We start from the raw sequence: 64,955 nt of genomic DNA, 5'->3' as shown, positions 1-64,955 counted from the left end.
GGCAGCCGCAGGGCGGGGGCGCGAGGCGGTGGGTGGCCCCCTCCCTCCCTACCCTAACACTCACCCGGAAGTGGTGCTGCAGCTCGTGCTCCCGAGAACCCCGATTCCTCCACGCCCCCTCCCTCCTCCCTCCCCCCACAGGCTCGGAGTAGAGCTGCGGCGGAGAGAAGGCGGGAGCGCCGGAAACTAAAAGGGGGGGAGGGAGGGAAATGGCAATGCAGGGGGGGCGGTAATGGGGAAGGGGGGGGAACGCGAAGGTCGAGTCACTTCCGGGAGCGGCAGAGCACATCCGGCGCTGCCTGCGCTCCGGGATCCTCAGGGCAGAAGTTACGACTAGTAGGGGCGGAAGTGGCCTCTGCCCAGCGACGCGGTAGAGCCTTGTGTGGCTGTGACGCCACAACGGAAGCGAAGGCGGGTTCCGTTAAGGGCAGAAGTTGAACCTTCAGAACTGCGGTCCCGGGCTTCCGGAAGGGACTTCTGGGGAAGTGGGAGGGTGGAAACCGACAGGTTTATGAATTATGCATCAGGTAACGAGGGGAGGTAGGGATTCCTAAAAGACTATGATGGATCCGTTTCCCTTCCTTCAGCGTAGAAGAGGCTGATAGGGGAAGTTACCATTATTTTTTCGTATACTCGCAAGAATGTTTCAATGCTTTGAATGTGCCGGAAAGGATAAGGATGTGTCACTTCTTTTCTGAGGCCCCTGCTTAGGCCCGAAGAGTAACTGATGACCTCTCCCTGACCACACCACGTACGCCTGGCTTCGGGTTTCTGTGTTCTTGTTGCCCTCGTTCACGTCTCGATCTCCTCTCGCTGCTTTACTTTTAAATCTTGCACGCACCACCACCTGATACCATACTGTTTGCTGTCCACCTCTTCCCGCTGCGGTATCGGAGTCCGTGAGGGCGAGGGGTTGTGAATCGCTCACCACTGTATCCTCAGAGCCTGGCATTTAGTAAGTGGTCAGTAAACGTTTGTCGCATAAATGAACCCTTCATAGGAACCCTTTCAGGAAGCCTTACCGGAACGCATAACGGTTGGTTCCCTTTCTCTGAAGTTGCACAGCATTTAGTCTGTACCTTTTGTTGCTCTTTTAACTATTTCGTATATAGGACTCTTAAGCAAGCTTGTCAGTTCCTCAGGGAAGAAGCTGTCTCCTACATGGTATCCTTCCCGCAGCTTTGATGAATACACAGTAGATGCTGAATAATCTATGCTATGTGAGTAAATGAATGCTGCCTCCAGCCTGCACCCTGATGTGACCAGAATCCCCCTGGGCTGAGGTCTATTTTGACCGTAGCAGAATTGAAGTCCCTCCTGTTGACAGTAGGAGTCCCTTGCTTAGAGAGCAAAATAGCCCTAATAGGAGCAATTGTAATGTCCACCTTATAGATAATGAAAGTAAGATTCTGAAGATTTAAGTAATTTTTTTTTCAAAGTTACAGCAAGGAAGTAACAAAGGACACCTAAAAATAAACGTTTAACTTAAACGTTTAAAGAGAAAATATGTATCTTTGGTTTGTCGTAGTTTGTATCCTTCTGGAAGTGTCTACTTTCTTGATTACATTTTGGGGCACTTGTTTTGTGTTAACTGAGTAGCAGCAGTTGGCAGGATAAGATCTTAAGGGCTCAGCTGTGACCAGACCTAGTTGCTGCCTGGGCTAGAAGCTGCTAACTCCAGAGACGTTGACCTTGAGGGCTGAGATAGAGAAGTGGGAGCAAAATAATGGTGATCATTCTCAGTCCCGGTTCTCCTCTCGTTCTTTTCCTGTTTACATTAACTGGTGCTCCCTGAGCCTCAGCGTTTCCAACTGTCACCCCCTGCTCCTGCCCTTGCTATAAGAAGCAAGTTTTAAGTGCTTTGAACTCCTTAGAGAAGAGCTTTAGAGATAAATGTGGGGCGGAGGGGGAGGAGGGCTGTTAATTTTAGCCTGGGGTTTTCCAGCTGGCACACTGTTTCCATCTTGAATCACTTCCACACCCTGAGCTCTGCCTGGGAGAACCCTCCTCCTGGGGGCTTCCCCATTTCCTGGTTTGGTCTGAGCCATCATGGTAAGCATTCCAGAAAAATGCTTAAGAGAAGCCTGGCTGAGTCATTTGATGCACAGCTCAGGAGGCAAAAAAAAAAAAAAAAAAAGCATAATAATGATGAGAAACGCTGGTCCCAGTGGTGCTTGTGAGGTATGGCCTCCTAGAAGCAAAAGAGTAGCGTGGCCATTGTTTGCGTTCTTGGGTCTGTAACAAAGCAGTGACACTCTGCCTCTACCACTTACAGCCTGCAAGGACTGCCAGAGGCCTCGTGGTCTGTTTCAACTTTATGAGAGATAAAGGTTAAGATCTGTCCCCAGGGCCACCCAACGCTTCATAGTTATCACTACAATGTTATTTAGTTGGGGATATTTCCTTTAAAACAACTGGAAAGACTAGGGCGTCTCCTTTCTCCTCTGTCTGTCCCTGTCTGACTCTCCACGGGGGAATGAGGGTGTTTAGGGAGAAGGAACAGGTAAGGATTTCCCAGTGTCTTGCTGGTGTATTTTAATGTATTTAAATTTAGAGAAACAGCAGGCTAATCAGGCAATAATTAATTCCCTCTTCATTAGGGGCCTTCATGCGTGCCTTTTGCATATGGATGAGCCTTGGGGTCACACTGTCCCTCTGAAGAGCTACAGTTGCAGAGAGCGATAGAACCCTGGTGTGCTCTCCAGGCCCTTGAGCTCCTTCCCCTTCTAAGCCAGTGCTCCTCCCCCCCCCCCCCCCCCACCACGACGTGGGATCCACGGTGGTTTGCGGCCAGGAAGTGACCACGGTGTGCGGCGGAAACGGTTCTACAGGTTCCACCTGGACGTGTCAGGGAGTTTGGATCTGAGGAAACCCGGGTGTTGACGGCGCATGNCTGACAGGGACTAGATTCCTGGGGGGAAAGAAGGGCAAGGTTAATGAGGCATCCTCTCCCATCCACCGGGGATCCCTCCCTCACTGCCCCCCCATGCCCTCAGCATCTCTTCCTGCACCCTCAGGTTCCATCCAGCCCTCTCCCTCCCACCAGCTGCCGCTGGGATCTCTTCGGGTGCCACTGGGTTGACTGTGAGCCCTCCTCGGCAGCTTGTTGGCTTTGCACCTCCGCTTTTAGCTGGCTCATCACTCCTTGGCCCAGCTCTGCCCTCTTCCTCTGTAGCGGTCTGTCTTTCTTAGAGAGTCTGATGCCCCGACTGCACATACTGCTCGGATCCTGAGAAATACACTCCCTCCTCTCCACTCACCATTGTGTGCTGTAGGAGTTCAGCCACACTCCCCTGAGTACACAGTAAAGGTCCCAACACCTAAAACACACACCTACCAACACTTATGCGCTCCTAATACTTGCTGCAAAGATAAACACGTGGAAGCATTCAGAGTCCAGAGCAGCCTAGACTGCCCTCCGGCACATTCCAGTCTCCTCTCCTGCCTGGAGCTCCCCATTTTCCAGGGAGCCAAGTGGGGCACAGATGGGGGGGGAGAAATGGAACCTGGGTAGTTACCATGGCAACAGAGCCTAGCAACAGCTGAGAAGCTGATGTGTGGGTTTCTGCAAGGCTGTCACTAGAGCCAAACCTAGAATGGGGGGCTCAGAGGTGACTGATCCCAGCTGGGCAGCCTGTGTTCCCTCCCCCAAACCATACCCCTTGATTCCACTCCCACACGCTAGCAGGGCCTGTCTCTCAAGAGAGGGCAGAGTGGGGAGAGCCAGTGAGAGTTAACCACAGGGGTTCCAGTGCTGTACGGCTTTTGGGGGGCAGCTGTGATGGGAGCAAGTTAGGGAGCAGGGCTCAAAATAAACCAGGCAGGGCAGCCTCCTCTCTGTGGCCCCTCCCATCTCTTCCCGCTGCTCCCTTTTTTTCTTCTCCTTTCACCCTTCACCCTCCATCTGTCTTATCAGCTCTCTCCTTTTCTCGCTTGCTCCATTGCCTGTCCCTGTACTTAATTTTCCCTCTCCTCTGCCTCCTTTCTCATGGTCGCTCTTGACCTTCACCGACAAGTTACTAGCAAGCCACTCTCCTGGTGTCTCCTGTTCTGGCTGCTCCCCTCAGCTTCTCTTTCCATTCTGTCCCAAGTCAAAACTCCAGAATCCTAACTCTACGTCAGAGCAGGCCCAGGTCACGCTGGGTCTTAAGAGGCTCCCACCCACCCCCACCCATCCCCCACCCTGTGTCTCCTCCCTCTTGGCTGCCTGTTGCTCCTCTCCCTCTCCTCTCTCCAGGGTTCATAAGTAGAACTAGGGGACTCAGGTATCTTGCAAAGGCTTTATTTGAAAATTTTGAAACTTACATCCCACAAGAATTCAAGATTATCACCACAAGAAGAAAGAGATAATACAAAAATATATATCACAGCATAGGAGCCAGGTAAAGAGAGGAGGAAGGGAGAAAGGTGGGAAAATGGCGAGAAGTAGGGACAAACGTGGGGGGAGGGAGGGGGGACCACGGAAGGAGGGAGAGGAGGAGTGTGAGGGAGCCCAGGAAGGGGAAGGAAAGATTGGGAGGCAGAGCTCCCAATGGCCTTGAACCAGCTGACCCCAATCCCTGGCAGCCTAGGTGGAGTTGGGGGGGTGGGGGGTGGCCCTTAGGGAAGCTGGAAAGTGGAGGACTGGCTCAGGGGCTCTGAATTCCAGAGAGGGACCCACACACAGACAGCCAGGACAGACAAGACGAAAGGGACTCAGGAAGAAGGGAAGGGCAAATGGGAGCCCCTTTCTCATGTAGTGCAGCAGGTGACTCCCCAAAAACCCATCTCCCAGACAACAGAATTTAGCAGTGGAGTGGGGGAGGAGTTTGGGGGCCTCACTACCCCCATTCCCGTGGGGGAGCCCTCAGGGTAATGAGCACGCCCTTGGGGTGGGATAGGGAAGACGATGAAACATTGACATTGCTTGGGATGGGACCATGACAGATGGGGGCATGAGAAGCCCCCAGCTCACCTCCCACCCACCTTTGGGGCAGCATGCAGGGGCCACAGAAACTGGATCAGTGGGTGTGTGTGAGGGAGAGCGTGAGCACAACACATAACACCACAACATGGGGCCAGGAAGTGCATGTGAGAGGTAATGAGAAAGTCACCCACTGACCACTGAGTGACTGAACTGAGCATGGAATGTGGAAAGAAGAGAAAGTGAAAGTGTGAAACAAAGAGAGAAGGTGAGGGATGGGGAGGGGAGGTGTGGGTGGAGAGAGGGTGCAGAAGACTGGCTGTACAAGAGCACAAGTGTGTGCAATGGCCCGGGAGGGTGTAGGTGAGTGTGCAAGGCTTTCATGTGAGTGTGCAAGGGTGGGGATGGGGGACCAGAAGCCACAGATGTGTGAGGCCCCCACCTGAAGGAGGGTGAGCAGGTAAGATCGCCTATTGGGCCAGTGAGTGTTCCAGGGTGGTGTGCAAGGGCAGGAGCCAGGAGCACCTGCGGCCCCAGCTCCCACAGCCGCCCCGCCCTCAGTGGGATGGGGGCTGTGCCGGCCCCTTGGCCTCCTGCTTGGCGGCACCCCAACATTGGGGGGCATCACAGATTCACCAGGGGAATCCTGAGAGGAAGATGGAAAGGGCACAGTCAGGAACCATGGGGTAGGCCAGAACTGAAAGGAAGTCCAAGGCAAAGAAAGGGACTCAAGGAGAAGAGGGCAGAGTTGAGTTAAATGGCAGCGCGACAACAGGACATAGATCCACAGAGAGCGGGAGACGGAAGGGTCCCCCAGAGAGGAGCTGGTCCAGTCCTAGGAAGGTGCCTCCTCCCCACCCACCCGCGAGGGAGCACCCCCAACCAACGCTCCAGCCCCCCCGGCCCTCCCGGCCCTTTGCCCCTGCCCTCACCGGTTCAACTGGAAGGCTGGAGCCCCCTTGGGCTGGGGCATCCCAGGCCGGGGTCCCCCTCGGGGCTCCTCATGGTCAGGGGTAGGGGAAGGCGAGTCCCCGAAGGCCCCCAGCACAGTGACCCCCGCTGGGGACAGGTCCGTCAGTGGCTGCTGGCTCTCCTCCTGCCTTAGGGCACCTTGCTGCCCAGAGGGCCTGCGCCGCTTCTGGCTTCGGTCCCAGCTGGTGCACCAGAAAGAAAAAGGTTCTCTCACACACTTAAGAAGCCCCCACCCTGGGCTTGCAGTGCTGGCCACCCCCACTCAGACACCCGACATCCTACAGCAGAGAAACTGGCCTCTTAACAGTTCCCTACCTCAAATCTCTGGAGACAGAGTGTNGGACCTGGTCCTGATCCACACAGAATCAGTACCACCTCCCAACCGACACAGAGTCCCCCAGAATTGCTTCCTCCCCCATGTGTACCCGGAAGAGCCATTTCTCCTCAGCAGGAGCCCGGCTAAATCTTTTTCTAGTTCAAAATCAGCTAATGACCTGGACACCTGAGTCTAATGATTCTCTCAGTAAAGTGTGAAGGACTGAGCGACCCATTATTAAATGCATGCAAAGCGCTCCGGACTTTCTCACTTTCTTGCTTCTCCCCAGGCAGCCCCAGGAAGGGACCCCGCAGACCCGGTGAGTTTTCTCTGTCTTGGAGGAAATGCCCCTCAAGGCATCCCTTGCCAGCCCCCAGTGCACGTATTGTATTTCCCTGGGAAAGGGAATTTGCCCTGATTTCTCACTGTCTCCCCCGCCCCAAATCCCTACCACTTTTTTCCAAGGTCTTCCTCACCACAGACCACTTCCTATCCCACCTCCAGCATAAACACCGCCCTGGCTCCTGCCCTCCTTCCAGCCAAACACTGCCAAACATCTGGCCCCATCTGCCAGCACTGCACTGGCCCTCCTCGCAGCTTACCAGAACTTGAAGATGATCCCAGTGGCCACGAGAACAATAATGATGGAGATGGTAATCGTGACATAGAGCTGGGGGTCCACACCTAATTGGGGCGGGGAGAAAGTTTTAAGGAGGCCTGAAGTGGTAGGGGCCAAGAGGGAGGAGGGGAGTGGGATCAGGCTTCAGGTTCAGCTAAGTTTACAGAGTGTGGCCGTCCGGATCCACATCGTCCAACTCTTTCTGCTTCCCTGGACCCTCCCCCACGCCCCCCACCTTTATTCTTATCATCCACTTTCTCTGGAGTTTTCAGTTCCTTTCCTCCACGTTCCCAAATCTTCTGTATGCATGTGATGAGGAGGAGGCTCCAAGGTCAGAGAGAACCCCTCTCTCTGCACAGAAACTAGGGGGTAGAAATGTCCATCTGTGCCCTAGCCCCACCGCCAAGCTACTGGCCCTATCCTGGCATTCCCTGAGCTGAGACGTCACCCTGAAGGTCCTTTCCCTTCACGGTGTTCTTCTGCACAGAATACTCCCACTCCATTTTCAAGGTCCAGCTCCAATGTCAGTTCTTGGAAGGTGTCCTGATCCCCAGGCAAAAGTAATCTCTGCCTTCCCTCTTTACCTAAAAACATGCTATGTAAGCTTCTAATAGAGCATTTATTACACTGACTCATCCCTGAGTGTTTACACATCTGTCTTCTCCAGTGGACCTGAGCTCCTCCAGGGCTCAGACGGCGTTTCATCTCTGCCTCCTGGGCCAGCACAGTGCCTGACACATTTGTGGGAGGAACCAACAGACAAGGACTCTGTTGCCGCCCTTAGAGCTTTCAACCAGCCTCGCCAACCCTCACCCCTACCAGCCTCTCCTACCACCACTCACCTTCCCCACGGCCCCCAAAAAGGAACGGCCGCAGGGTGGCAGGTGCTTCTCCAAGGATGAGCCCATCTCCATCACCCCGCATGGAGTCTGAGTTGGGGTGTGGGGTTGCCAGCCCGTGGGGGGCTGCAAAACCATAGTCCAGAGGCAGAAATCCAGGATTGGCAGAGTTGGGGTCCCCCCCATCCTCTCGAGACACTGTAGGGCCCCATACGATAGCCCAGGGGTACTGCGATGAGGGTGGCCCCTCCTCAAAGCCTGAGGGGGTGGCGGGGGGCGCAGTGCCCGGCAGGACTTGGCGTCGAGATCTTGGGACCCGAGGGGACCGGCTTGGTGGGGGTGCCCGCTCCCACACGCACACGTGGCGTGGGGCAGAGGGGCCTCCCCGGGCGCAGGGGGGCCGGGCCGGGGCTGGCGGGGTTCGAGGGGAGGAGGAGGAACCTTGAGCAGGTGGTGGGAGGGGCAGCAACAGCAGTGGCCAGAGAGGGAGGAGGCGGGACAGCAACAGCGCAGGCCTGCAAGAAGGGAGAGAGAGGGGGTGAGACTCAAGCCCCCCTGGCCTGATGTGTGGAGAGCACAGGCTCCTACCAGAGATTTCGGGCTGCCTCCCTCCAGCTTTCTCTGGAAAAGCAGGCGGGCCTTGGGAAGACTGGCCTCATGCCCTACCTTCCTAGGGTCTGGCCCTTGGGATAGAAGGCCCAGGATGGACCCAGGAGGAAAGGGCCCGGACCCCAGGAGAAGTGGCCCCCAGGCTCCCTCTGCTGTGCCAAACTCACCACATCGTGGACTTCATGTCTGAGGTCTTCCTTCCTCAGCTGTGACCCAGATTTTTCAGCCTTTACTGGGGGAGAGAGGGGGGTCACATCTCAACCCCGTCCTGAGTGCTTCCCCAGCCCATTCAGCCACCAGTCCTACCCCCACCTGCCCTCAGAGGCTTCCAGCTGCCGCTTAGCATCCTTCTAGGGGGTGAGGGGGAACTCGCAGAGTGGTTCCTGTCTAGCCCCCAGCCCCTATCTACTACCGCCCAGAGATCCCAGTAACTTCCCCACCTCAGGGTCTACTCTCTCTTCTCTGGCTTCCTTCCTTCTCACTTCCTCTGCTCACAGCTCCGAGCTCTTGTTGGAGCTTAATTTAGAGCCAAGAACCTTGTGATTCCTTGAGCACCTACCACTAGGGAGGGAGTCTGAGAGTGGGGGAGGGAAGAGGAAGTCAATCTGAGCAAGTGTGTGAACGTGTGTGGGGGGTGCACAAGGGGAGCATCCCAGCCCGGGCTCTGAGTCCCAAGCATTTCCCTTATGCCGGCCCCCAGGAATCTGCATCTTCGGGGGAAGGAGAATAGGGACAGAGGATCGGAAAGGAAGAGAGAAAGACAGAGGTGGCTGGGAGAAAAACTACAGAGTATAATTTTTGCTCAGTGTTAAGTCATCCACATGCATAGGTGCTCTCGGAAGGGAGGTGGAGCCGGGGAGAGGCCACCCCCTCAAATGTTAACTGTCCTGGGTGGAGAGTCCCAGGAGAACCTAGATGGTTGGTTTTGAAAGAGGAAGGACATGTTCTCGGAGCTGCGGGTGGTGGATCCAGGGGGGCCAGGCTCCCTAGAGTGGATGAGGATATGACACCCTGGGTCCTCTAGATTCTGCACATTAACTGCTCCCAGAGAATAACAGGGGAATACGATGGGGGAAAGTCTGGGGATGGGAAAGGGGAGCGGCCAGAGGGGAGAGAGGAGAAGGGGTAAGACGCTGCGAGAGGGAGGGGTGGTTGAGAGTGAGGAGAGGAGAAAGGTGAGGAGGAAGCGGGCACAGCGCACTGGGTGAGGGGGAGTAGTCAGTCCCGAAAGAGAATGGACTGGGAAGGAGGTGAGCACAGAAGACTGGAAGCTTGCAAGATGCTGAAGGGAGAACAATATAAGAATACAGGTGAGAGACGGAAACCGGGGTGGGGGTGTGTGTGTGTGAAGGGGTCGCAGGATCAGGGGAAGAAGAAGGAAGGGCAGGAAGGAGGTCAGGGAAGGAAAGGTCCAGGCAGGAAAGGGAAGGGAGAAAAGAGGTGGAGAAGACCAGGGATGGGGAGAAAAGATATGGAAAAAGCAGAGAACATAATACAGAAGACAGAATGAGAAGATGAAGGGGGGTGGGGGTTTCCGAAAACGGAGCAGCAAAGATGGAGGAGTTGGAAATTGTTTCTTCAAATGTAAAGGGATGTGGAGCTACGGAAAGAGATAGGGATGGGGGCCCTGATGGGCTGAAGGGAGAGAGAGAGACGGGAAGAGAAGAAAGCAGGAGGGAGGGAAGGAGGGAGGAAGGAGGTTAGAGCGAACCAGTGGAGCGGAGAAGGGCTGAAGGGGACATCGGTGGCCAGCTGACTCCAGGAGTCACTTGCCTTTCTGCCTTGTGCATCCCTCCTCCCCCTAAAACCAACGTCAACTCCAGTCCCCGAGCCCCGCACCCTCTTTAGCCACCCCCTCCAGGAAGCCCGCAGTCCCTAGCTTTGGCGCGCCACCCCCACCCTCTCCTCGTTTCTCACCGACCTGTTGTGCGCAGGAGACGAGCTGGGGGTGGGGCGGCAGCCTTGGGGTCGGGGAACCGGGCCCCATCCCCACGGCTGCCCCGGGCCCACCCCTCCCAGGGGCCCGAGCTCCCCGGACAGGCTGGGAAGCGGCGAGAGTGGGATGAAAGCGAGCACTGGGAGGTCAGCGAACGCACTCCGAGGGAGGGAGCCCCGAGAGCAGGGACCCCCGGCAGGAGGCTGCACAGCGCCGAGGCTGAGCTGGAGGCGGGATGGAGGCGGCCGCGGGGACGGTGACCGCTGCGCCAGGAGNACGGGGTGCTCGGTCTCCGCCTCTCCCCCTCCCGCGGTGGGCCCCGCACCGTTTAACCCTCCCGCTGCCGTGCCGCAGGAGTGCGCCCAGCTGGGTCCCAGGTGGAGGGTGGAGAGGGCAGCGGAGGATGAGCGCCAGTCTGATTCCCCCGCCGCCCCGGGTTATGGTGGCGAGCTTCTCCACCCCTTTCACCCAACTCCACGGACCTCCATGCTCACCCCAGTCAGCGTCTGAGATTCTGAGTCACCTGAGCCTCTGCGTCCCTAACCGCGTCTCATTCCTGGTGGAGATTGCAGAGCGCTGGGCATCAAGGTGGGGCTGAGGGTGATGGTGAAGACCTCGAACCATCCTTGGATTATCCCAAGGCTGATCCCCCGTTCCACTCTGGTCCTGCTTACAATGCATTCTCCCCGCAAGCAACTCAAATGATCTTTAAATTAAGTGGGTGGAGTTGCATTACTCAGCTTTTCTAGCACTCAGATTATCCAAATTCCTTATTGTGACTTACAAGGCCCTATAGGACCTGTCCACTAGGTTGCTTTCTGATTTCCTCTCCTAACCCTCTTTTTGCCCTAGCCACACTGGACCTGATCTATGTTCCTAGAACTAGAGGATCTTAACCTGCCCCTGGGCCTTGGCACTTACTGTACCCTGTGCCTGAAATGTTTTCCCCTGGCTTTTCACAAAATGACTCACTCTTTTCATTAAAATTTCACTGAGATCCAATCTCACCTCTGAGAGGCCTACCCTAGCCTTTCTATCAAAAGTAGCTTCCCCCATCCCCCTCTCACTCCATCCAACCCCGTCCCTCTCTACCATGTTTTATTCTGATTGCACAACTAGGATGCCACACTCTCCTAGTTTCCTTCAAGCTTGCCTTCCCATCCCCAGTCGTCTTCTGCTCGACCTCTAAATGTTAGCACTTGCTAGGGCTCAGTCCTTGGCTCTCTGCTATTTCCACATTCTGTGTCCAGTGATGTCATCCAGTCCCAGGTCTTAAATACTATGTAAATGTCAGCGAGTCCTAAATTTATATCCAGAGCTCCAGACTCATTTATCCAACAGGCTGCTTGACATCTCTACTTGGATGTCTAATAGTCATGTGAAACTAATGTGGCTAAAATAAATGTCTTGAAGTCTTCCCCTGCCGATTCATTGCTCTCTGAGTGACCCATCCTGGGACATGACAACTGCTTGTTCAGGCTGGAAACTTAGGAAACATCTTTTCTCCCATTTCCCTTTTCTCACTGATTCTTGCCCTGGATCTAATTCACCAGGAAGTTCTGTGAGGTGGGCTCTGCATCCAAAATATATCCTGAATCCCTCTACTTCTCTTCATCATTTGTCACTTCCATCCTGGTTGAAGTCATCATCGCTTATCTGGAAAAGGGCAACAGCTTCTTAGCTGGTCCCTTGCTTCTGCTCTTGCCCGTTACAAACTAGTCTTCACAATATCTAGAAATATTTTTATAATCTAAATTATATCATGTCATGCTCTTCCCTGCTTAAAATATTTGAGTGGCTTTTCATTGTACTTGTAATAAATCTGAACTCATTGTTAGGAGAGGCCCTCCAACCTGTACTCCTTCTCGATATTCAAACAATGCTCCTGCCCGATCAGATTTCTTGTTGTTCTAGAACATCTGAAATCATTCCCTCAGCACCCCAGCACTTTTGACCCCCCTCTTCATGAAAACCTTTGCCCACCCCTCATGCTCTTCTTCACCTGGTTGGCTCCCTCTTGTCATTCAGTCACTCACTCTGTTTCATCAATATGATTTTTCCTTTTTTTTGTTTATTTTAGAGAGACAGTATGCACATGAGCAGGGGGAGGGCGGAGGGGAAGAGAGAGAAAGAGAATCCCAAGCAGGCTCCATGCTCAGCATGGACCCCAACATGAGGCTTGATCCCACAAGCCCAGATCACCATCTGAGTCAAAATCAGGAGTTGGTCGCTTAACCAACTGAACCACTGAGGCACCCCTATTTCATCAACATGTTCCCAACTCATCCCTTTCTGAAATGATCTTGTATTTGTTTACTGTTCATCACCTCCCCTCACCCCTGCCAGCCATAGGCTAGAGAACAGAGATCTCATTTGTCTTGTTCACCCTGTATCCTACCTCAGAGCCTGGCACATAGTAGATGTTCAATATTTATCACTTAGTAAATTTTGCCTGAGACCCCTGCCCACTCTGAATTCTTCATTCTCTTTTCTACTCTCCACCTGCCTTTCCTCTCTGTCTGCCTGCCTTCCCTGGTCTCTGCCCTGTGCTGAATGCTTTAGGTTGAGTCTCTGCTCACACCCACGCTCCTCCAGATTCTTGCCCTCCATGCTCTGCATTATTACTGTCATTAGCCTGGCACTCCCGCCTCCCGGAAGGAAGCCTGCCGTTCTGACCAGCATCTGCAGTGGCTGCCCTCCTGTTTGTCTGTCCCTGACAGCCCTTCATTCCGAGAAACAACAGTGAGTGAGCCACCCTCCTAATATTTCCCTGTGGCCGGGGAGAGATGGTACGCGTTGAATGCAAACCAGACTATGTGAGGCAGGGTGTGCAAATCATGCCATATCCTGGGCCACACTAACCCCATATCCTGAGGATATGCTGTAAGAGGACTCATTAAATGATGGGTGTGGGTCAAATTTATGAAGTCACTATCACTACATATATAAGTGCCTATTACACTGAGGACTTTGGATCATTATCAATTATTTTTCTAGTAGTCTTTTTTAAAATTTTAATTAAAAAATTTTTTAACATTTATTTATTTTTGAGAGACAGAGAGAGACAGATCATGAGCAGGGGAGGGCAGAGAGAGAGGGACACACAGAATCGGAAGCAGGCTCCAGGCTCTGAGCTTTCAGCACAGAGCCTGACGCGTGGCTCGAACCCACGAACTGTGAGATCATGACCTGAGCTGAATTTTTTTTGTTTTTGTTTTTTTTTTTAATTTTTAAAGCTTAGTTCTCTAGTTTGAGAGAGACAGAGAGAGGGAGAATCCCAAGTAGGCTCCACACTGTCCGTGTAGAGCCTGACAAGGGGCTCTATCTCATGAACTGTGAGATTATAACCTGAGCTGAAATCCAGAGTCAGACACTTAACTGACTGAGCCACCCAGGTGCCCCTATTTCTAGTATTCATTCTTTTGACGACTCTTTCTGGAACACCTCCCATGTGCTGGACACTAGAGTAGAGAGCAAGAACAAAGTCATCACTGTCTTCATGGAATTCAGAATCTAGTGAAGGAGACAATGAAATACAGAGTGATGAATGTGTCTTCAGATGAATTTGAGGACCTTCCCACACTCCACAGTCTATAAATCCTCTCCCTGTGTCTGGATCTGCTGGAATCTTTATCATTATCTCCTTGCTCATTGGGGTTTCCCAGTATTTTTCAGGGTAAATTACTGTCTGTTTCCTGTCTTCAAATGTCCAACGTCCTTCTGAACTCTTCCCACTCCCAGCTGATGATCTTGCTTGTTGTTTTTCTGAGAAAATAGAAGCAGACAGAAGAGAACTCTCCCTCACCCCCACCCCCGCCTCCACATCCCAGCCCACCTGTCCTTCTGGGTGGGGGGAGGTCCCAGGCCTTCTCAAAGTCTTCACTCCGGTGGCTCTCCTCCCTCTCCTGGGCATCACTGTCCTTTCTATTTGATTATCCCAGCAACATGTGAGCACATTGTAATTTCTTACAGCCTAAAACAAGCCCTCTTTAGCTCTATCTTCCCCTCCCATGTCTGCCCTTCTCTACTTCCCTTTACAGAAAAGCATCTCAGAAGACGGCCTCTATTCACCATCTCTTCCACATCTCCTCCCATTCTTTCTCTTTCTCTTTTATTAACTTAAATTCAACTATTTAATTTTTTTTTAATGTTTACTTATTTTTGAGACAGAGACAGAGCGTGAGTGGGGAAGGGGCAGAGAGAGAGGGAGACACAGAATCTGAAACAGGCCTCAGGCTCTGAGCTGTCAGCACAGAGCCCGATGAGGGGCTCAAACCCACCAACCGTGAGATCATGACCTGAGCCGAAGTTGGACGCATAACCGACTGAGCCACCCAGGTGCCCCTCAATTATTTAATTTTTGCAACTCATTATTTTGAATGTGTAATACACTCACATGTCCAAGAAAAGTTTTCAATATATAAAATGGTGTATAGTCAAAGTTCTCATTCTTTCCCCCATCCACCATCTTTCCAGTTCCCATTCCTGCCCTCAGTGTGACTAATTTCTATGCATTCTTCCAGTTTCTGCATGCACAAGCACATAGTAATATAAATTCTTATTCCTCATACGTTTTACATGAAGATTGGCATACTGTGTATACTATTCTACATCTTTCCTTTTTCTTTTTTTTAAGTTCATTTATTTTGTGAGGCAGAAGGAGAGAAAGAGAGTGCATGGGAGGGGCAGAGAGAGGGGGAGAGAGAGAATCCCAAGCAGGCTCCACACTATTAGCACAGAATGCAACTCAGTGCTCAAACCCATGAACTATGAGATCATGACCTGCGTTGAAGTCAATTGGATGCTTAACTGAATGATCCATCCAGGTGCCCCTACATTTTTCCTTTTTGACTCTTACTGATTTGTAGGAGTTCTTTATATATGATGGATACTAATCTTTTGTTAGCTTTATATGTTGCAACTATTTTCTCTTTTGTGAGATATTTGTGACCTGTCCTTTATTTTTTTCATGACATATTTTGATTATCAGAAGTTCTTCATTTTGATATAGGCATATTTATCAATCTTTCACTTATGATTATGCTTTTTGCATCTTATATAAAAAATGGCTCTACCTTCCTGGTCAGAAAAATTTTTCTTAGATATTCTTCAAAAGATTTTAAAATTTTGCTCTTTATACTTAAGTCCTGAGTCTACCTAGAATTGATTTGTACATGGATTTTTACAACAATCTATTTTGCATTTTTTGATATGGAAAATCAATGATCCCAATCTTATTTACTAAATAGTCCCTCCTTTCTGCCTGATCTGTTTTGCTAACTCTGTTATGTAATAAAAGTTCTATATGTACATTGATCTGTTTCTGGACACTATTCTGTTCCATTAGTCAACTTTTTTAAACCTGCACCAATAGCACACTGTCCTATAGCTTTAAAATAAACCTAGGTATCTCTAGAGCAAACACCACCTTGCCAATATACTCTTTTTTGGGAATATTTTGCCACTTCTTGGCCATCACCATATTTGAGAATCAACTCGTCGGGGTGCCTGGGTGGCTCAGTTGGTTAAGCATCCGACTTTACTCAGGTCATGATCTCACGGTTCGTGGGATCGAGCCCTGTGTCAGGCTCTGTGCTGACAGCCAGCTCAGAGCCTGGAGCCTGCTTCGCATTCTGTGTCTCCCTCTCTCTCTGACCCTCGCCTGCTCACGCTGCCTCTCTCTCTCAGAAGTAAATTAAAAAAAAAAAAAAACATTTAAAAAAAAAAGAGAAAGAGAATCAACTTGTCAAGTTCCACAGGATTTTGATTGGAATTGCACTGAATCCCAAGTTCAATTTGAGTCAGATTGACATCTTTTGGATACTGAAATTTCTTATCATGGATTTGGGATATCTTTTCATTTATTTAGATCCTTAATATCTTTCAATGATATTGTGTCATTTTCTGCATACAGATTATGCACATCTTTCGTTTTATTCATTCCTAGGCACCTCATTGTTTTTGTGTTATGGTAAGTGGTATCTTTAAGATGACATTTCAGGGACGCCTGGGTGGCTTAGTCGGTTAAGCGTCCGACTTTCCCTTAGGTCATGATCTCGCGGTTCGAGGGTTCGAGCCCCGCGTCGGGCTCTGTGCTGACTGCCAGCTCAGAGCCTGGAGCCTGTTTCAGAGTCTGTGACTCCCTCTCTCTCTGACCCTCCCCTGCTCACGCTGTGTCTCTCTCTCCTGGAAATAAATTTTAAAAAAACATTAAAAAAAAAGAGATGACATTTCAAATTGGTTTTTGCTGGTATATAGAAATGCAATTGATTTTCAATATTGGCTTTAGGGCCAATCACTTTTTTTTTAATTTTTTTTTAATGTTTTATTTTTTAGGAGAGAGAGAGAGAGACAGCGTGAGCAGGGAAGGGTCAGAGAGAGAGGGAGTCACAGGCTGAAACAGGCTCCAGGCTCCGAGCTGGCAGTCAGCACAGAGCCCGACGCGGGGCTCGAACCCACGAACCGCGAGATCATGACCTAAGGGAAAGTCGGACGCTTAACCGACTAAGCCACCCAGGCGTAGGGCCAATCACTTTGATAAGCTCTTTCTTCTGTGTAATTTTTCTATAGACTTTTTGAATTTTCTACAAAGACAATCATGTCATCTGCAAATGATGGCAGTTTGCGTTTTCCTTTTCAATACTATGCCTATAATTTCCTTTTCTTGTGCTGACCAGGACCTTTAGTACAATGTTGAATACAAGCAGTGATAGCTGGCATCTTCCTTTTGTTCCCGGTTTTAAAAGAAATGCTTCCAATGTTTTCACAGTAAGAATAGTGTTTTCTTAAAAAATAACTTTTATCAAGTTAATGAAAAATCCCTATTGTTCCTAGTTTGCTAAGAGTTTTGTCATGTATGGGTGTTGAATTAAATGCTCTTTAAAGCTCATTTTTATTGTGAAATATAACACACATAAAGACAAATGTAACAAAACATAAATATAAAATATATGAGGGAAAACTTACGGATGGAATACTCCTGTGACTACCATCCAGGCTAACTAAAAAACCCTTACCAGTGTTCAAAAAGGACTTGTGTGTCCCTACTGGCTCATACATCATTCCTTCCTTGCCATAGATAAGTAATATTCTGACTTTTATGGCAATCACTTCTCATATGTGTGTACATTCCTTAACTGTATAGTTTCGTTTGTCTGACTTTGAAGATACATATATATAATACTATATGTATTTGTGATGTATGTAGAAGTGGAAATAATGTATCATAGGGCATCTTCCTCTTTACTAAATAATGCTAACCTCTTTCCCAAAGTGGTTTAACCACTTGCGCTCTCATTAACTGTATATGAGAAGTGCTTTTACTGTGTATTCTTGTCAACATTTGATATATTCAGACTTTAATTTTGGCTATTTTGGTTCATACAGTGATATTTCATTGTGGCTTTAATTTGCATTGCTTGATTACTAATGAAGTGGAGCAACTTTTCATGTTTGTTCACCTTGTGGATTACCTCTTGTGAAGTGCTAGTTTAAATCTTTAGTTCATGCTTATAATGTCTATTGTTAGGAGGGTTTTTTTCCTATTAATTTGTAATGTTTCCCATTAACTTACACATCGTGGAGACATCCTTTGTTAGTTATATATGTTATAAATACTTCTTTTTATTCTGCGACCTGTCTTTTGATGAACAGATGTTCTTGGTTTCTTTTTTTTTTAATCATAAGCTTAAACATTCTTTATTAAAAATATTTTTTAATGTTTTTTATTTATTTGTGAGAGAGAGAGACAGCGTGAGCAGGGGAGGGTCAGAGAGAGAGGGAGACACAGAATCTGAAACAGGCTCCGGACTCTGAGCTAGCTGTCAGCACAAAGCCCCACGCGAGGCTCAAACCCACAAACTGTGGGATCATGACCTGAGCCAAAATTGGATGCTTAACTGATTGAGCCACCCAGGCACCCCTGATCAATCTTTTTCTTTATATTTACTGTATTTGAGTCTTAAGAAATACTTCCCTACTCTGAATTCATGAATAAAATCTATATTATCTTCTGTGAGGTATTTATTTGTTTATCTATTTATTGGTCCATTTATTTATATTATTTATTTAAGGTTTATTTATTTATTGATGGGGCAGGGACAGAGAAAGAGAGAGGGAGAGAGAGAGAATCCCAAGCAGGTTCTGCAATGTCAGTGTGGAGCCTGACATGGGGCTCAATCTCACAAACTGTAAGATCATGACCTTAGCTGAAATCAAAAGTTTGATGCTTAACTCACTGAGCCACCCAGGCATCTCCATTCTTTCGAATTTTCTACATATGCTATCATGTTTTAATATTTTCTGTATATGGAAACAGTTTGCTTCTTTTTCATCTAATCCTTTATCTTTTTTTCCTTGTCTTAGTGCTGTAGTTAGGATCCCCTTTACAAGACTGAATACAATTAGTGATACCTGTTATCAGATTAACAGGTTCCCTTCCAGTTTTCTAAAATGTTTTTTTTTAATGTCTTATTTATTTCTAACAGAGAGAGAGAGACAGCGTGAGCAGGGGAGGGTCAGAGAGAGAGGGAGCCACAGACTGAAACAGGCTCCAGGCTCTGAGCTGGCAGTCAGCACAGAGCCCGACGCGGGGCTCGAACCCACGAACCGCGAGATCATGACCTAAGCGAAAGTCGGACGCTTAACCGACTAAGCCACCCAGGCGCCCCTAAAATGTTTTTTTAAGTAGGCTTCACACCCAGCATGGAGCCCAGCACAGGCCAAACTCATGACCCTGAGATCAAGACCTAAGTTCAGATCAAGAGTCAGATGCTTGTTGATACTACTCAAAGCGATCTACATATTCAATCTATCAAAACCTATCAAAATAACACCAGCATTTTTTACAGAGCTGGAACAAACAATCCTAAAATTTGCATGGAACCAGAAAAGACCCGAATAGAAAAAGAAAACAAAAGCTGGAAGCATTACTATGCTGGACTTCAAGATGTATTACAAAGCTGTAGTCATCATGACAGTATGGTCCTGGCACAAAAACAGACGCATATATCAGTGGAACAGAATAGAGAACCCAGAAATGGGCCCACAAATGTATGGCCAACTAATCTTTGACAAAGCAGGAAAGAATATCCAATGGGAAAAAAAAGTCTCTTCAGCAAATGGTGTTGGGAAAACTGGACAGCAACATGCAAAAGAATTAACCTGGACCATTTTCTTTCACCATACACAAAAATAAACTCAAAATGGATGAGAGACCTAATCATAAGACAGGAAGCCATCAAAATCCTACAGGAGAAAATGACAAAAACTTCTTTGACCTCAGCTGCAGCAACTTCTTACTTGATACGTCTCTGGAGGCAAGGTAAACAAAAGAAAAAATGAACTATTGCGACCTCACCAAGATAAAAATCTTCTGCACGGTGAAGGAAACAATCAGGAAAACCAAAAGATAACCGACAGATTGGGAGAAGATATTTGCAAGTGATATATCAGATAAGGGTTAGTATCCAAAATCTATGAAGATCTTATCAAACTCAACACCTAAAAAACAAATGATCCAGTGAAGAAATGTGTAAAAGACATGAATAGACACTTTTCCAAAGAAGACATCCAGATGGCTAACAGACACTTAAAAAAATGCTCAACATCACAGGGAAATACAAATCAAAGCCACAGTGAGATATCACCTCACATCTGTCAGAATGGCTAAAATTAACAGCTCAGGCAACAACAAATGTTGGTGAGGATGCAGAGAAAAAGCAACACTTTTGCACTACTGGCAGGAATGTAAACTGGTGCAACCACTCTGGAAAACAGTATGAAGTTTCCTTAAAAAATTAATAATAGAATTACCCTGTGACCCAGCAATTGCACTACTAGGTACTTACCAAAAGGATGCAGGAGTGCTGTTTCAAAGGGCACATGAACCATAATGTTTATAGCAGACCTAATGACAATAGCCAAAGTATGGATAGAGCCCAAATGTCCATCAACAGATGAATCAGTAAAGAAGATGTGGTATATATATACAATGGAATATTACTCAGAGATCAAAAAGAATGAAACCCTACCATTTGTAAAAACGTGGATGGAACTAGAGTGTATTATGTTAAGCAAAATAAGTTAAAGAAAGACAAATATCATAGATTTCACTCATATGTGGGATTCAAGATACAAAACAGATGAACATAACGGAAGGGAAGAAAAAATAATATAAAAACAAAGAAGGAGACAAACCATAAGAGACTCTTGATACAGAGAACAAACTGAAGGTTGCTGGAGGGGTGTTGGGTGGGCCAATGGGCTAAATGGTTGAGGGGCATTAAGGAGGACACTTGTTGGGATGAGTACTGGGTGTTATATGTAAGCGATAAATCACTAAATTCTACTCCTAAAATCATTATTACACTATATGCTAACTAACTTGGATTTAAATAAATTTTAAAAAAAGAGTCTGATGTTTAACTGACTGAGCCACCCAGGTGCCCCCCTAAAAGATTTTTTTTTTTTTATCACAAATGCATGTTGATTTCATCACATGCTTTTTCTGGATTTATTGAGATGGTTGTGTGATTTATTCCTTTAATCTATTTTTTAAAATCTTTTATGTTTATTTATTTTTGAGACAGAAACAGAGCATGAGTGGGGGAGGAGCACAGAGAGAGGGAGACACAGAATCTGAAGCAGGCTCCAGGCTCTGAGCTGTCAGCACAGAGCCCAACACGGGGCTCGAACCCACGAACTGTGAGATCATGACCTGAGCTGAAGTCAGACGCTTAACCGCTTAACCGACTGAACCACCCAGGCACCAATCCTTTCATCTATTAATATGTTGAATAAAATGAATGCATTTTCTAATGTTAAGCTACCCTTGAATTCCTGACATAAATTTAAACTAGTCTTGGTGTATTATCTTTTAGCACATTGCTGGATTCAGTTTGTCAGCGTTTTATTGAAGATTTTTGTGTCTCTGTTAATAAATGAGATTGGCCTATAATTTTCCTTTCTAATATTGCCCTTTTCTGGTTTGGTTATGAAAGCAATTCTGGTCCCATATAATGAGTTGAGGAGAGTCCTTTCCTTTCCTATTTTCTGCAAAATTTATATAAGATTAATATGATCTGCATTTTGGCAGTTTGGTGCAACTTACCTATATGATGTTTTTCTTTTTTCTTTTTTTTTAAATGTTTTATTTATTTTTGAAAGAGAGATAGAGACAGCATGAGCAGGGGAGGGCCAGAGAGAGAGGGAGACACAGAATCTGACGACAGGCTCCAGGCTCTGAGCTAGCTGTCAGCACAGAGCCCGACACGGGGCTCAGACCCACGAACCATGAGATCATGACCTGAGCTGAAGTCAGGCGCTTAACCGACTGAGCCACCCAGGCACCTCTGTATGATGTTTTTCTTAACTCTTTCTTTTTCTTTCACACCTCACATCTAATCCATTTGCAGATTCTCTTTATTCGAGCTTTATATTAAATTCCAAATCCAACTACTTCTTACCTCCACTGCTACCACCCTCATCTAAGCCACCACCATCTCTCACTTGGATAATTGCTATGGCCTCCAGACTGGATTCATTGCTTCTATCCATGCAGCCATCATATTAAAAAAGAAATTTTTAAATAAGTAATCTCTACACCCAATGTGGGGCTTGAGCTCATGACCCTGGGATCAAGAATCACACACTTCACTGACTCAGCCAGCCAGGTGCCCTGCGGCCTTCCTATTTTAAGCATATGGGTCAGATCCTGTTACTCATTTCAAATCTTCCACTGGCTGCTCATCGCACTCAGAGTAAGAACAACCAGAGTCCTTACAATGGGCCACAAGATCCTGATAGGATCAAGCCACCTTGTTCTCTCTGACCTCACCCCCTACATCTCTCCCCTTGCTCACTCTGCTCTAACCACAGAGGCCCCCTTGATGTTCCTCAGACACATCAAGTATGTTCTCATTTTGAGACTTTATATTTGTAGTTGGCTCTGCCTGGAATTCTGTCCCCGTAAAAATCCATAGGACTTGCTTCTTTTTCTTCTTTTAATATCTCTGCTCCACTGTCACCTTATCAGAGAGGCCTTTTCTGACTACAATATATAAAATAGCAGGGCACCATCAACTCTTGATTTCGGCTCAGGTCATGATCTCATTGTCTTGGAATCAAGCCCTTCATCAGGCTCCACACTCCACTGAGTATGGAGCCTGTTTAAGATTCTCTCTCTCTCTCTCTCTCTCCCCCTCTGCCCCTCTCCCTCCCCACTCACATGTGCACTCTCTCTCTCTAAAGTAAACTACATTTTAAAAATGAATAAATAAAACAGCAAATGTCTCCTACATTCTCCCTACCCCTCTCCTGCTTTATTTTTCTTCATAATATTTATTGCATCCTGACCATTAACATACATATGTGTGTATTGCCTGAGTCTCACAACAGGAATGTAAATACCCAGGTATTTTATCTATATGCCTAGTAGCTAAAAGAATGATTGGCTATAAGAAGTGCTCAATATATAACCTTTTGAATCAACGATGAATATATTATTATGTGTCTGATTCCTTGGTGTCAGTCAGCTTCTCTAGCTTTATTTCAGTGCATTTTGTTTTCCCTCCTTAACATTAAAAACAGAGCACAACCCCCCTCCCCTGCATGGTCTCATACATAACTGTCAGTAACACGTGAATGAATGAATGTTACTTCTTAGGCTTTGCTTAAATTTCATTAGTTCCCATCCTCCAGTTGGAGACCTTTACTTTTCTGCCCTTCTCCTCTTTCCTCGTCTCTATTCCTTTGTTTGTTTTTTTAAGATTTTAAAAAAATATTTATTTATTTTTGAGACAAAGAGAGAGCAGGATAGGAGCAGAGAGAGAGAGGGAGACAGAGGATCCAAAGCAGGCTCCGTGCTGACAGCAGAGAGCCTGATGTGGGGCTCGAACCCACAAACCATGAGATCATAACCTGAGCCCAAGTCAGACACTTAACTGACTGAGCCCCCAGGCGCCCAAGGACTAGATCTCAGGTTATCTCTTTCTCTTTCTTCTCTCCTTTCTTTCTGTTTTTTCTTCTCTTTCTTCATTTTTCTTTCTTTGTTTCTTTCTAGATTTAATTTTTTAAAAATTACCTCCGGGGCGCCTGAGTGGCTCAGTCGGTTAAGCGTCCGACTTTGGCTCAAGTCATGATCTCACAGTTTGTGGGTTCAAGCCCCGCGTCAGGCTCTATGCTGACAGCCAGCTCAGAACTTGGAGCCTGTTTCAGATTCTGTGTCTCCCTCTCTCTCTGACCCTCCCCTGCTCACGCTCTCTCTCTCTCTCTCTCTCTCAGAAAGAAATAAAACATTAAAAAAAATTTTTTTAAAACCTCCACACCCAATGTGGAGCTCGAACTCACGACCCTGAGATCAAGGGTCATATGCTCTACTAGCTAAGCCAGCCAGGCACCCCTTTTCCTTCTTTTTCTTAACACAGTGTCTAAATCAGACAAACTTGCATTTGGATCTCAGCTACTTATACTGACCTTCAATAAATTATTTAACTTCTGTGATCCTCAGTGTCCTCCCAGGTTAACTAAGATATTGATATGCACCTCAAAGGGTTGTTATAAGGACTGAATAACAACAGCAACAACACCCTACAGCTAATACCAAACTTAGTGGTGAGAAACTAGAAGCTTTCTCACTAAGATCAGGTACAAGCAAGGATGTCTCTTCTTTTTTTTCTTCTTTTTTTTTTTGTTTTTAAATTTTTTTTAATGTTTTATTTATTTCTAGGAGAGAGAGAGAGAGAGACAGCGTGAGCAGGAGAGGGTCAGAGAGAGAGGGAGTCACAGACTGAAACAGGCTCCAGGCTCTGAGCTGGCAATCAGCACAGAGCTCGACGCGGGGCTCGAACCCACAAACCTCAAGATCATGACCTGAGCGAAAGTCGGACGCTTAACTGACTAAGCCACCCAGGCGCCCCCAAGGATGTCTCTTCTCACCATTCCTCTTCAACTTTGCACTGGAAATCCTTGCTAATGTGATAAGGTTAAAAATAAATAAGTAAATAAAATTTTAAGGAATAGAAAAGGCATACAGATTGGGAACCAAAACATAAAACCGTCTGTCTTTACAGACGACATAACCATTTATGTAGGAAATCTGAAAGAATTGATTAAAAAAAAAAAACCCTCTTGGAACTATTAAGCAACTATAGCAAGTTTTGGGACCCTTGGCTGGCTCAGTGGGTAGAGTGTGTGGTTCTTGATCTCAGGGATGTAAGTTCAAGCCCCAAGTTGGGTGTAGAGATTACATAAAAATAAAATCTTGAAAACAAACCAATAAACAAACAAAAAGCCCAGAAGTCAATTGCTTTCCTATATACCAACAATGAACGAGTGGAATTTGCAATTTAAAACAACATTCACATTAGCACCCCCAAAAGTGAAATACTTAGGTATACATCTAACAAAATATACATAAGATCTATGGGAGAAAAACTATAAAACTCTGATGAGCAAAATCAAAGAAGAATTAAATAAATGGAGAGATAATCCATCTTTATGGATAGGAAGAATCAATATTATCAAGATATCAATTCTTCCCAACTTGACCTTTAAGAGTCAATGCAATCCCAAATCCCAGCAAGTTATCTTAAGGAAATTAACAAACTGGGGCGCCTGGGTGGCTCAGCCGGTTAAGCGTCCGACTTCAGCTCAGGTCATGATCTCATGGTTCGTGGGTTTGAGCCCTGCGTCGGGCTCTGGTGACAGCTAGCTCAGAGCCTGGATCTTGTCTTCGGGTTCTGTGTCTCCCTCTCTCTCTGACCCTTCCCTGAGCATGCTGTCTCTATTTCTCTCTCAAAAATAAATAAAAACATTTTAAAAATTAAAAAAACAACAACAAACTGATTCTAAATTTTATATAGAGAGGCAAAAGGCCCAGAATAGCCCCTACAGTACTGAAGGGGAAACACAAAGTGAGGAATCTGAAACTATCTGATTTCAGGACTTACTATAAAGCTTTAGTAACCAAGGGGCACCTGGGTGGCTCAGTTGGTTAAGCATCGACTTTAGCTCAGGTGATGATCTCACGGTTTGTGGGATCACACTCTGCATAGGGCTCCGTGCTGACAGCTCAGAACCTGGAGACTGGTTTGGATTCTGTGTCTCCCTCTTCCTCTGCCCCTCTCAGGCTCTGTCTTTCTCCCTCTCAAAAATAAATAGAGGGGCGCCTGGGTGGCTTAGTCGGTTAAGCATCCGACTTTCGCTTAGGTCATGATCTTGCGGTTCGTGGGTTCATGCCCCGCGTCGGGCTCTGTGCTGACTGCCAGCTCAGAGCCTGGAGCCTGTTTCAGTCTGTGACTCCCTCTCTCTCTGACCCTCCCCTGCTCACGCTGTCTCTTTCTCTCTCTCCTAGAAATAGATTAAAAAAAAAAAGAAAAGAAAAAAAATAAATAGACATTTAAAAAATTAAAGCTATAGTAATCAAGATAATGTAGTATTGGTGAAAGAATAAACAAATAGATCAGTGGACCAGGATAGAGAGCCCAGAAATAGATCTCCATAAATATAGCCAAGTAACACTTTACCAAAAGAAAACAAAACAAAGCAAAACAAAACAAAAAGAAAGCAATACAATGGATCAAAGATAATCTCTTCACTTTCAGTGACTGTGAAGCTGGGGAGATCTTGGCCTGGCCAAGGATGTCAGATCTCATTGTACTCCTAACTCTTCAACCTTTCTCTTAAGCCTCTCACTAAAATGGTTTGATCCTCTCNGAGGGGGTATGCAAAATATTGCATGAATGAGTGGAAGTGCATTCTGGGGAGAAAGGCTTTGGCTTTATCAGATTCTCAAAGGGAGATTGACCCCCCCCCCAAAAAAAAAAAAAAAAAAAAGATAAACTCTTCAACAAATGACGCTGGAACAAGTGTACATTCACGTGAAGAAAGAAAAAAAGAAAGAAAGAATGAATGAATGAAAGAAAGAAGTAATTAATTAATTTAGACACAGAGTTTATACCCTTGACAAAATTAACTCAAAATGGATCACAGACCTAAATGCAAAATGCAAAACTATAAAAACTCCTGGAAGATAACATAGGAGGAAGTTAGACAACCTTGAGAATCTTAATGCCTTTTTAGATACAACACCAAAGACACAATCCATGAAAAAAATAATTATAAGCTGGACTTAATTAATATAAAATTTTTCTGTTTTGGGGTGCCTGGGTAGCTCAGTAAGTTAAGCGTCTGACTTTGGCTCAGGTCATGATCTCACGGTTCGCGGATTTGAGCCCCGCATCGGGCTCTGTGCTGACAGCTAGCTCAGAGCCTGGAGTCTGTTTTGGATTCTGTGTCTCCCTCTCTCTCTGACTCTCCCCTGCTCACGCTGCCTCTCTCTCTCTCTCTCTCAGAAATAAATAAAATATTAAAAAATATTTTTACAGCTATAAAAAAAACAACTTCTGTTCTGCAATAGACCAATTAGAGAAGAGAATGAGAAGACAAGCCACAGACTGGTAGATGATATTTGCAAAAGACACAGCTGATTAATTTTGGTAGCAAAATACACAAAGAACTCTTAAGACTCAACAAACAAGAGGGGTGCCCTGGGGAGCTCAGTTAAGCACCCAACTCTTGGTTTTGGCTCAGGTCAAGATCTTACAGTTCATGAGTTTGAGTGCTGTGTTGGGCTCTGCACTGCCAGTGTGGAGCCTCCTTGGGATTCTCTCTATCTTCCTCTCTCTGAGCCCCGCCCCCTTCTCAATATAAATAAATAAACTTGGGAAAAAAGCCTCAACGAACAAGAAAACAAACAACCCAATTTAAAAAATGGGCGAAAGACCTTAACAGACACCTTACTAAAGACATACAGGAGGCAAGTAAGTACATGAAAAGGTGTTCCACATCATATGTCATCAAGGAAATGCAAATTAAAACAAGGATACACCACTACGCATCTAGAAGAAAGGCCAAAATCTGGAACAATACCAAAAGCTGGCCAGGATGTGGAGCAAAAGAAACTTTCATACATTACAGCCATTGTATTGTACAATGTGGGTACAGCCATTTTGGAAGACAGTTCGTGGTTTCTTACAAAACTAAATATACTCTTATCATATGATCCAGTGATCGTGCTCCTTGATGTTTACTCAAAGGAACAGAGAACTTTGTCTACATCAAAACCTGCACATGGATGTTTATAGCACTTTTATTCATAATTGCCAAAACTTGGAAGCAACCAAGATGTCCTTCAGTAGGTGAACAGACAAACTGCAGTACTTCCAGACAATGGAATCCTAGTGGTGCTAAAAAGAAATGAGCTATTAAGCCGTGAAAAGACATGGAAGAATCTCAAAGTGCAAAAATCCCATATGAGAAGGCCACATACAGTATGATATGCTTTCCACTCTATGACATTCCAGAAAAGGCAAAACTGTGGAGATAATGAAAAAAGATCAGTAGTTGCCAGGGGTACAGGGTGGGGAGAGATGAACAGGTAGGGCACAGAGAATTTTTCAGGTGGTGAAAATACTCTGTATGATGTTATAATTATGAATATATGTCATTATACATTACCCAAATCTACTGAATGTACACCACCAAGACTGAACCTATAGATAAGCTATGGACTTTGGGTGATTATAATGTGGTCAATATAGGTTCATCCTTGGTTTAAAAAAAAAGATACCATTTTGGTAAATAATGTTGTTAATGGGGAAGTTAGGCATGTCTGGGAGCAGGAGTTATTATGAGAAATCTTTGTACTTTACTTTTAGTTTTATTGTAAACCTAAAGCTAAAAATAAAGTATTAATTTTAAAAAATTATTTTAAGTAGGCCTCATACCCAACATGGGGCTTGAACTTTGACATCTGACAACTCTGACATCAAGAGTCACATGCTCTACAGACTGAGGCAGCCAGGCAACTGTAAAAAATAAAATCTTGGTGTGACTGGGTGGGTCAGTTGGTTGAGTGCCCAACTCGTGATTTTGGCTGTGGTTATGATCTCAGGGTTGTGGGACTGAGTCCCATGCCAGACTCTGTGATGAGTGTGGACCCTACTTGGGATTCTCTCTCTCTGTCCCTCTCCCCCACTCTCTAAAATAAATAATACTAATAATAAAGTATGAATGAAAAGTTGAACAAATAAAGACATGGCACATAATAGAACATATGTGGACTCTTGTTCTTTCCTCTTATTTTTCTTTTTCCTTTCCTCTTTAAATAATTTTTAATGGTTTGTTTGTTTGTTTGAGAGAGAGACACAGCATGAGCAGGGCAGGGTCAGAGAGAGAGGGAGACACAGAATCAGAGGCAGGCTCCAGGCTCTGAGCTGGCAGCACTGAGCAAGATGTAGGACTCGAACCAATGAACCATGAGATCATGACCTGAGCCAAAGTTGGATGCTTAACTGACTGAGCCACTCAGGCGCCCTTTCCTTCTGTCTTTAAATCGCTAAGATTGGACTCATTAATTCTTTGGCTCTTTCAAACTTTGATATTTTAGTATGCTTTTGATTCCTTCTCCTCACTTTGCTGTGTCATCTCTTCCATTATTTTCTCCTTCTTTTTCTCCTCTGCCTCTTCCTCCTCCTTTTTTGGTCCTTTCTCTCACCTGCCCCTCAACTCCTTTCTCTGGTTCTGCTTCTCATTTGCTATTATAAACCAAGCCATGTGGACCATAAACGTTGAGTTTGAAGTCCCTTCAGCTCCAGCAGTCTAGCAGTCCTGTGATCCTCTCTTCATTTATGTTCTCTTTTTCCTCCATTTTCTCTTCTTCCCATTGCTTATAAATTGCTTAATTTCCCTGGGCCTCAGCTTTTCCAGCTGGAAAATGGAAACAATACTAGATTGTTATAACATGATATGAATTAAGTGAAGATCTTAGTTCAGCGCCTAACACAAAGGCCTCCAAGATGTCATTAAGTTTATTCTCATTTGACCTTCTGCAAGCCCGGTATGAAATATAAACACTATAGAAATATTAGTTGTTTATTATTTTCCCTAAAGTACCATGGTGACATGGAAAAATGGTTTCAGGCTTGAAGAAACCTGAGTTCCAGGCAAATCTCTAAATTCCTATGAGCCTCGGGCGCTGGCTGGTTCAGTCAGTTAAGCATCCACTCAGGTCATGACCTCACCGTTCCTGAGGTAGAGCCCCGCGTCCGGCCCTGTGCTGACAGCTCAGAGCCTGGAGCCTCTCTTCAGATTCTGCGTCTCCCTTTCTCTGACCCTCCCTGCTTGTGCTGTCTCTCTCTCTCTCAAAAATAAATAAACATTAAAAAAAATTAAATTCTTATGAGACTCAATTTCCTTATCTGTAAAATGAGAACAATAACAGATGCCTTCCTTCCACCTAGGAGTCTTTCCTGTCCAAAGAATTAAAAGATTCAGTGCACAGGAAGGCATCACTCTACCATGATAAATGGTGTCCTGGAGTCACACGGGGGGTGCAGTATAGTTATGAGAGATAAGATGCCTGACCAACAGTAAGCACTCAATACATGTTACCTATTATCATTTCCTTTACTTTTTCCACTTCTTTCCCCTCGCTTCTCAAAAAAAAAAAAAAAAAAAAAAGGCGGTCAAAAAAGGTGATCCTTGCTGCTAAACCTCTATCATTGATTCTTGCCTCTCCTTCCTATCTCCTCCTCTCTACCCCCCCCACCCAACTTTTTCCTTCTCCCTTTTTCCTTCTCCCTCTCTCTTTTTCCTTACAGCTTCCTTACAGCTTTCCTGTCCCTCAGGCACCGTGTGCAGCCCCGGATCTCCAGATTCCAGGCAGCTTAGATCTGACACACAACCACCCGATACCTGCTGGAGACCAGGACTCCGTTTGCATTTAGCGTCTAGCCCTCGCCCACCAATAAAGTTTTATTGAAACGGAGCAGGAAAAAAAGGCGCCCGTCATTCTTCCTCAACAACCAATCAGAGAGTAGAATGACGGACGCTCGCGGGAGCTTCAGCCGTCGGACGGCGGGGTAGGGGCACGTCCCGCCCCAAACCGGCCTCGTAAGAGCGGAAGTACGACCCGGAAGCCAGCCATAGAGTTTAGTGGCCAGAGCGACTCTGCAGGGAGGTGGCAGGAAAGGCTCAGAACAGCTGCCGGAGGTGACGGAGCAGCGGCCCCGCCCGGTGTGCTGGAAGACGAAGCTTCCAGGTAGCGGCCGGCCCGCAGAGTCTGACCCAGGGTACGACTGGGCAGTCGCCGTGAGCCTACGGTCCCTGGGCGGCCTCTTTAAGGGAGGGGGCGGAGCCACGCGGAAGGATCTTGGGGGTGAGGTCACGTGGTTGGGGGCACTTGCGGGGCACCAAGGAAATTTGAGGGAGCGTTGTTATTGGGGTGGACACCATGTGACGCCCCTTCCCCCACTACATCCTGTGCCTTGGGGTTCAATGGGGTGCACGTGGTGGGGCTTGGGATTGGCCCAGGGATGGGGGAGGGGGCGTGGCAACCCTGTCTCAGCCAGGTTTCCTTCAAAGTGGTCGATTGTAGGGTTCCTAGATCCGAGTGTTAAACGGCTCCACCTCCGATGCCTACTTGCACAAGTGACTCAGTGCCTCCGCGGTCCAGCCCCTGACCCCTTGCTTCTCGGCCAGTGTTCAGGGACCTCCAGCTTCACATCATCTTTCCTTGCAGCTCCGGCTATCCTGAGCCCAGGAGCCCCCAGCTCAGTGCAGCCATGAGTGCCGAGGTGAAGGTGACAGGGCAGAACCAGGAGCAATTTCTGCTCCTGGCCAAGTCGGCCAAGGGGGCAGCGCTGGCCACACTCATCCACCAGGTGCTGGAGGCCCCTGGTGTCTACGTGTTTGGGGAACTGCTGGATATGCCTAATGTTAGAGAGGTGGGTTCCTGGCCTGGAGAGCCCGCAGGGAGGCTTGGGGCGAAGTTTGCATTTGAGAATGGGTGGGCGGGGCTCACTGGCAACCCCATAACCATAGAGTTGAACAAGAATACGGTGATGCTTCATTAACAGCTGGCATAAGTAAGTAGGCAGGAAAACCTCTTCGTTCTTTTTGGTGATGAATGATCTGTAAAACCCGGCATTTTTGGTTTTAAGCAAAGGAACGTGGTTTAGAAAAGGAAGTCTGATTCCAGCCTGTCTCTGCCAATGTAGTAGTTCTTAATAAAATCGTGTCACCTTGGTCAGGTCTTGTTTACTTTAGGATCTCAGCTTTCTCTTTTACAACTGGAGCTGACACTGCCCTTCACTGTTAATTATAGAAATCAGGTGAGATTATGGGAAGCGTAAAGGCCAGTACAAATGGAAGGCACGAACATGAAACTGGCATGCCCTCCTCTCACCACTTTTTCCCTTTGCTAATTCGCCTAAGTTAGGTAAGTGTCCAGAAGTGTTAGAAGGTGTCTTTAACCCAGAGATGTGCGGCAAGATGCTAGGAACAGAGCAGAGAGAACTGTTCAGATAGAGGAGGCAGAGTTAAAAGTCTGCAGTACGTGGGTCACCAAGATGTCTGACATTAGCCCAGGTCCTGAGCCACTGTGGCTGTTATATGTGCAAACTGTGTTCAGTTCTTGAGGGCCAGTGATTGACTGAGTCAATGGATTTAGCATTTTGGGATCACTCTGTGGTATGGAGAAAACTGGCTGCTTTCTTTCCCGGCTTTCCTCTGCAGTGGAACTAAAGAGGGTCCATTAAGGGAAAAGAAGTATTTATTGGGTGTTTGTTTATCTTTCTGCTAGTCATCTGAGAATACCGGAAAAGTACAAGACACAATGCAGTCACAGTGCTTATGACCCTTCTAAAACTTACATTCCAGTTGCAGAGATCAGATAAATGGATATGGATGTGTAAATTATTTATTTAGCAAACATTTATTGGGAGCCCAAAACATGCAGAGCGCTGCTCGGCCTAAGTGGGCTCCCAGGGACTGGGTCTATAATCTTACTGGAAAGAAAGATATTCTTGGATAGCCGCCTAAGGGTTTGATTGATTAAGTGCCAGAATGAGTGATCAGTAATAGAAGAGGAGATCTGGGGGGCTGACCGGGGTGATGAAAGCCTCCCGGTGCAGCGGGTCTGACGCAGAGGCCACAAATTCCAGTGCCTGCTGAAGCCATGTAGCCGTCAGAGATGAGTAAGGCTAATGCAGCAGTGTTGGGTGAATTGGGAAGTACAGCCTACTGCCTAAAGATATTCAGATTCAGAAATATGAAACACACTCTAAGGACCAGAACACAGTTTGCTGTGTGTGTGTGTGTGTGTGTGTGTGCGTGTACACATGAGTGTGCGTGTGCTGCTGAACACTCTGAATGTTTTCAATTCTGAATTTAGGGTAGGAATTGAAAGTGTATGGAGGAAGAGGGCATGTGGGCTGGGGGAATAGGGTAAACAATGGCCTTGTGGTGGAAATGAGGCCTTCCCACGGGGAGAGTGATCAGAGAGGCAGAGAGGTCCTGCCAGTGAGAGCTGATGGGAGAGGGGCCAGATGGGGCCAGAAAGTGGAATTCGGAACAGGGTAAGGCTGGGAAGCAGGGGAGAGGCCCATCTTGTCACCTCTTCCTTCCTATTCTTGCAGCTGGCTGAGAGTGACTTCGCTTCCACATTCCGGCTGCTTACAGTGTTTGCTTACGGGACATATGCTGATTACTTAGGTAACCAGAGGGCTGGAGCTCTGAGTAGTGGAGATGAGAGAAGGGCGATTACTCTCTCTCTTATTTTAAATGTTTATTTTTGAGAGAGAGAGAGAGGGCGCATGCGGGAGCACCCTTGTGTAAGTGTGGGAGGGGCAGAGAGCGGGAGACAGAGCATCCAAGCAAGCTCTGTGCTGTCAGTGTGAGCCCATTGTGGGGCTCGAAATCACAAACTGAAATCACAAACTGAGATCGCGACCTGAGCCGAAGTCAGACGCTTAACTGACTGAGCCACCCAGGTGCTCCAAGAAGGGCAATTTCTGAAAGAACTTAGATGGAATTGCTGGGATACCCTCCTAGGGTACATAGGTCAGGGTCAAGACTTGAACTGGCATGGAAAATTTAAAAAAAAAAAAAGCAAGGAAAGGAGGCTAGAAAGTGTAATCCGAATTTCCTACACTTCCTCCTTTTTTCCCAGCTGAAGCCCGGAATCTTCCCCCACTCACAGAGGCTCAGAAGAATAAGCTTCGACACCTATCAGTTGTCACCCTGGCTGCCAAAGTCAAGGTAAGAGTCCCAGTCCCTCCTGCCCCCAGTCCTGAGCCAAAGAGGCATGTCCCTTCACAGACGGCCTATCTGAAGGGAACTTGCACTCAGACAGCCATTGTCCACACTGTTGTTCCGCCTCCCCACCCCCACCACGTCCTCCAAGGTATCTAAACTCTACTACTTGCAGCCTTTCAGCCTGAATCTTATTTTCTTAGTTTTCTATTTTATTTCTGTTTTTCATTCAACACTTTTTGCATTTTGCATCAAAATAGCAACCGGGATGCCATTCACTTGATAAACAGTCACCCTCCCTGCTAGAGAAAGTTCCACACCAACAGCCTCAGCTTTCAGATCTGAGAACAAGACACTCTTCTGGTGAAGTGCTAGGTTTCTATTTGCTAGAAATATCTCTAGGTTCAGTTAGGTTCAGGTCTTTATTAGATACCCATCTCCCCCCCATCTACATTCTCCCAATTATTACTCGAGTCTCTTGTCCTTTTACATGAATCATGCGTCTCTCTGTTGTGAGATGCTCTTTGGAAGGAGGTGGAGTAGAAGTGATGCTCAGTAGCTCCAGACCCTCCCACACCACACACGCCCGCTTTGTCGGGCTTATCTAGACCACGGTCTGTGGGCCGTCCTGAGCTGCGGCCAGACAATTGACACCCAGGCAGATGCCACTTTCTTCCTGTCTGGTGTGGGAGGAATAGGGCCAAGGGGAATGTAAATCTTATATTTTATTCCTTGTTGTTCTTCTCAGGGTGTTATCTCAGGTGGCAGTTCTTCTACTTAATTTTGCTTTAGAACCAGCCTTTTAGAGGAAAGCATTGAGGAGTGGGAATGGAGAGTAGGTAGGGCAGCCTGGGCAGGCGGGGAGAGGGGGGGGGACATCTTGGAAGCCCTCGTCTGCCGCAGAAATGCACAAATCCCAGCCCGACCTCCCCGGGCCCCAGTGTATCCCGTACGCAGTGTTGCTGGAGGCCCTCGCCCTGCGCAACGTGCGGCAGCTGGAAGACCTCGTCATCGAGGCTGTGTACGCCGACGTGCTCCGCGGCTCGCTGGACCAGCGCAATCAGCGGCTGGAGGTGGACTACAGTATCGGGCGGGACATCCAGCGCCAGGACCTCAGTGCCATTGCCCGGACCCTGCAGGAGTGGTGAGACCTTCTCACTCCAAGAAAGGGGGAGGTCTTTTGGAGAGGGGAGGGCTGGGCTGCATCCCAGACGTTGAAGGGAAATGAGCTCATTCCTCCAGAGGCCCAGGAGGGCAGAAGGGAGCAGAGGAAGGCCAGAGGCCAGAGGCCGTGTCCTTGGTATAGTAGTTGGGGGAGGGGAGGAGGAGTGGTACCCTTAAGAGGATCCTCAGTGGGATTTCAGTCCCGTTTGGGGCTGGATTCATCCTAGTGGCCTGTCGCCGGCACGGTCTATGGCCGTGGGTCTCTTGCACTTCCTTTTTCTCCCTGCGTTCTTGTCTAACTTTTCCAACTCCAATTCATTAATAGGCCCTTTTCTCCTTTCCTCCAGCATCTCCCCAGTTTTGTTTTTAGTTCCTACCTGCATGTTACACGTTATTCCAGGCCCTTCATCCCTCTCTTATCCACCCTACGTGTCTCTGTGGCTCCTGGTGGCTTCCAGGCGCCTTGGTGAGGGTCCCTAACCCAGACCAGGGTTTGGCTGAGGGATACTCTGAGGCTGACTTGCCTGAGTCTGTGATCGCAGCCGCCTTCCGCTGACCCGTCTCCATTCCCGAGCCTCGCAGGTGTGTGGGCTGTGAGGTGGTGCTGTCAGGCATTGAGGAGCAGGTGAGCCGCGCCAACCAGCACAAGGAGCAGCAGCTCGGCCTGAAGCAGCAGATCGAGAGCGAGGTGAGCGGGCAGGGCCCACCGTCCTGGGCACGGGGGTTCGGACCGTGGCTGTCGCTGATAGATAAGGCAGGCAGGGACTGTCACATTCCGGAACATCCCTCGCTAGCCCCCGTTTCTTTCATCCTGGCAGGTTGCCAACCTTAAAAAAACCATCAAAGTTACAACAGCGGCAGCTGCCGCGGCTACCTCTCAGGACCCTGAGCAACACCTGACTGAGCTGAGGGAACCTGCTGCTGGTACTAACCAGCGCCAGCCCAGCAAGAAAGCCTCCAAGGGCAAGGGGTGAGCCACTGTGGCAGGAACCACTTGCTTCTGGGGTGCCCTGCTTTAGAGACCTGGCTGTCTTCACCCCTTCAGTCATTTGCATGGGGGTAGGATATGGGGGGAGCCCTCGGGCTTTAGGGGAGCCCCTGCAGCCCTTCTCTCTCTCTTCCCCTTGCCAGGCTCCGAGGGAGCGCCAAGATTTGGTCCAAGTCGAACTGAAGGGACTGTCGTTTCTTCCCTGGGGATGTGGGGTCCCGGCTGCCTGCTTGTCCCTTAGGAGTCCTCAGAGAGCCTTCCTGTGCCCCTGGCCAGCTGATAATCCTAGGTTCATGACCCTTAACCTCTCTCTTCTCTCCGCGACCCCCAAGCATATATCACACCTTCTCTAGGGAGGAGGCAAGTACAAGTCATGTTTTTGTTGGTACTTTTGCTTTATGTGGCTTTCTTACGTGTCTCACTGTCCCCCTCCACCTCCCTGCTGTACTCTCCCCCTGTTTCTTTAATGGTGGGGGGCGGGGGCAGCATCCATCCCTGTTTATCATATGTCATTGAGTAGGTGGGGCTGCTTCTCCAGCATAACCCACATGTGTTTCTTCTTGTACCGCTCCACTCCTGCATGGTTAATGCCCAGTTTGTACTCCTTACCCCCAGCCTATTTGGGCAGCATCTGAAGAGCCATAGGGCTCCCACCTTTATTCCCACCCAGAGAATTCTGGGAGCCAGTCTGCCATTCTAGGAGTCACTGGACACTTTCATCCTAGAATCCGGTCACACTAGTTTTTTCCTTTCCTCTCTCCTCCGCTTGGGTCCTGGGAATGCTGCTGCTTCAATGACCCCAGAGCCTAAGAAGGACAGCTGTCTCTTGAGGTTTTGAGAGATTGTTCTTTCTTAGCCCTGGCTCTCTTGGAAAGCCTGATGGCAATCCTGGAAGGATTTATACTTCCTTTTGTGAGTTTGGTGGGGAAGGGAAGGGGATATAGATTGTATAAAAAATAAAGTATATATACATATATCTATATATGACACGAAACAGAAATAAATCTATGGAGAAGTCTATCTACAAATGTGCCCTGAAACGGGTATCTTCTGTCTTTGATATTCATGGCTGGGAAGAAGGTTCATTGTCAGTCCACTCTAAAGCAAAGTACTGGAAAAAGATAGATAGAACCAGGTACTGTGTGCTGAATCCCGGCCTAGGAGCCCTAGATCTTGAGTTGTATGACTTCGGACAAATTGCTCAGTCTCCTAGCACTCATTCAGAAGCAGTGGGTACTTAGCACCAACAGGTGATAAGCACTGGAGATGCAAACTGACGGTCACTGCCTCTTCTTTCAAGGAGGTTGAGTTCATCCTGTTGCCTTCCTTTTTCTATAATTACACAAGGGGGAGGAGTTGATAGTAACCTTCAGGTTTTGCATCAGAACCACACAGAACTCTGAAATTGCAGTAAGAAGCAGCAGTCTCCTGTCTGCTGCCCAAGGCAGAGCTTTCTAGGCTCTGATTGAGCTCAGAGATTGGTCTGCTCCGTCTAGTGTAGTGCCGTGCACTCTTTAGAATTGGGAAGCTCTAGTGTAAGGGACAGTTTCCCCCTCCCACTTGCACACCAAGCGATTGCCTCCTGAGGTCAATACCTCCCAGTATTGACCGAACTGCTTTCCAGAGGTTGTGTTATTCTGTAGGTAGAGATTTAGGACAGACCACTCTTTACTGGTGCTAAAGGTCTCAGCCATAGAATTAGAAAGTGTGGGGGGAGAGGGATCCTGAGGTTTTGATTGAAAGTGGGCTGGGTGAGGGGCGCCTGGGTGGCTCAGTCAGTTAAGCGGCTGACTTTGGCTCAGGTCATGATCTCACGGCTCATGAGTTTGACCCCTGCGTCGGGCTCTGTGCTGACAGCTCAGAGCCTGGAGCCTGCTTCAGTTTCTGTGTCTTCCTCTTTCTCCGCCCCTCACCTGCTTGCCTACATGCTCACTCGCTCTCTCGCTCGCTCTCTCTCTCTCTCTCGCTCTCTCTCTCACTCTCTCAAAAGTAAGTAAACATTTAAAAAATGTGTTTTTTTAATGTTTATTTATTATTGAGACAGAGAGAGAAACAGAGCACGAAGGGGAGAGGGGCAGAGAGAGAGGGAGACAGAATCTGAAGCAGGCTCCAGGCTCTGAGCTGTCCGCACAGAGCCCGACACAGGGCTTGAACCCATGAATCTTGAGATATGACCTGAGCCAAAGTCGGACGCTTAACCAACTGAGCCACCCAGGCGCCCCTAAAAAAAAAAAAAATGTTTTTTAATAAACCCCTTTCTCCCACACCCTCCAGTGTGTAGAAATTTTGCTAATTCATGGCACTTAGATCCTGTCCCCCCTGCCTCTGCCCCAACTTTTTACTTGAACTTAGTGTCTTGGGTTTTTTGTAAGCTAGTTCCAGCTAATGGCTCCATAACTTCCCTGACCTCTCTTAGCTCCAGCCTTCAGTGGATGGATGGCTCCAAAGTCCACTGTGGGCTGAGCTGAGACTGCTTTGCTTAACACCCAAAGCAGGAGGGGGGCCATTCATATTCGCAGGGACATGCAAATGCAATTTGTGTTTGACTTACAAAGACAGGGTTCTTGGCTACCGAAGCATGAAGAAGGGGAAGCAGAATATTTTGGGGCTCAGTTTTTGACCATGAAATTTGGTTCAGGAATTCCGTGTATATAGTCAAGCACAAGGCACCAGGAAAATTTCCGACCAAAAATTATATCACCACTGGCACACTCTCATACTGATCTTTAAGGTGATCTTAGGGCTGGACCACTATGGTAAGAGAAGGAAGAAGAGGACTTCCCTTTATGAGAATTCAGAGTTCATGCAAATGAAAAGGTGACACTTAAAAGATGAAGCCAAAGTCTCTGATGCTAAAAGCAGCAATTGGACTAGTGTACATCTTTATGCACAAGAAGAGCAAAGACAATGTCTACAGTCAGTATTCATGAAATCTTATTGAAGAAAGATTAGAAATTCTCCATTTAGATGTGTCTTCCAACATGGATGGGAGCTAGAGGGGCAGTGTAGGCAGTGTATTAGTTATCTAACTTTGTGTAACAAAGTACTCTAAAATTTAGTGGCTTAAAACAACACACATTTATTATCTCAGTTTTCCTGTTTCTGTGGTTCAGGAATCTGGGCACACTGTTTTCTGCCTTAGGGTCCTTCATAAGGCTGCAATCAGAGTGATAGGTGGTGCCATATCATCTCAAGGTTCCAATGGGAAGGACCTGCTTCCCACTACACTCAGTGATTATCAGCAGGATTCACTACCTTATAGGTAGCTGGACTGAGGACCTCATTTCCGGGCTGACTGTTGGTCAGAGGCAGCCACCCTCTTCATCAGAGCAAGAGCTAGAGAGACCACATCAGGAAAGCAGAATCAGTCCCGTAACTTAGTCATGGAAGAGGTATCCTGTTACTCCTACTAGTCACCGGGTTCAGTCTAGTCACTGTCAGAAGGCAGAGATCATTGAAAGCCATATTGGAATTTCCCACTCCAGGCCATGTTTCTGTGGGCCGCCAGCATCAGAAACATCAGGGGAGTTCTTGACAATGCATATTCCTATACCCTGCTCCCACCCCAGTTCCTACTGAATTAGAATCCCCAGGATGTGTACTGGAAATATCCTTTCCCCACCCTCTTTGACTCCACTCTGAGCTGTGAAGTTCCATTTATATAAGCAGATTTACCCAGATTAGTGCCAACTTGGATCAGCTGAAAAGGTTTCTACTGCAGGGCCTTGGAGGACAGGTAAGGAGGCCCAGGGTCACCATATGGAAGAGAAAGATGTGCAAAGGTAAAACTTTAAGTACAGGGCAAGAGAGAAGACTTGACTTGTCCTTTGAGGTTCTTAAGTATTGGTTATATAATTAAAAGTGTGATAAGTGCTAAGAAGTATAGAGTGACGTGAAAGCATTTAACATAGGGATCCACATCTAACCTGGGGTCAGGAAACCCTTCTCCAAGGATGTGACCTTTCCACTGAAACTAGAAGCCCACATGGCAGTTAGCCTGACAAAGGGAGGGAGGATGAGCATTTTGGTTGGGAGGAATGGTGGGATGAAGACCTGGAGGCAAAAAGGTTTCATCCTGTGACCTGCTGCCTCTCCCCAAATAAATAATTTGGGGAATAGGGCAGGGAATATAATTATATGCTTTTACTTAAATTCATTTGTCTACTCAGTGACTTGGTAAATATATCTTGACTGAAAAATCTGAAATAGGGTAAACCACAATGTGCATGTTATACCTCTTGGCATTGGGGTTTTGGATGGTTTTTGTCTTTTTGCCTGTCTCTATTTTCCAATCTTTTTATGATATTTGCTAATAATCATAAAGACATATTTATTAAGTGCTTACTGTAGTCAAGCACTATTCTAAGTGTTTTCTGTATAGAAACTCATTTTAATCCACACAACAACCTGCTGAGGTTGATACCATTATTATCCTCTTCTAAAGATGACAGAAGAGGTACAGAGAGTCATGTAACTTGCTCAGGACCACAGACATCATAAGTGGAGAAGGCACACCCCGTGCCCATCACTCTCATGTTCCTGAACAGAATGGATGGGACAGCAATCTGAGATTTCAGAGAAGTCAATGGTAGCAGGGAGGAAGGACCCAGAATTTGAAGCTCTGAGAAACCAGTAGTGAGTTTACCATCCCCTCCTCCTACCTCCACTATTGCCCAGAATGGATTCAAAGGCCACCCCAAACCTGGAAGTTTACATCAGGTATGAACTGAAAGAGCTCCTCTTGAGGCCAATATCGCGGGTCTGAGGAGCAGGAAAGGGACTTCTAAGGGTCCAAGAGTGGGGGAAATCTCTTGTTGCTTTTGGTTTTTCCTTCCCTTCTACCTTTAGACCCAGGCAGTACCACGGTGGTGTAATTATAGTGTGTGCTATAGTAGCACAATTACAGCAACAGTGGCTGCACAGGCACTGAAAACTGAGGAAGAACTCCTTTGACCACAGAAGCTGTGGTCCCAAGAGTATGAATCAAATCCTTCTGCCTTTTTCTTTGTTCTCTTGATGCTTAGACCAGACACATAGTGGGAAATGCTCAGCAAAGTAGAGAAACCAAAGACACGCCCCCTTTTTTTTTTTTTTTTGGTCAAAGGATTGGGAAAAGAAGAACCAGAGAATCAGAGTGTCAGATCATAGAGAGGAGGGAAATCAAGAGTCTCATAGAGGTGTGTGAACTCTTAGGCTCACCTCAGAGCAGCACAAGCATGGATCAGACCTTAAACATCTTACCAAAGCTTTATGAATCAAGCTACAGGGTGGACCACTGTCTAGGTCTGACTAACCAATGGGTGGCACACATAAAGGAATGATCTAGATAGTACCACAAACAAAGTTAAAATTACATCGGAACCACAATACAAAGAAGGTAGGTTGCTGCTTGAACCAAACCTGGTCGATAGCATGCTAAAACAGAAAATGTTCTCACTAGGATTTTAATAAGATCCAGGGGCTCAAAACAATATTCAAAATATCCAGGATACAATATAAAATTACTCCACATACAAAGAACCCTCCAAGGAAAAAGACAACCAACCCCAAGATGACAGAAATGTTAATTTAAAGCAAAGACTTCAAAGCAGTTAGTATAACTATACTGGAAGGAGAAAAGGAGAATGCTTTTGAAACAAATGGAAAGAAAGTTTTAGCAAAGAAATAGAAGGCATAAGGAAGAACCAAGTGGAAATTTTAGAATTGAAAAATAGGAGTAACCAAATAAAATATTCACTGGATAGCAGAATGGAAATGACTTTGAAGATAATATAAATTATGCAATCTAGACAACAAACAAAAACGGTTTTTAAAAAAATCCCACAGAACCTCAGAGGCCTGTGGGACAAGACCAAAAGATCTAACATTTGTGTCAACAGAGTCCCAGAAGGTGAGGAGAAAAAATATGATTTAGAAAAATCATCGGAAGAAATCATGGTTAAAATGTTTGGTCCCAAATGTGGCAGAAACACACAGATTCAAGAAGCTTGGTGAACAGCAAACAGAATATACTCAAACCTATGACCAGACATAATCAAAATGCTGAAAATTAAAGACAAAAAAAATATCCAAAGAATATCTAGAGGGAAACAACCCATTTCTTAGAACAGTGACTCAGATAACTGCAGATTTCTCATCAGAAACTGTGGAAGCCAGGGGCAACTGGAACAACACTTAAAGTGCTGGAAGAAAAGTGTCATCTCAAAATTCTATATCCAATGAAAATGTCACTGAGAAGTTAACATAAAATAAAAACATTCTTAGGTGAAGGAAAGTATAAGGATTTTCATCACCAGCAGAGCTGTTGTAAAAGAAATGCTAAAGGAAGTTCTTCAAACAGAAGAAAAGAATGATAACAGAGGAAACTGGGGACATCAAGAAGGAGGAGCAACAGAGATGGTAAATATAGATTGTTCTCCTCTTAAGTTCTTTAACATGTCTATAACAGTTGAAAGTAAAAATTATGAAACTGTGATGGGGTTTTCAGCATCTGTAGATGTAATACATAGGACAGCTGCAACATAAAGGAGAGACCATAAACGGACCTCTGTAGTGGGAAAGCCTACATTTAATTTGAATTGGTGAAGTATGAAATCTAAGTGGTCCATGATAAGTGCGTATTTTATAATCCCTACAGCAGGGGTTAGTAAACCATATTCCACTGGCCAAATCCAGCCCATACTTGTTTTTGCGAATAAAATGTTATTGAAACATAGTTACAGCTTACTCAATTACATATTGTCTGTGGCTGCTTTCACACTACAGACCAGATGTTTTGTTTCAATTCCAATAGAGATAACATATAGTGTTATATTAGCTTCATGTGTACAATATAGTGATTCAACAATTCCATACATTACCTAGTGCTCATCACGACAAAGATCCTCCTTAATCCTCATCATCTATTTTACCCATCTGCCAACCCACCTCCTCTCTGGTAACCATCAGTTTGTTCTTACTAGTTAAGAGTCTGTTTCTTGGCTTCTCTCTCTTCTCTTTGCTCATTTGTTTCTTAAATTCCATATATGAGTGAAAACATACTTATTTTGCTTAGCCTAATACTCTAGTTCCATGTCATTGCAAATGGAAGGATGTCATTCTTTTTATAACTGAATAATATTCCATTGTGTATACATACAACATCTTCTTTATCAGTTCATCAATCAGTGGACTCTGGGCGGCTTCCATGTCTTGGCTATTGTAAATAATGCCACTATACACATAGGGCATTCCTGAGGAGTGCCTGTATCTCTTTGGGTGTGTGTATCCCTTTGAATTAGTATTTTTGTATTTTGGGGGTATATACCTAGTAGTGCAATTACTGGATCATTGGGTAGTTCTATTTTTAACTCTTTGAGGAACCTCCATACTGTTTTCCATAGTGGTCACACCAGTTTATGGCACCAGAGTTGAGTGTTGCAACAGACACTGTAAGACCCGCAAAGGCCAACATATTTGCTATCTGGCCCTTTACAGAAAAACCTTGCCATTCCTGCCCTAGAACAACACTTAAAAAAAAAAAAAACAAAAACAAAAAAAAAACTAAAAGAAAAATTTAGTGAAAACAAAATAAAGTGGAATACTATATAATATCCAAATAAACCAAAAGGAGGCTGGAAAGTGAAGATAGCTGAATTATAAACAGAGGAGCAAAGAGAAATAATAAAATTATAGAAGTAAATCCAAACATATTAATACTTACTAAATGTAAATAACCTAAATACATCAATTAATAGATTACCTAAATGTATTTTTAAAAACCACAAAAGATCTGGGGTGCCTGGGTGGCTCAGTCAGTTAAGCATCCGACTTCGGTTCAGGTCATGATCTCACGGTTCGTGGGTTCAAGCCCCATGTCGGGCTCTGTGCTGACAGCTCAGAGCCTGGAGCCTGCTTCAGATTCTGTGTCTCCCTCTCTCTCTGGCCCTCCCCTGCTCACGCTGTCTCTCTTTCTCAGAAATAAATAAAACATTTTTTAAAAACCCATAAAAGATCCAATTATATCCTGCCTTCAAAAAAATCCATTTTAGGTATAAAATAAGTGGGTTAAAAATAAAAGAATGGGAAGCTATACACCATGAAAATATTAGTCAAAAGAAACCTGAAGTAGCTATAGTAATACCTGGCAAATTCATTTCAGAGGAAAGAAAGTTACCACGGATAAAGAATATTACATAGTGAAGAAAAGTTTGATTTTCCAAGAAGACATAATTCTAAATGCCTCTGTGTCTAACTGCAGAGCTCCAAAATACAGGAAGCAAAAACTGATAGATATCAAAGAAAAAAATGGGCAGATCCACAATTATAGTCAAAAATGTCAAAACTCCTCTCCCAGTAATCAACAGAACAAGTAAACAAAATTAGCAGATGATAGGGGCGCCTGGGTGACTTAGTTGGTTAAGCATCTGACTCCGTGCTGACAGCTCAGAGCCTGGAGCCTGCTTCAGATTCTGTGTCTCCTTCTCTCTCTGCCCACCCCCACTTGTGCTCTGCCTCTCTCTGTCTCTCAAAAATGAATAAATGTAAAAAAAAAGTAATAATGTAATGTATAAAAAAATTAGCAGATGATAGAAGTATATAGAACTAAAGGATGCCATCAACCAATAGGATCTAACTGAAATCTACAGGACATGTCCCCAACACAACAGAATCACAATTTCTTTTCAAGTGCACATGGCACATCTACCAAGATAGATTATGTCCTGAGTCATAAAACAAACCTCAACAAATTGAAAAGAACTGAAGTCCTACAAAGTATGCTTTCTTACCATAATGGAATTAAAACTAGAAGTCAGGGACAGAAAGATAACAGGGAAATCTCCAAACACATGAAAACTAAGCAACATACTTTTAAATAACCAATGGATCAAAAAAGATGTTCCAGGGGCGCCTGGGTGGTTCAGTCGGTTGGGTGGATGACTTTGGCTCAGGTCATGATCTCACGGTTCATGTGTCTGAGACCTGCGTCGGGCTCTGTGCTGACAGCCAGCTCAGAGCCTAGAGCCTGTTTCAGATTCTGTGTCTCCCTGTCTCTCTGACCCCTGATCATGCTGTCTCTCTCTCTCTCTCTCTCAGAATGAACGAACGAATGAACTAACTAAATAAATAAATACATAAGTCAAAAAGGATGTTCCAAGAGAAATTAGAAAATATTGTGAACTTAACAAAAAGAAAATTACAAAATAGCAAAATATGTGAGATGTAGTTGAAGCAGTGATTAGAAGAAAAAATTATCAAAATCTTATATTAGAAAAGAAGAAAGGTCTCAAGTCAACAATCAATACTTCTACCTTGAGAAGTTACATGAACAGCAAAAATAAACACAAAGCAAGCAGAAGGAAAATATGAGAATATCAGTTAGTGAAATTGAGGGGAACCTTGCTGACTCAGTTGGTAGAGTGTGCAATTTTTAATCTCAGGGTTGTGAGAGAAAGAGAGGGAGGGAGAGAGAATGAGAGAGACACAGGGAGAGAGAATGTCAAGCAGGCCCCACACTGTCAAATTGGGACCAATGTGAGCCTCGAATTCACCAACTGTGAGATCATGACCCGAGCTGAAACCAAAAGTTGGACACTTATCCAACTGAGCCACCCAGGCACCCCAAAATTAAAATTTAAAAACATAATAAAATTTAAAAAGAGAAAAGGCACAAAATACTACTAACAGGGATAAAAGAGGGGGGTACTTGGCTGACTCAGTAGAGTATGACTCGACCTTAGGGGTTGTGAGTTTGAGCCCCACATTGAATGTAGAGATTACATAAAAATAAATCTTTTTGTTTTTTAACATAAAAATAAATCTTAAAAAAGTGTAAAAAGGAATAAAAGAAGGGATATCACTAGAGTCCCCACAAACATTAAAAGGTTAGTGAGTGAATACTACGAACAATCCTACATACACAAATGCACCAATTTAAATGAAATGGACCAACTCCTTGAAAGCCACAAGCTATCAAAACTCATCCAAGAAGAAAGAGATGTAAACATGAAATGCACAGCTATAAGGCTTTTGGAAGATAACATAGGAGAAAATCTTAGTTATCCAGAGGTAGGCAAAACGCTCTTAGATATGACACCCAAAGTGTGATATAAAAGAAAATAGTGGTTAAGCTGGACTTCAGCTCAATTACAACTTTTGCTTTGAAAAAGAAAATGTCAAGAGGAAGAAAAGACAAGCTACAGAATGGAAGAGAATTAGTTGCAAATCCCTGTTTAACAAAGGACTTCTAACCAGAGTATATAAAGAACTCTCAAAACTCAAGCTATGAAATAACCCAATTTTGAAAAAAGGCAGGAAGACTTAGACACTTCACCAAAGAGGCTCTAATGATGGGAAATAAGCACATGAAGAGATGCTCAACATCATTAGTCTCTAGGGAAGTACAAATTAAAACCATGACAAGATGTTTATTAGAATAAATAGAAGAATGCCTACACACTTAATAGAATGGGGTAAAATAAAATAGAAACTGACAATACTAACCTGCTGGCAAGGATGCAGAGCAACCTGGGCTCTCTTACGTTGCTGTCAGGATTGCAAAATGGTGCGGTCACCCGGGAAAAGTTTGGCATTTTCTTGTAAAGTTAAATATACACTTACCATATGACCTCACAATCCCACTCCATTTCATTCCTAAAGAAATTAAAACATGTTCACACAAAAACACGTATACAAATGTTTACAGCAGCTCTGTTCATTATTGCCCAAAACTGGAAACTGGAATGTCCTCGGACAGGCGAATGGATAAACAGATTATAAGCACACAGAATACTACTCAGCAATAAAAAGGAGTAAACTACTAATACATGCAACAGCATGAGTAAATCTCAAAGGCATATTCTGGAAAGAAAGAGCTGCTCTCATGTATAATTTCATTATATGACATCTGGAAATGCCAGAATTATAGCAGTGGAGAACAAATCGGTGGTTGTCAGGGTTAGGACTAGAGGAAGGATGTGGCTACAAAGGAGAAGCAGGAGGGGTTTGGGGGTGATGGGACTGTTTTGATCCTGATTGTGGTGCTGCTTACCCAGATCTGCCTGTGTTAAAACTAACAGAACTGTACACACACACACACACACACACACACACACACACACACACAGGGGCACCTGGGTGTCTTAGTTGAGCGCCTGACTTGATTTCGGCTCAGGTCATGATCTCACAGTTTGTGGGTTGGAGCCCCACATTAGACTCTGTGCTGACAGCATGGAGCCTGCATGGGATTCTCTCTCTCCCTCTCTCTCCACTCCTCCCCCAACCTCTCGCTGTCTCTCAAAATAAATAAACTTTTAAAAATACAAGATTTAAAAAACAGGCATACTGGGCTACTGGTATTCAGCATTTTAAACAATGTTATTACTTGAGTACATTTTAAATGGTTTCTTTTAATGTTTATTTTGGAGAGAGAGAGAGCACGCACAAGCAGGGGAGGGGCAGAGAGAGGAGGGGAGGGACAGAAGATCCGAAGCGGGCTCCATGCTGACAGAAGAGAGCCCAACGCGGGGCTCGAACCTGTGAACCACGAGATCATGACCTGAGCCTTAGTCTGATCCTTAACTGACTGAGCCCCACAGGTGCCCCTAATATAAAAGTTTTTAAAAATCACCAAGGATGGACGGCAAAGGAAACAACCCACAAAACTAATAGGCAACCAACGGAATGGGAAAAGATAGTTGCAAATGACATATCAGATAAAGGGTTGATATCCAGAATCTATAAGGAACTCACCAAACTCCACACCCAAAAAACAAACAACCCAGTAAAGAAATGGGCAGAAGATATGAACAGACACTTCTCCAAAGAGGACATCCAGATGGCCAACAAACATATGAAACGATGCTCAGCATCCCTACTCATCAGGGAAATACAAATCAAAACCACACTGAGATACCACCTCACGCCAGTCAGAGTGGCTAAAATGAGCAAATCAGAGAACTCTAGATGCTGGCGAGGATGTGGAGAAACGGGCACCCTCCTACACTGTTGGTGGGAATGTAAACTGGTACAGCCCCTCTGGAAAACAGTGTGGAGGTTCCTCAAGAAACTAACAATAGAACTCCCCTATGACCCAGCAATAGCACTGCTAGGAATTTACCCAAGGGATACAGAAATGCTGATGCATAGGAGCACATGTACCCCAATGTTCATAGCAGCACTCTCCACAATAGCTAAAACATGGAAAGAGCCTAAGTGTCCATCAACAGATGAATGGATCAAGAAGATGTGGTTTATCTATACCATGGAATACTACATGGCAATGAGAAACAATGAAATCTGGCCATGTGTAGCAACATGGATGGACCTTGAGGGTGTTATGCTGAGCGAAATAAGTCAGGCAGAGAAGGACAAATATCATATGTTTGCACGTATAGGAGGATTAGGAGGAACTTGACGGAGGAACAAGGGGGAGAAGAAGGGCGGAAATGGTGGGGGAAAGGGAGAGAGGCAAACCATGAGAGACTCTTGAATGCTGACAAAAACTGAGAACTGATGGAGGTGGTGGGGGAGAAGGGCATGGAGGAGGGCACTTGTGGGGATGAGCACTGGGTGTTATGTGGAAACTAATTTGACAATAAACTATTTGTAAAAAAAAAATCACCAAGGAACTATTTAAAGGAAGCCCATGGTGACTCATTCTGTACAACATATTAGTATCCTTTGTGTCAGTCTGGATTTTGAGTCCTGGCTCTTGCAGTGCTGCTAGCTAGCTAGCTGCGTGATGTTCAACAAGTCACCTCTGTTTCTTAAGCAGTGACATAGGAGCGGGGGGTTGGATGATATCTGTCATTGTTGCTAAGCCGTGTGGAATCCTCTCCAACCTCAAGATTCTGCTTCACTAGTTCCGGGGTGGTGATGCCCATCTGCTACCACATTTGGTAACATCCAGAGAAGATGATCCGCAAGGTCTCTAACTCAAAAAATGTTATTTTTATCATATCATACAGCAAGGTTGCTTACATTAAGGTCTGTGTGAATTGGGAATCAGCTTCTGTCCTTCCCTGCCATGTTCCCTGGGAATTGGGAATTCTGCCCCTGACACACACAAACCCAAGATATCTTCACTAAATTCACCAGTAGTTTTCTAAGAATCTTTCCATCAAACCATTTCCCACCTTAGGGGCGCCTGGGTGGCTCAGTCAGTTGGGCGTCCATCCTCAGCTCGGGTCATGATCTCGTGGTCTGGGCCTTGAGTTGGAGCCCCATGTCAGTCTCTGTGCTGACAGCTCAGAGCCTGGAGCCTGCATCACATTCCGTGTCTCCCTCTCTCTCTGCTCCTCCCCCACTCTCACTCTGTCTCTCAAAAATGAATAAACATTTTTGGGGCGCCTGGGTGGCTCAGTTGGCTAAGCATCCAACTTCGGCTCAGGTCATGATCTCAGAGTTCGTGGGTTCGAGCTCTGCATCCCCTCTGTGCTGACAGCTCAGAGCCTGGAGCCTGCTTCGGATTCTGTGTTTCCCTCTCTCTCTGCCCCTCCCCTGCTCACGCTATCTCTCTCTGTCTCTCAAAACTGGATAAACATTAAAAAAACAAACTTTTAAAAATGAATAAACATTAAGAAAACAAGTTTAAAAAAAATGAATAAACATTAAAAAATACATTTCCCACCTCAGTGTAACCTTGACCTTTCCTAAGGTATTTCTGCTCCCCCTTTTTAGAGACTCAAATCCACCTCTAGGGCTCTTTCCCACACTCTCCTTCCTATACTCCAGCTTCATGTATCCAAATGTCCTAGCCGCAAACACGCGCTGGCCGCTTGGCTTGCGAACACATTTTGGAGGTAATTCTCCAGGCGCTGCAAGCTCTCCAGGTGGCAGGGGACAGCAGAGGGATGGTGTGGATACAGAGGGAGCCTGGGGGCAGCACCGTATGCAAAAGATAAGGTCTTCAGGGAAGAAAAACAATCCTAAAAGGCAGAGAAGGGGCAAGGAACTCGGGTGCTAACTTATCCCAGGGACAGTCCGGAGCAGGGAGTGGGGGGCCGGAGAGGGAGGGCAGAGCCCAAAGGGGGAAGCACTACCTGCTTGTCCTTGTCTTCCTAGAGTTACCTTTCAAGGGCGGACATGGAGGATGGGAAGGCGCAGAGCTGTCAGCACTCTCTGCCCACCTTCCATAGCAGCTCTGCCAGCCGCGTGCATCCCAGGTCCCTCCGCGCATGCTCCTCACGCCATGCCAGGTCTGTGCCCCCCACAGCCTCTCTTCAGGGATAGAGGCTACCCAAGGCTTCCCTCGCCACGTCCCTAGTCTCCTGATTTTTCTCTTACCTTTTAGCACCTCTTGTGCCTGACTATCCCTGTCTTCACCTCCCCAGCTTCCAGTGCAGCCCCACCTGGACCCCACCCCTCCTATCTGAAGACCCCAGTGTTGTCTAAGAAGATAAATATAGGCTACTTAAAAAAAAAAAAATCCCTATCCCAACTGGAATGGCCTGGGAGAAGGAATCCTTGATCCTTGCTGCTCCCTCAGCCCTTGGGATGCCCCATGCCCAGGGCTGGGAGCATCAGGGCAGGGCAAGTATGTGGAGTATTTAAGTGGACTTGGAATGGGGCTTCTGGGTGGCTCAGTTGGTTGAGCATCCGACTTCGGCTCAGGTCATGATGTCACAATCCGTGGGTTCGAGCCCCGTGTTGGGCTCTGTGCTGACAGCACAGAGCCTGGAGCCTGCTTCAGATTCTGTGTCCCCCCCTCTCTCTGCCCCATCCCTGTTCATGCTCTGTCTCTCTCTGTCTCAAAAATAAATTAAATGTTAAAAAATTTTAAATAAAAAAAAGTACGTGGACTTGGAGTATGTGGGTTGGGAGACCAGAATACTGGGTTATCGTTGTGGATCAGCTCGTGGTTCTCAGAGTAAGCAGCATGTGACTTGGGCATTGAATTGCAGGATGGAGGGACGGAACATCGGATAAAGGGTGTTACTAGGACCCGGTGCAAGCAGGCCCGGGGCAGAGTGGCCCAAAACATGGGTTTCTACTTGCTGGTCTGTAAAGCTGAGGCATGGAAAGGGCAAAAGATAATAATTGGTAGCTGGGAGCACAGAGGGCTGGAGGCCATTATGATGATTTCCAAGTTGTGCCTGGGAGTATTTTAGGAGTCCCGAGGATGGACACGGAGATGAAGACCACCAGAGAGCATCGAAGGAGCCAGACAGGGTCATCAGGGAGAAGTCAGTCATTTGTATCCCACACACTGTGTCAGATGATTTCTCTACTAACTCATACATTCCTCAGTTCTGCGGTGCGGACCCATGTCTCCACTGCCATCAGCGAGCGCCTACAAAGGCCCATTTTACAAAGTGGGAAACTGATGTTGAGAGATTAAGAATTCTTCCCGGTCATAGCTAAGTGGTTGAGCCAGGTCATCTCATGCCAGGCTGTCTTCATACTTTGGCTCCCATAGGTAACTTAATCTCCAGCCAAATCTCAGCCATGGGGGAAATAATCTAATGAGTCTAACCATGTCCTCTGGACGCTGGGGCCAAGCAAGGGCTGAGGAGCTGGCTGTTGTGAATGAGCCTGGGCCCAGCTGGAGAGTCGACCAGAAATAAAATGCCAGCTTCCTTCCTGAGAGTTCCTTTCCCACCTCTGCCCCCTGGCCCCCACCCCCACAGTGGCAGACAGGCTGACAAGGGCCAGGGGGGCTGGTTCTTGAGCACCTCTCTAGGTGGCTGTTGCCAACTAACTCCCCGCAACAGATCCCTGCTGAGAACCAGTCACGGGCTTGAGGAGTAAGTGCTGGGTTGAAGGGTGGTCCTCACCCAAGTGCAGGAAGTAGGGGAGAAAATCAGTTCATGTGTCTAAAAGCCAGGCCCCACATGGGAGAGCTAGTGAAACACTAAGGTGACTCACCTAGATTGAAATCAGGGTAACCCTTGCCCTGTTCCAGCCCCCACTCAGAACCATACCTGTGAGTGCAGGCGTTGTGAAATCCAGGTTGGCCTGCCCCAGTGTTCATAGCAGCACTCTCAACAGTAGCCAAAACATGGAAAGAGCCTAAGTGTCCATCAACAGACGAACAGATCAAGAAGATGTGGTTTATCTATACGATGGAATACTACCTGGCAATGAGAAAGAAAAATCTGGCCATGTGTAGCAACATGGATGGACCTTGAGGGTGTTATGCTGAGCGAAATAAGTCAGGCAGAGAAGGACAAATACCATATGTTTGCACATATAGGAGGATTAGGAGGAACTTAACGGAGGACCATGGGGGAGAAGAAGGGGGGAAATGGTGGGGAGAGGGAGAGAGGCAAACCATGAGAGACTCTCGAATGCTGAGAACAAACTGAGGACTCATGGGTGTGGAGAGACGGGCATGGAGGAGGGCACTTGTGGGGATGACCACTGGGTGTTATATGGAAACCAACTTGACAATAAACTACTTGTAAAAAACAAAACAAAACAAAACAAAAACCAACAACCCAGGTTGGCCTGGTCTGCCGTGAACCAGAGCCTAAGATTTTACAGCCAGCAGGGAACTTCAGGGAAGTGAATGACCTGCCCAAGACCACAGGCTGAGTTGGTGGCAGAGTCGAGGCCTCAGGGCATCCTTTACAAGTCTTACAGGCTCCATGGGAGACTCACAAAAGCTGCTCCCATTCCCAGAGGAAGGAAATAGGTGTCTGGACAGAGCACAGATTGACACCTGGGACTGAGGGCTGAGGACGCATTGAGTCCCATCATCTACAATTCAGCCACCCAGGTGGAGATGAGTCATCTATCCAGGCACCCCTCGCCTTTTACAAGTTCACATCACGCCACTTTGCATGTACAGAAGACCGGTTTGGGCTAACACGAGGAAACACGAAGCGGGATTTTTGCTTTTCAAGACAAAGCAAAAATAGCTTTCAGCACTGGTTTTGTAGGAAGTTCTAGCGGTGGTCCACCCGAGTGGCAGGTGTGGTCACCTCACTCCTTCCCCTGGAACTATACTCAGCGTCTCTGCATCAGGCCTAGCTCTGAACGGTCTGTGCGCATCTGTGCTCATCTCCGTTTGTTTTGTGCGTCCCTCAGCAAGACGGTTTCAGAAAAATTCAAGAGGCTATTTTTGGGGTCTGGGAATGCTTGAAAATTTTTTCAAAGAAGTTAATGGTCATCGGTTCGCTTTATGCCGTTTCAGCTTACAACAGCTTTCACAAGAACACTCTGCGTTTGGATAGTGGGGGCAGCCTGTACTTGTTTGACTTGAGATTTCTGGGTTCTTTTGGCCACAGGGCTGGTTGCCTTGACCCTGGTCATGCACCAGTCCTATGTGATGAGACTTGGCACCTATCCTGGATTAGGACGTCAGTGCAAGAACATTGCTCTCCACTTCCTCCGTCTGCTTGTTCAGCTACTAGACAGATCCCCTTGAGTCTGTTTGTTCACAGACAACATGGAAAAGATCCTCCCTTTGCTGAGAGGAGCCAGAGCCTGGAGTTGTTTTCATGTGTGTTTTTTAAGTAAGCTCTTCGCCCAACACGGGGCTTGAATTCACAACCCCGAGACGAAGAGTCGCATGCTGTGCTGACTGAGCCAGCCAGGTGCCCGTGCTGTTTTTGACTGATTTACCATGCACAGGAAAGAACCAAAGATTTTTTTAATAAAGACACCATTACCAGACCCTGACAAGCATTTACCATCGCTGAGGAAGTTCCCAAGAACAGAGTGACCCACTTGGCCAAGCCAGGTCAAGTCAAGAGGGAGCGTCTTGAGAAATGTGAGCGCCTCACGCCCTTGCTGTACTGCTCAGGTTCCAGGTTGGTTTTCTTCTCTGGGCTCGTTCCCCGAGCTCAAGTTCTCAATAAGTGAGGGCAGAAGAACACTGCTGACCCCAGAGGGCCTCCCCCTCGAAAGCCTGCGCCTTCCTGCTCGGTACCACACGCGTTCCTGCCCACAGTCCAGGGAAGAATCTGGGCCCAAGGGACAAGGGGTGGCAAATTCCTCAGGCACCTATGAGACAGGCCTTACACTCCCCGGACATGGGAAGTTACTGTAAAGCAAGGGGACAGAGCGGAAGGCGGCTGCTTCCGTGGCCGCCCCTGACCAGGCCCGGCGGACCCCGCTGCTGCCGCGCACCGCCAGGGCTGCCGGGCCCCCCGTCGCCACCACTGGGGGGGGTGCTGGGCTTGCACTCGAGTTCAGAAGGCCCCACGTGGAGACACAGGCAAGGTAAGAAGGGGACGAGAAGACAGCAGGGTTGAAACTGAATGAGGAAGAGAGCAAAAGTAAAGCCAGAATCCTACTTGGTCTTTTTTTCCATTCTCCTTTATTCCATAAACACCTAGTGACAAGTTGCACAGATCAAAAAATAAAGGCAGAGAAGGGCATAGGGAAGGTTTTGTGATATGTGGGGGGTGGGGAGGGAGGAAGGGGTGGGAGCCGGTCCTCTCCCTCCACACACAGCCCTGCATGAGGGTTATGGCCTCTGCAGTGGGGGATCTGAGGAGGAGGAGGTGGGCAGAGATCCAGGGTAGCTGAGGGATGGAGGAAGCCCCTAAACCCAGAGCTCACCCCAAAAGCCCCTTCAATGCATGGTGAGGGTGGAGTGGGGAAGGTGAGGAGGCTCAACAATGGAGCAGCAGAATGAAAAATCAAGTTAGCAGATACAGGAGAAGTGGAGTCCTCATGGTGGGGAATTAAAGAAGGAAAAAGTAGGTCAAGGGGGCAGTGAAAGGTTCTCCCTGAGACCCCCAGGGAGAGGTGGGGGCCAGCTTGCCTGTTAATTTAATATTAAATTGGGAGTGGGAGTTGGAGGGGAAAAAGTTATTTCGGGGGTTGATTTCTCAGCCTCTCAGCCTGTACCTGGAAGGGAAAGAGAGAAGAGCAATTCAAAAGAGAGATAATACGTAAAGGCTGGGAGTTGGGGTTCATCCCCTATCGCAGGGACAGCGTTCCTCTCTTCACGCCAACTAAAACTTACACCATCAAAGGCGGTAATTGCTGGGCACTTGGACTCCTTCTGCCTCATAGCAAAGGAATGTGCACAGGTACGCTCCTCACCTCCCCCCTCCGTGCCTGACACCTTACAGTTCCTCCTCCTCAATACTTACAAGAGAGGCTGAGGGCCCAGGGCCCTCACCAGTCATAGCGGCGGGACTGTCGGGAGGGGGAGTCCTCAGGTCCCTGTATAGCCAGGCGGGGAGGCCCCTCAGCCCTTCGACCCCCACCCCCTGAAGCCTCATGCCGTCGAAACTCCAGAGGGCGCTGCTGCCGGAATCGGGACGTCTCCCTCCGCCATTCATCATCAAATGCTGCGGCCTCACCTGAAGAGCACGGAGACCAGACCGACATGTGAACATATAGGCTGGCTTCTGGGAGCAGACGCAAGCGGGAGCCACAGCCTTCTCAGAGGAAGAAATGGGGCAAAGGCTGAAACTACATGCGGGGACATGCTGAGGGACAGCAACTTCTTTGTTTAGTAATCTGGGGTTCGGTATGGTTCCACGAGCTAATAGCCAATAGCGATTCCAATGTGGAAGCCACCAGCAGGCCTGAGGCATGACTACTCAAAAAAGAAATCAGGAAGGGGGTAATTATGAAGTTAAGGAATATAGTCCCATGCACACAGTAAGTGTTAAATAGGGATTTGCTGTGCTCGGCAGCACATATACTTAAAAAAAAAAAGAAGAAAAAGAAAAAAAAGCTATTTGTTGACTTGACGGGAAGATGAAAAAGAGGAGAAAGAAAAAACCCGATCCTGACAGTTGGCCTCTCCTTGAAGAGGAGATGGCCGGTATTGACTTAGCCCCTAAAGCTGACAGGGCTCAGTGAGGCAAGACTAGGAGGCCCACCCGTAACTTTGCCAAGATATATCTGCACAGGCAGGGACAGAAAGCTGCTTGGGATCTCCTGGCTCGCAGGAACCAGACCAGTGGCTGCCGGCCCGGATGCCCGAAGGGTGAGGAGCGGGAAGGAAAGCTCACTCTCATCCAGGTTGATATAATCCTGCCGCTCCTCCTGGTCCCCTGTGCGGTGGTTTCGGGAGCGCTGGAGGATGTGAGCCCGGTCTCGGATGTGGTGCCCGATGGACATCTGCTCCAGCCCGCTGTCCGAGTCCCGTACGGTCCTGCGCGTCTCCCGGATCTGGGATGAGGCAGACCACAGCACACTCGGCTGCCCGTTCCCCAGCCTGGCTGCACTGACCTGGGTTCCACAAACCACCCCCAACCCACTCACGAGAAAGGAAGCCAGAGTTTCTGTGCGCGTCCTTCAACCCTGCCTTCAACTCACCCCGCCTGGTGCCGAGCGCATCTCTGACGTCTCCTGATAGACCTTGGGGGCCCCGTCGCCCGTATTGGAGTAGGAGATGACAGTGGAGGAGGAGAAGGTCTGGCAATTCCCTCCAGCTGTCATATGTTCCTGTGGAGGAAAGCACAGAGCAGGGCTGAACGGTCCCTCTGGAGAAGGGATCCCACGTGTCAGCTGCCCATGCCCATCCGCATCTTTCTTACAAAACGTGCGAAACGAGAAAACATCAGGACTCATCAGTACACCCCAAATTCCTCTGAGTCCAACAACAAACGAGAAGAGCCTTAAGGGGACGGAGCCTTTACTTGCATGTTTACTGAGACTGCTACTGCTGCTTCACAGTCACGCACGAGAGCAGATCAGGGAACCCAATACCCTCTGGGTTCAATGACTTTAGCCAGCTTGAGCCCTTCCCCAGCGCACTCTTCCGTGCCCCTGCCTCAGAGGACCCACAGGGTTGCCAGCCATCACCGAGAACAAGTCTGCAGAAACGTATGGGGCAAGAGCCTCACCATGTTCCCAATCATGTCGTTCATCATCCCAAACATGTCCATGAAGCCGCCCGACTGCAGCAAACACATGGAAAACGGAGTCAGGAAAGCAAAGTCAGTGCACCCACTAGACACATGGCCACACATTCCCTTTCTCCTCTTCCCTCCCTGGCTCTTCGTTAGCATGGCCAGTACATGGAATGTTCCTCTCCCGGTTTCCCTTCACACACACTGCTGCCTTCCTCCTCAGTCTCTATGGCTGCTCTGACCCCAGCTTTTTTCTCCCGACTGCCTTATTTCCCCCTATCTTTAAGAAGCACACCCAAGTGAATGAAAAAAAGGGGATGGGCACGAAATAGTAAACAACAACAACAACAACAACAACAAACTTCTAGAAAGCCATCTCTGGTTGGCCCTTCAACTGCATCTCCATCCTCAGGAAGACAAACTTTGCTAAGCCAATCACATTTTCCTTAGAGGTACTGATCCTAGAACGCAGGAGTCAGTAAGTTAGCATCTTTAACCACAGGACTCAGAGCGCACAGCAGGCCGAGAGCTTTGTGAACACTATAAAAGGATTCTAGGGGCGCCTGGGTGGCTCAGTCAGTTATGCATCTGACTCTTGACTTCAGCTCAGGACATGGCCTCATACTTTGTGAGACTGAGCCCCAGGGTCGAGCTCTGTGCTAACAGCACGGATCCTGCTTGAGATGCAATCTCTCTCTCAAAATAAATAAATCAACTTTAAAAAGATTCTAGAGTTATCCATAAAGCTATTCCAGAGAGCCACCATTTGGAAGTAACATCTAAGGGCACAGAGTGTGTCTGAGATGGAAGGACACAAAGGCAGAACTCACCATTCCCAGCATCCCAAAGGGGGAGACAGCCCCAGCCTGGAGGAACACATAAAGAACAAATTAGAGAACATGTCCAACTGTTACAATCCCAAGCCCATGGGCCCTGCTGTTTTCCGATCCTCTCAAAAGGGGATCCCAAAGCCCTTCTGGCAGACCCTGTCCCCCACTCCGAAACAAAGATCATTCCACTTGCTAGGTTGGCTAAAGCGCAAGGAAGATCAAGGACTTTATGAACCACCCCCCAGCCTTTCTTTGGGTCTCAATTATGTTGCAGCACCATTACCTGCATCCTCCGGCTGGCAGGCCTGGTCCCTGGCATGTTGCCATCTGTGATGCTCAGGAAGGGGCTATATCCAAAGCCACCTGACAACATTCGGTTCATATGCTGACGGTGAATAGCAAAAGGGTCCCTGTGGAGTGAGCATACAGCGTAGATGGCAGAAGGGCCGAACAGTCAACACCCACTCTCCCTGCCCGCCCCCCTGCAAAAAAGAAAAGTCATAAGGAAACAGTGGCATAGATGCCTATTTCCTCTCTGAGTCTGAGCTGGAGCGCAGTCTCCAGCTGGTCCCAGCCAATGCCAGCAATGGGAACCCAGATGTCTGCCTGAACTACTTAGAGAGACCTGAAGTGGAGTAGGATGAGCGCCCCAGAACGCAAGGGGGAGGGAATACTCACATCAGGAACATAGGATCCTCGGGCTCCACGTCCCTCATAAAGCGGAACATCCTGATTTTAGCTCAAGGGGGCTCCACACTGTAAAGATGTGGAGGCTCAGCTACTCGGAGGTGGCCAGGCTTTCGCACACCTGGCTCAGTGAAGGGACTGAGGACACTGTCCCTTCCAAACGCCGTAACCGAACCCCCCAAACTCCAGTGAGACCCTTCTCCAGGCGGTGTTCGACACCACCCTCACCGGAGAGAAGAGCTCTTCAAACCTCCCAAGGAGGGCCATGGAAAATTTTTCCAAGCCTCGCAGTGTTCTGCCTCCCCCGACTCACACCATCCTCTTCCCACAGGGGAGCATAGCCCCCTCCCCCGACGCCACTGTTCGGAAGCGAATCCCGAGGGTTAGCCGTCGCCCCAGCAATGACCCCGGCCCCCTCGCCCCCTTCTCAGCCCGAGCCCCTGCCAGGCCTCCCCCAGGCCGGCCTCACNGGAGCGGCAGGCCTGGCCCCGTCCCCTCCCCGCCTCCCCGGCTCCCAGACCCCGCAGCCCCGCGGGCCCGCTCCCGCCCTGGCCCCGGCTGCCCGCTCTGCTCGAGTCTCACCGGTCCCCGATTCGGGCTCAGCGGCCCATCCGGCCGGTCTCGCCTCTCGATGCGCCGCAGAATCCGGGGTTGCGGCCCGGGACGCGGGATTGGTCCGGGCTGGCGCTCCTCGGCCTTCCGCGCCGCCTCCTCCCAAAGCTGCCACCTCCGTACCCCCCCCTCGGCCCACGGATCCCGAACCTCGGCCAGGCCCGGACGGAAGTGACGTCACGGTGGGACAGCCCGCCCCGGGGCTGGGCCCGCGGAGCTCCGCCTACTGGCGGGCGAGGGGAGTGGGCTGGGGCCGGCTTCGAGAGCGGCGGAGCCTGGGGCCGCAGGGTCCTCCGGGGACCAGGGGAGGCGAGGCCTCATCACTAACCTGGATTTGGGCTCTGTGGACTGGAAAAGGCTCCCTGCAAGGGTGGGTCGGGGGGAGGAGCAGAGGCGCCCGGTCCTTGGGAGGGACGGGCGGGGGAGGGCGGTGCGGCACGTTCCCTCAGGGGAAGGAAGAGAACGAGGTGCAGATTCCCATGGGGGGGAGGGGCGGGCTCCCTGTGGGCGACAAGGTGGGGCGGATCCTGAGGAGAACATTAAGCAGATTTTCTACCCGAGCGGCGTTCAGCCCTAGAGGGAGGAAGGGTGGCTGTCCTGCGGGGGAGGCGCTAGGGCGGTCCCGTCGGGAGGAGGCGCGTTCCAAGCAGAGGCGGGGCCCTCGGAGTGACGTACAGGAGGAGGTGACAGTTCTGCCCCTGTCTCGCTCTGGCTTCCAGAACTCCGGCGGGGCCAAAGAGAATCCAGGTTGGGAGGGCTGGCCGCCAGATGGCGCTCTTCGGCCAGGCTGGAACTCTAGCCCTTTGGGACCTGGCGAGGCTCCTGGACCCCTCAGTCACCCTGTATGAAGTGTAGGTCTGGGCAAAGGTTGTAGTTCTGAAATCATTTAGCTTGAGGCCAGTCTCTCCCCTTTCTTTTCTGTGACTGCTGTGTTCTCAAGAACTCCCAGTCCTGTACTGATCTTTCTTGCCTTTGGCCAGGTAGGTGTAGGTAGGTCAAGGGTCTAAAGTTTGGGAGAAGGGGTGGAGTGCTCCATTAACCAGGATCACCTAGGGGGTGGAGCTGAAATCAGACCCAGAAGACCCAACTCCAAGGCCAAAGACTGAAACTTTGACATACTAAATGTCTTGCATAAAATCTGGCCCCATGGAGAGAAGGGCCCTCCCCCTCGGTGTCAGGGGAATTTGGACTGTCTAGGAGTCCAGACTTTTCCAAACTCGAGCTCTCCCTGGTTCTTTGCTCTGGCCGCTAGCCACATTAGTGCTCTGTGGAGCCTGACAACGTGAAACACTTGTTCCCAGTATGTACTTTACTAGGGGTGAAGGAGGAGGGGGTCCCTGGTGGCTCAGGAGAAGGTACCAAGAGCAGGGCTTCTCAGGTTTCTTTGGACTTGATCGTTATTAAAGAGGGAAAAACAATAGTGGAGATAGAAGGGGGCAGAGATAACTTAGAAGCTGGCAGACCAGCAAAACCAAAGAAAGACAAAGACAGTATAAAAGAAAATTTGTTTTTCATTGATATTTCTGGGGAAGAGACTTTGTCAAATCTTTTAAGTTTATTCTCCAGATTCTCTATCTCTGGACAGCCCACTCTGCAACTGCCCCTTTTCTTCTTGCCCCAAAGGCAGTTTGGCATGTGATCAGATAGTCTCTCAGTGAGCTTTCTGGGGCCCCGACTTACCTAAGTGTGGTCCCTCCCCTTCCAGCTTCTCCCTCCTCATCCCATTATGTCCAGCTTTCACAGAATTGGACAGGAGATCTGCCCTCCTCCTTTTCTCTTTTTCCATGACCTGGTATTGTCTTCCTATTGCTCTTAGGTGCTTAGAAACCTTTCTCTTCTTCCTTCCAAAACTTAAGAATCTGAGGTCAGTCATTTTTACCTTTGCCTGATTTTGAATCAGTGTATTACCTCTCCTAAGAGTATTTACAAATTACAACTTAGTTTCTAAATTTTTTTTAAAATGTTTTATTTATTTCTAGGAGACAGAGAGACAGCATGAGCAGGGGAGGGTCAGAGAGAGAGGGAGTCACAGACTGAAACAGGCTCCAGGCTCTGAGCTGGCAGTCAGCACAGAGCCCGATGCGGGGCTCGAACCCACGAACCGCAAGATCATGACCTAAGTGAAAGTCGGAAGCCCAACCGACTAAGCCACCCAGGTGCCCCTACAACTTAGTTTCTAACTGTGAGACAAAACTCCAAACCTGGGCTCTGTCTGAAGTTAAAAAGAAATCAAGTATGTGGGGACGAAGAAGGAAGTGCAAGAACTCATTTTCAGAGTCCCCAGAGGCATGCCACATAGGCAGCCATCTACTCCAGAAACTGAAGGAATGTGATTTTACAAGTAACCTTTATGTCCCCCACAACCATAGTTTGTGTTTCCCCGTATCCCTTGCCTTCGCTACCCCTTCCTTCCCTTTCCCGTCCCTCCTTCTTCCCTCCCTCTCCCCTTTTTCCCCTCCCTCATCCCTTCCGCCCTCCCTCCTTCCTTCCTTTCCTTCCATCTCTGCCCAATGAACTCTGATGAACAGAAATTCTTCAGTCACTGGAGTGTCCTGTATATGATAAGATGTAGGAGGAAGAGTCGGTCCTGCCAGGAGTGAGACTTAACACAAGGAGTATAGGATTTGGGGAAGCAAGAGAAACAGCATGGTTCTAACATTCTCTGCTCTATCTGATGGAGCCAAAGTGAGGAAGTCCTTGCAGGAGTCGAGCTGGGCCAGAAAAGGAGCCCTCATTAGATGTGAGGTCATGCATTTGGGGCAGTCCCAGGACAATTGGATACTGGGACAGAATGAGGATGGAGCAATGATGTGCGAGTTAGGGGAGACTGGATTTCCTGTCTGAGCCAAAGTGAACGGGTGTGACTGAGTGTGTATGTGTATATATAGGTACATACCCACTGGGGAAGAGAGAAAAACCCTGAAAATTAGTGCTAAGGTGCCCTAGGTAGAGAGAGCTATACTGTGAACACCAGGTCAGGGTAAGATGAAAAAGTGACTCAGGAGCATTTTTCTTAAGTCAACTTTTCAGTTTGTATCCATATCCACTCAGCAATTGTTTATTGAATGTCTACTATGTGTCAGGTAATATTCCTGGCTCTGGAGATACAGTCATGAGAGAAAAGTTAAGCAAGGTAGAAGAGGGATAGAGGAATAGGCAAGTCACTGGGAAGTGGTGGTTGCTTTTTAAGGTGACTAGGGAAGTTCTTGCTGATAAAATGACATTGAAGTAGAGACCTAACAGGCTCAGGAATAGCTGAGGTGAGAGCAGTCTGGGCAGAGGAAATAGTAAGAGCAAATGGCCCAGAGGCAGAAGCATGCTTAGTGGGTTCAAGGGGAAAAAAAGAAGTTAATGTGCCTAGACTGAGGAAGAGCAGTATTGGATACGAGAAGATAGGAAGAGCAGTAGGAAGAGACAAGGTCACGGAGAAAGGAGGAAGCCAGATCTTGTGGGACTTTGTAAGACCTACAAAAGCATCACTCTGACTACAGTATGGAGAATAGACTGTCAGAGGACAAATAGTCCCTGTTTGGGGACAAATAGTCCCTTTCTGGAGAAACAGAAAGACCTATTAGCCTGCTGTTGCCGTAATCCAGGTGAGATCCTCGGTACCTTAGAGTAGATCAGAAACATGGAGTAAGAGGAGTGGTCAGATTCTAGAAGATTCTATATTTTGAAGATGGGGCTAATGGTATTTACTGATGGATGGATGAGGGAGAAGAATCAAGAATGACTCCAAAGTCTCTTTTTTTTTTAATTTTTTTTTTAAATATTTTTCATTTATTTCTAGGACAGAGAGAGAGAGAGACAGCATGAGCAGGGGAGGGTCAGAGAGAGAGGGAGTCACAGACTGAAACAGGCTCCAGGCTCTGAGCTGGCAGTCAGCACAGAGCCTGATGCGGGGCTCGAACCCACGAACCGCGAGATCATGACCTAAGTGAAAGTCGGACGCTTAACCGACTAAGCCACCCAGGCGCCCCAAGAATGACTCCAAAGTCTCTTGACCTGCGTGCCTGGTCAAGAAAGAAATGACCATTCTGCTTGCCACATTGTACTGAGAACATACAAGTATTAGTTTGAAAATATATTGAAATTGTGTCTGGCTGTAAGATCCTACCATGTGGCTGGCTATCACAGGATAACTGATCCAGACAGTCTTACCTTCAGCAGCTGACTACCTAAAGTAGGAGGAGATGTAGACAACAGAAATAAGTGAATCCAGGGGCGCCTGGGGGGCTCAGTCAGCTAAGTGTCTGACTTTGGCTCAGGTAAAAATCTCACAGTTCATGAGTTCTAGCCGTGTCAGGCTCTGTGCTGACAGCTCAAAGCCTGGAGCCTGTGTGGGATTCTGTGTCTCCTCTCCCTTTGCCCCTCCCCTACTTGTGCTCTGTCTCTCTCTGTCTCAAAAATAAATACACTATTTAAAAAAATTTTTTTTAAAAAGAAAAATGTCTATTAAAAGTGCAAAAGTGGTTCAGAAGACGGAGGGAGTGACTTGGGGGCTGGGGAAGGGAAGCCAGGAGAGTATTCTAGGCAGGATATGGAATCAGTGCAAAAGTATGCCCCATTCGGGAAGAACCGTAAGGAGGAAAACACTGAATGAAGCAAAACTTGGCTGAGAGATAAGGGTACATGGGTTCAAAGGGACCAGAACTTGAAGGGCCCTGTTTGCTTTTGGACCTCATCCTATAGGCATGAGGAAGCTATCAAGAGGCTTTATGTAGGGAAATGACAAGAGTCCACTTGTATTTTAGGTAGAAAGCCAGTTCATGCAGTTCAGGAAACATTTTTCTCCAATATGCCAGGAGGGAGGTCAGTGCTGGAGATACAAACCTTCTTGAATCATGGTGGAAAACCCTAATGATTCAGCTTCAAGTTGACAAGTGATGTTGACTCTTTGAGCAGACACAGGACTGAGTTTGGAGAAAAGAGGAGGTACTTAAGGAATCTTTAGAAAGTGAAATGTGAAAGACCTGGAGAGGGAGAGAAAAGGTGGTCTTGGGGGGCCCTTTGGCAGGAATGAACGGGTGGAGGACAGTCCTTCTAATTCTAACTGAACTAGAAAACAAGGGAATTTCAGCTGGATCACGTCAGGTTTGAAGAGCTCCAGAGGACCCAGGAATTGATGAACAGAAGGGAAGGGGTCCCAGTGCTAGAGACAGAGGTTTGAGAGTCATCCATATCTGAGGTCTGTGCCAGCAGTGGGACTTCAAACCAGGGAAATACCTGTGGAACTGCTAAGGGGGGCCGTGAAGATTAAGAACAGGCCCTCTGAGACCGGAGTCACCGGCAAGGGTTCAGGCAACACCGTCATCCATGGCCTTCTGGCTACTGAGTCCTCCCTCAGTCTTTTACCCTCTGCGCAAAACGAGTCTCTAGCTGCCATGCCTGGTAACATTTTCCTCTAGCTTTTTCATTTTTACTTTCTGTCCTCTCCCTCGGCCACATGGTGTGTTTAATCTGTGAAACTGTGGAAACCCTGAGCGGACATGCACCTATAAAGCAGACAACAACAATGCCCCACGTGACCTTCAACGCAGCAGTCAGAGTTGCTCTGGACATTCTACCTACGGAACACTGGTGATGGAGAAGGTCAAGAAGGTGGAAAGAGACAGTTTAGGGCTGAGGTCTAAAGTGGTGCTGTCCAATATGGTAGCCACTAGCTACATGTGGCTATTTAAATTTAACTAAAATTAAATAACATTAGGGACCCCTGGGTGGCTCAGTCACTTGAATGTCCTACTCTTGATTTCAGCTCAGGTCATGATTCCAGGGCCCAGGAAGCCTGCTTAAGATTCTCTCTCTCTCTCTCTCTCTCTCCCTCTGCCCCGCCGCCCTGCTTGACTCTCTCTCTCAAATTAAATAATAATAAAAAATAAAAATAAATGTAATTCCTCAGTTGCACCAGCCACATTTCAATAACCACACGTGGTTAGTGGCCACTGCATTGGAAACGGCAGATATAGAACATTTCCATCATTACAGAAAATCTTATTGGACGGACCCAGAAAGCACCTATAAATGTGATCTTCCTTCTGGACTTTTTGGAAGGTCTGTGAAGGCTTTTTGAAAAGAGCACACACGGAGAAGAAAGTGAAAGGAGGACAGTAAAGGGTTGGGCAGTGGCAAACTATGCTTGGTCTAAAAGTGAAGGAGGTGAGGAAGAGGGCATGGAGAATTAAAGAAGCTGCTCAGAAAATCTGGAGGAGACATAGGACGGTAAAATCAATTCTTTTTGGTGGAGAGCAGATTCACGGGGAAGTAGGACACCCACAACTTTCGGTTGTGATGATGATAGCATAGAAAGACAGTGACCACCAGGACATCGGTCGTTAGAAAATCCCAAGTCAGAGAGAGGCAAGTCAATGTCCGGGTAGCAGGTGAGTGTTTTCCGGGACTGCTCAAAGAAAGAAGGTGGAGAGGGCCCTGAGAAGGAGTCCAAAATGGTGTGTCAGGGCTAGGAACTCAATGATTTATGGACTCTTCCTCTTTGGTGCCTCCATTTGTCCTAGGTCTGGGGCACAGGAGGAGAGCATCAGTAAAGGGTGGAGGTACCAAAGGAGGCTGGCTGAAGTCAGGGACAATGTATAAGGATGTGTAAAACGCCAAGAGATCTGGGAGGCAATTTGGAAAAGTGTACTG

The 64,955-nt window shown here is 47.3% G+C and overlaps 4 protein-coding genes and 1 long non-coding RNA gene across 16 annotated transcripts in view; 2 read left to right on the top strand and 3 right to left on the bottom strand.

Annotated features, from left to right (window-relative positions):
• Nucleotides 1–280, bottom strand: part of ZNF384 (zinc finger protein 384) — a 19,705-nt gene extending 19,425 nt beyond the window's left edge. For 3 of the 8 annotated variants that reach the window (XM_077759108.1, XM_077759106.1, XM_077759109.1), the window contains exon 1: nucleotides 65–278. The gene's annotated coding sequence lies outside the window, so the exon portion shown is untranslated. Of the gene's footprint in view, nucleotides 1–64 lie in introns of all 8 variants that reach the window. The other 5 variants (XM_077759102.1, XM_077759105.1, XM_077759107.1 and 2 more) reach the window with 5 other exon arrangements.
• Nucleotides 281–4,266: 3,986 nt separating this feature from the next.
• On the bottom strand, nucleotides 4,267–11,067 carry PIANP (PILR alpha associated neural protein). Of its 3 annotated transcripts, none has more exons than XM_077759101.1 (6): nucleotides 10,689–11,067; nucleotides 8,426–8,490; nucleotides 7,653–8,164; nucleotides 6,794–6,875; nucleotides 5,836–6,057; nucleotides 4,267–5,549 (listed from the first exon to the last, which is right to left on the bottom strand). In XM_077759101.1, the coding sequence occupies exons 2-6, from the start codon at nucleotides 8,440–8,442 to the stop codon at nucleotides 5,528–5,530; spliced, it is 855 nt and encodes a 284-aa protein (XP_077615227.1). In that variant the 5' UTR covers nucleotides 8,443–8,490; nucleotides 10,689–11,067; the 3' UTR covers nucleotides 4,267–5,527. The 3 variants fall into 3 exon arrangements, with proteins under 3 accessions (XP_077615227.1, XP_077615225.1, XP_077615226.1); XM_077759099.1 differs by lacking the exon at nucleotides 10,689–11,067 and adding an exon at nucleotides 10,180–10,463; XM_077759100.1 differs by lacking the exon at nucleotides 10,689–11,067 and adding an exon at nucleotides 8,699–8,791.
• On the top strand, nucleotides 9,488–21,077 carry LOC144227486 (uncharacterized). Its single transcript, XR_013333940.1, has 3 exons — nucleotides 9,488–9,568; nucleotides 14,365–14,532; nucleotides 18,681–21,077. It is a non-coding gene; the product is annotated as an uncharacterized LOC144227486 (long non-coding RNA).
• A 9,107-nt stretch (nucleotides 21,078–30,184) lies between these two features.
• On the top strand, nucleotides 30,185–36,480 carry COPS7A (COP9 signalosome subunit 7A). Of its 3 annotated transcripts, none has more exons than XM_077759098.1 (8): nucleotides 30,185–30,295; nucleotides 30,776–30,980; nucleotides 32,673–32,748; nucleotides 33,206–33,294; nucleotides 34,230–34,432; nucleotides 35,035–35,140; nucleotides 35,271–35,422; nucleotides 35,584–36,480. In XM_077759098.1, exons 2-8 carry the CDS (start codon nucleotides 30,819–30,821, stop codon nucleotides 35,621–35,623), a joined length of 828 nt encoding a protein of 275 aa, XP_077615224.1. In that variant the 5' UTR covers nucleotides 30,185–30,295; nucleotides 30,776–30,818; the 3' UTR covers nucleotides 35,624–36,480. The 3 variants fall into 3 exon arrangements, with proteins under 3 accessions (XP_077615224.1, XP_077615222.1, XP_077615223.1); XM_077759096.1 differs by having other exon boundaries at nucleotides 30,185–30,326; XM_077759097.1 differs by lacking the exon at nucleotides 30,185–30,295 and adding an exon at nucleotides 30,321–30,412.
• Nucleotides 36,481–53,665: 17,185 nt separating this feature from the next.
• MLF2 (myeloid leukemia factor 2) lies at nucleotides 53,666–58,490 on the bottom strand. Its single transcript, XM_077759095.1, has 9 exons — nucleotides 58,284–58,490; nucleotides 57,693–57,770; nucleotides 57,298–57,424; nucleotides 57,015–57,050; nucleotides 56,179–56,232; nucleotides 55,649–55,777; nucleotides 55,342–55,501; nucleotides 54,469–54,681; nucleotides 53,666–54,220 (listed from the first exon to the last, which is right to left on the bottom strand). The coding sequence occupies exons 2-8, from the start codon at nucleotides 57,740–57,742 to the stop codon at nucleotides 54,494–54,496; spliced, it is 744 nt and encodes a 247-aa protein (XP_077615221.1). The 5' UTR covers nucleotides 57,743–57,770; nucleotides 58,284–58,490; the 3' UTR covers nucleotides 53,666–54,220; nucleotides 54,469–54,493.
• Nucleotides 58,491–64,955: the final 6,465 nt, after the last annotated feature.

The sequence above is a fragment of the Crocuta crocuta genome, unplaced genomic scaffold, assembly GCF_008692635.1.
Source record: "Crocuta crocuta isolate KB4526 unplaced genomic scaffold, BGI_CrCroc_1.0 scaffold72, whole genome shotgun sequence".
Lineage (NCBI taxonomy): Eukaryota > Metazoa > Chordata > Mammalia > Carnivora > Hyaenidae > Crocuta > Crocuta crocuta.
Note: the sequence above shows the minus strand (reverse complement) of the source record. Positions and strands in the feature narration are given on the sequence as shown.

What these genes read in the sequence shown, in the direction of transcription:
- PIANP (XM_077759101.1), bottom strand. An exon ending in TTTTGGGGGCCGTGGGGAAG is followed by an intron (nt 6,876 to 7,652) that starts GTGAGTGGTGGT and finishes CGCCCCAATTAG; the next exon opens with GTGTGGACCCCCAGCTCTAT. An exon ending in GGGATCATCTTCAAGTTCTG is followed by an intron (nt 6,058 to 6,793) that starts GTAAGCTGCGAG and finishes CTGGTGCACCAG; the next exon opens with CTGGGACCGAAGCCAGAAGC.
- COPS7A (XM_077759098.1), top strand. Translation starts at nt 30,819, where the DNA reads ATGAGTGCCGAGGTGAAGGTGACAGGGCAGAACCAGGAGCAATTTCTG. An exon ending in GACATATGCTGATTACTTAG is followed by an intron (nt 32,749 to 33,205) that starts GTAACCAGAGGG and finishes CTTTTTTCCCAG; the next exon opens with CTGAAGCCCGGAATCTTCCC. An exon ending in AGCAGCAGATCGAGAGCGAG is followed by an intron (nt 35,141 to 35,270) that starts GTGAGCGGGCAG and finishes TCATCCTGGCAG; the next exon opens with GTTGCCAACCTTAAAAAAAC.
- MLF2 (XM_077759095.1), bottom strand. Translation starts at nt 57,742, where the DNA reads ATGTTCCGCTTTATGAGGGACGTGGAGCCCGAGGATCCTATGTTCCTG. An exon ending in ACGACATGATTGGGAACATG is followed by an intron (nt 55,778 to 56,178) that starts GTGAGGCTCTTG and finishes TTTCCTCCACAG; the next exon opens with GAACATATGACAGCTGGAGG. An exon ending in TGCGCTCGGCACCAGGCGGG is followed by an intron (nt 55,502 to 55,648) that starts GTGAGTTGAAGG and finishes GCCTCATCCCAG; the next exon opens with ATCCGGGAGACGCGCAGGAC.